The 71,155-nt window shown below is 47.5% G+C and overlaps 1 protein-coding gene and 1 non-coding gene across 2 annotated transcripts; both read right to left on the reverse strand.

Moving 5' to 3' along the window:
- Positions 1-6,173: 6,173 nt before the first annotated feature.
- On the reverse strand, positions 6,174-6,245 carry TRNAQ-UUG (transfer RNA glutamine (anticodon UUG)). The gene has a single exon. It is a non-coding gene; the product is annotated as a tRNA-Gln (tRNA).
- A 15,042-nt stretch (positions 6,246-21,287) lies between these two features.
- Positions 21,288-48,931, reverse strand: B4GALNT2 (beta-1,4-N-acetyl-galactosaminyltransferase 2 (SID blood group)). The gene is made up of 12 exons (XM_077776869.1): positions 48,880-48,931; positions 48,655-48,775; positions 43,324-43,506; positions 42,677-42,814; positions 37,584-37,690; positions 36,327-36,364; positions 34,090-34,270; positions 32,918-33,004; positions 25,743-25,930; positions 24,846-24,986; positions 21,921-22,140; positions 21,288-21,493 (listed from the first exon to the last, which is right to left on the reverse strand). Exons 1-12 carry the CDS (start codon positions 48,929-48,931, stop codon positions 21,288-21,290), a joined length of 1,662 nt encoding a protein of 553 aa, XP_077632995.1.
- Positions 48,932-71,155: the final 22,224 nt, after the last annotated feature.

Consider the following 71,155-nt stretch of genomic DNA (forward strand, 5'->3'; position numbering starts at 1 on the left):
CCTTTCCCTCCTGACTTTTGGGCACCCCAAGAAGGGCAGTTCCCAGAAAGAGGCGAATCACCCGGATTCAGCCACTCAGACCTACCTGCTCAGGACCTGAATTGGGGAATCAGACTAAGAACGGAGAGGAGGTGAAGAATTGGAATGATAATTAGGAGGGAACATTTCCAGGGCTTAGAGGTTGCTTGGAAGATCGGCAGAATGGCAAGTATGACTTCAAGTTTCTTTCTGGGATGTCCAGGGTGAATGAGTGAGTGAATGGTGGTGTCACCAGTGGGAAAGCCCTTCTCACCAATGATTCTAGGTGATTCCCCTTGGCTTCTCCTCCCTCCTCTTGTACCCTGTTGAGAACCACTGTGAGGTGGCAGCTGATTCAATGAAAAAAGGAGGTGAGTCGGTGAGGGATGGCTGCGTGGGGCTGGATGGGAAGAGGCGAATGATGGAGCCTGGAGAACATCAGCGACTGGGGCTGAGGGGGAGGAGGAAGGGCCATGCAATGGGCCAAGAGGGGAAGGTCAAGGTGTGAGGAGGCCAAGCACAGAGGGGACCACTGAAATTCTGATGACCCTGAGCAGTAAAATGACACCAAGTCAGGAAAAGGGAAGAAGAGAGGGATTCAGACTCCCAATTTCCTGCTCAAGGAATGTCAAGCTGAAGAATTCTTAAATTCTCTGTCTTCTTCCTTCCATACTCCACATTCCCCAAAGACTCCCAGGGTGGGAGCCCCGGGCCTTAGAATGTGGGGGGGTGGGGGGTGCTGGGTAGTTCAGTCAGCTAAGCATCTGACTTCGGCTCAGGTCATGGTCTTGCAGTCCATGAGTTTAAGCCCCACGTCGGGTTCTGTGCTGACAGCTCAGAGCCTGGAGCCTGCTTCAGATTCTGTGTCTCCCTCTCTCTCTGCTCCTCCCCTGCTTGTGCTCTGTCTCTGTCTCTCTCCCTCTTTCAAAAATAAAATAGGGGCACCTGGGTGGCTTAGTCGGTTAAGCGTCCGACTTTCGCTTAGGTCATGATCTCATGGCTCGTGGGGTCGAGCCCCGCGTCGGGCTCTGTGCTGACTGCCAGCTCAGAGCCTGGAGCCTGTTTCAGTCTGTGACTCCCTCTCTCTCTGACCCTCCCCTGCTCACGCTGTCTCTCTCTCTCTCTCTCTCCTAGAAATAAATAAAACATTTAAAAAAAAAAACAAAAACAAAAAACAAAAATAAAATAGACATTTAAAAAAAATTAGAAGTGGGGAGGGGAAGAGGGGAACAGCAGATTGGTTAATTCAGGACCCAGTGCCTGGGGCTGGGCTGGCCACAGCTAGAAACCTTTCCAAGGGAATCCAGCAGCTCAGCCCCTCCCCCCCATCCCTGCTTTCTGGATTTCACCCTTGCAACCCGGAGGAGTTGAGGGTCAAGGGGAATGGGCTCTGGTCTGCTTGGCATCTTGGTGCTTTCGACAGAGGCTGATTACCAAACCATGACCTCGGGGTCTCTAGGAAAGTTAGTCAGAGCCCCCTGGCCCTCCTCTACCCCAATTCCCTTTCCCGAGCTTAAAGCCTGGGTACAAGACCAGTTTTGTGGGTATGTTTTGACCTGTGCTGTCACACAGGTCTCCTACTTAGATGGGCCCTGTGCTTGGTTTCACACTCTGCTTGAAATTCGTAGTCACTTTTGAGAAGGAGTCCCACATTCTCATTTTGCCCTGCCTATTCCGGGTCTGGTCTTGTGTAGGGAGACAGAGGCCCCAGCTCGGAAGAGGAGGCAGGGTGTTTACCCAAGAGCAGAGTTGAAGGGAGGGTTCAAAAGAACACCCTAACCATTCCACTCTCTGTCCTCCTCCACCATCTCTGAGGTTAGCAGCTGGGGTCTGGGAGGCGACCCGGAAGTAGTTTCTCAACTTCCCCTTGGCCCTTCTGGCTTTCCCATTTCCTGGTTGGGTTTCACTGACCTTCTTGTCCCCAGCCGATTACTTTTCATTTCACACACTCGCCCTCAATTTATTAGCTCAGATTTCAAGCACCCTGAGGGCAGAAGTCAAGTCTTTGCTTTTTGTATGTCCAGCACCTTGAACATGGGAGGAGAACAATGGGTGTTAAATGACCAGCCTGTGTGTGTCCTGTCATCCATAGACTTTCCATCTGCCAGACATTGTGGGAAGTGTTGTAGACACATCATCCCCTGTGCTAACAGCCAAGGATGATAATGAACCGATAGCCCTGGGAATCTAGCACAAGGGAGAGGCCAGGCTAGGCACACAGCTGGCTTCCCTGGAGGTCCCGGTCACTCTGGTCAAGGACAACCTATTACAGACACTACCTTCTGACAAATGCTGCCTCTGGGGGTCCTTCATGGGGATAAAATCCTTGCAAGGAGCTCTGCAGACCGTTGGAGGAGAGAGAGGTTCTCTCCTGAGCTAGTAGGGATAGAAAGAGAAGGAAACGTGGAAAGGCTCTCAGAAAATCTGGAGCCAGGAAGGGAAGGACAGAGGGGGCTCGGGCAGGGCTGGGGAGCTAGTGTTTTACTAACTGTAGGTTAAGAGCCAATAGTGAGTGTTGAAATCAATTTAGTAGGTTGGGACCAATCTTTAGGAATCTTCCCACACCTTCAGGTGACAATGACAAAGACCTTTGAACAAAGGCCCCCAGGAGACTCTCAGGCATTGAGAAGCGCGGAATTTCTCAAGCCTGTTCTGTGGCTCCCATTGTTAGAAAGTTCTTCCTATTGTCGCTCTAACTTCCACCCACAGGTTCTCATTCTCTGAATCTATTGCTACCCTCCAAGTTCTGTTTTCCTCCCCATACAAACTTGTGTTTGTGTTCTCAAAAATCTGAGCTTCCGGAGCCCTCACTATTCTTTTTTTTTTTTTTTAATGTTTATTCATTTTTGAAAGAAGGACAAAGACAGAGCATTAGCGGGGGAGGGGCAGAGAGAGAAGAAGACACAATCCAAAGCAGGCTCCAGGCTCTGTGCTGTCAGAGCCTGACTTGGGTCTGGAACTCACAAACCGTGAGATCATGACCAGAGCCAAGGTTGGACGCCCAACCTACTGAGCCACCCAGGACCCCCCCACCCCGGGGTCCTCACTATTCTGATTGCCTTTCTAGCAGTTACTATTATAGAGCTTATCTTGGCTCAGAAGTAGAGAAAAGGACTTCTGCTTACTATTTTACTAGTTCTTGCCACACTGTTATGCAAAAGGTACTGCTGTCCCTTTTCCTTTTCAAATGAGGCTCCAAATATTTTTTCCCAGATTCATTGAGATGTAATTGACATGCATGATTGTACACATTTAAGGCGCACAACGTAATGATTTGTTATAATATGGATTGTGAGATGATTACCACAACTAGCTTCATTAACATATTCATCACCTCACAGAGTTACCAGTTCAGAACGTTTGAATTGCTTACCCAAATGCACCCAGCCAGTTAGTGGCAGGGGGAAATTCATCAATATCTTTGTGCAATGCCTAGAATTGAACCTGATCCTCTGAATGCCCTTGGGCTGGCTCAGTGTGGAGGGTCTCTATCGTGACTCCCCAATCTCCCAGTCTGCAGACAAACTCTTTTTTATTTTTATTATTTTAAAACATTTTTAACACTTACTTATTATTGAGAGACAGAGAGAGAGAGAGACAGAGCATGAACAGGGGAGGGCCAGAGAGAAGAGGAGATACAGAATCCAAAGCAGGCTCCAGGCTCTGAGCTGTCAGTCCAGAGGCTGGCTCAGGGCTCCAACACACTCATGACCTGAGCCGAAGTTGGACGCTTAACTAACTGAGCCACTCAGGCGCCCCTGTGGGCAAATTCTTGATCTCAGACTCCTCATCCATGACCGGGGCAGAAACATGTCTCTAGATAGGTACTTTTTTGGCGTTTTTTTTTTTTTTAAGTTTGTTTATTTATTTTGTGTGTGAGAGAAAGTGAGCAGGGGAGGGGCAGAGAGAGATGGGGGAGAGAGAATCCCAATGCTGTCAGCCCGGATCCCCACGCGGGGTTTGAGTTCAGGAACCATGAGACCATAATCGGAGCCGAAATCAAGAGTCAGATGCTTTAACCCACTGAGCCACAGAGGTACCCCCTTTTTTTGACTTTTTAAAAAAAATTTCTTTTAATGTTTTATTTATATCTGAGAGAGAGGGGAGGGCTTTAAAATTTTTCTTTTAAATTTCTTTTAATGTTTTATTAATTTCTGAGAGCAGGAGGGGGTCAGAGAGACAGGGAGACACAGAATCGGAAGACGGGCTCCGGGCTCTGAGCTGTCAGCACAGACCCTGACATGGGGCTCAAACTCACGAACCATGAGATCATGACTTGAGCCGAAGCCGGACGCTTAACCACCCAGGCGCCCCTATTTGTTATTTTCTTTAAAGACTTTAAAGTAATCTCTGCACCCAACTTGGGGCTCCAACTCACAACCCCAAGGTCAAGAGTTGCATGCTTTACCGACCCAGCCAGCCAGGAGACCCGCTGACAGTTATTTGCTCTTTTTTGTGATGTGCCAGTTCAAGTGTTTTGCTATTTTTCTATTAGGTTGTTTGTCTTTATTCTTATTGATTTTTTAATTTTATATCCTTATTGCTTATGACAAGTTCTTTAAATAATCGAGATACAATTTCTTTGCCAGTTATGCATTGCAAAGATCTTTTCGTATTCTGTGGCTTACCTTTTCGATTTCTTATTGGGGTCTTTTGATAAGAAGAACATAGAGTATCCATATTAATATAGTGACATATATTAAGCTTTTAGAAGTGTTTGTGTCTTGTTTAAGAGGACTTTCCCTACCCTGGGGTTCTGAAGATATTCTGTGCTCTCTTCCAAAAGCTTTATTGCTTTTCCTCTCCCATTAATGTCTATGAGTCACATGGAATGTATTGCTGTGTTTAGTGCACGTTGAGAGGGAATTTGATTTCCTATTTTCCCATGTGGACAACCAATTCTCCGGGAATAATTTATTGAAAAGTAGATTCTTTTCCCTACTGCTCTGCTGTCCTACCTTTGTCTCGAATCACTTGTCCAAGTATGTGTGGGGCTGTATCGGGGCCCTTTATTCTGTTCCACTGACATGTATGTCTATCTTGCACCTATCTTAATTCTTACAGTTTATAGTTGATCATAAGTTTTAATATCTGGCAGAGCAAGCCCTCCCACCTCTAGTACCTGGATATTTTTGAGACTGGGATCGCTCATGCACACAAATCCACACAAACGTTTATGGGAGGGGGGGCGGGAGGAGAGGTGCTCCGGGCTCCGGGGAGAGGGCAGGATCCTCTATCTCCACGGCACCCTCCCAAGGGGCGGGCACGTACAGCCACAGTGCCAATCACCCTGTAGGGAGATCACAAATGCGTCAATGGGCTCCGTCGCCTCTGCTCCCATAGGGCCACACAGCTCTCAAAACCCAGATACAATGCCAAGAAGACAACACTCCAGGCGCGTCTCTTCCCCTCCATCCCGGAGACACCACCCTTTCCTGCAAATCACGCGCGCCGTGCCAGCGCCCAAAACACCGATCGGGGGACAGATTCGCCACTAGACGTGCTCAAGTCCGTTGGCTGGGAGTCCCACCCTCTAAGGGAGAAACACCCCCATGCATGTGGTGAGAAACCGCCGGCGGAGATACTCTGACCGGCTGGCACGGCCCGAAGAACAGACATGGACAACTTCACGGCCTGCTGCCTGAGTAATAGACAACCAAGCAGAGCCGCCTCACTATCTGACCGACTCGCAGGCGGACTGGCCCCAGACACACACCCTTCTTTCTCCCCAGCCGGTTCCGGCTTCCTGGGCCCCTTGCCTCCGCCCAGCTTTTCATTCCAGGTTTATAAAGTGATTGAGCGCACTCTGCACATTAGCCAATAGGAAGGAAGATTCCCAGCAGCTTGGCAGGAGGGGGTGGGGGGTGTCTCCTAGACCCACAGGCTGCCGCCCGAAGCTGGCTCCCCGGGGTCCCTCGGGTTCCTTCGCCGCCCCCTCCAGGATAAAGTCACATTTCGGTCACCACCACCACTTTTCCGCCCGCCCAGACTGTCACGCATGCGCACTGCGACCCTCAGGCCGGCCCTGAAACGAGAGAGGGGGGAGGGACCCTAAACCGCGATCCCCTAGGTCACGGGGCTAACGATCCAGCCCAAAGCGGCCGACGCTGCCGCCAGCCCTCAAAACAGAAATTGTGAAACCAAAAGATTTGCTGAGGTCCCACCGAGATTTGAACTCGGATCGCTGGATTCAAAGTCCAGAGTGCTAACCATTACACCATGGGACCTGCTGGCTGCTTTATTCGGCCGGGAGGCTTCTCAAGCCACGTGGCGCGCGGCGCCGCCGGCCGAGGGCGGCGGCGGGGGCCGGGGTCTCCCCTGGGCTCTGGGCCCGAGGCCGCTCGGGCGGGCGGAAGCGGAGCAACAAGGGCTTCCGCGGCCCCCGACGTTGCGAGTCCCGCGGTGTCATCCGTTGCCGCCGCTCTTCCTGCTCTCCTCCGGGGTCCTGACGCGCGCCCCGGGAAGCCTGGGGGACGACGGGCCGGGGTAGGGGGTGGGGGCGGAGCAGGCCGGCTTCGGCCCCTGCCCGGAGCAGGAGGCTTGGCGCACGCCGCCCGGGCTCCGGACTCGCTTATTTATTTATTTCCGCGAGACACAGGGTGCCAGGGCCGCGGTGGCCCAGCGGGGTGGAAGGCGGACTCATATTTGGCGGGACGGCGGTTCAAAGCTCCGGCGCGCGCGCGCGGGGCCGCGATTCCGAGCGCGCGGCGCTTCCGCGTCCTTCTCCGCGGGGGACCCCACCCCCCACTTGGTGCGTCGGTGGCTCTTCGCAATCTGCGCGGTGGGTGTCAGGGAGGGGCAGACCCGCGTCTGGGCTTTTTTCAGGTCAACTTTTTGACAACAGTGGACTCAGCGGTTTCACTTCTGTTAACTTATCCTTGAAGGACTACTTTAAGACCCGTGCGGAGTGTTCGGGGATGTTCTCGGCTGTGCTGTTCATCGTAGTAAAGAACAGAAAGTAAATGTCCATCGGTTGAAAGTCGATCTAGTAATATGGACAATAGCTGTGCGAGTAATGCTGTGCAGGCATTTAGGGGATGAGTTGTTATTGAATTGACATCATTTTGATGTCTTGTATTATTTTGGGGTCTTACGTTGATTTGTCGTATTGACATGAAACGAGCCCAACCAGAATAAACATCTACTTAGTAATTCGTACGTGTAAGAAATTCCCGCTAACATAGAGCCAGAAAAGCTGGATACAGGTGTGTAATAAGCATTTGCCATTGATTTGCCCTGTGTCATCTGCCTGCCTTTCCTGAGGGATCCAACCATGTGTGGGTGTGGGTGGTGGCCCGGCTGTGCTCCCAGACAGATGAACTCGCTCTCCAGAGTGACAGTGAATGTGTCCTTAGCTTGCTCAGCTGGACTTCACAATCCAGAGTGACTGATGGCCAGAAACAGGACGCTGTAGAACTTGGTCTGCAGCTGCTGACACACAGTGCCTCGGGGTCAGTGATAGCAGCCAGGACATGTCCGCTGGCAGCAGAGGTGGTGTCCTAACCAGACAGCCCAGGATCCTGAGGATCCTGACCTTGGCCGGGTCCCTGGTTGCCTAGTTCCCCTTGGTTCTTGACCATTTCCCTAGGTTTGCTTTCCCTCTGATGCTACAAACTCTCTGACTTCTTCCACTCAAGTACCTTTCCTGTTTAAGTCACCCAGAATCCCTTTCTCTTGCATTGGGTCAAGAACGTGTGGAACCCAAATCCAAAAAGGTGTGCTGTTGACAGATAGCCCTGGGGAATCAATTGCTGAGGCTCTTTTCTCCTAGTTTACGATTTTCTGTATTGCTTGAAAAAACATTTTATGACTCTTGTATATTGTCCGAAGAAACATTAAAGATCTTCCACTTTGAGGAATGAACCAAACTCCCATTGAGTTTCTGTGGTGAGATAAGGATGTCTCTTTATCAGGCTGGAGTGACGATATCGAATTGACTTAATATCACATGACTTTGGCATCTCTGGTTTCCCATCTATTTCAACGTGTGTTGAAATTAATTTTTCAAAAGCTACTATAGGAATCCTAAAGAGTTGCGATTATACCCTTTGAAAGTGTACGGGGGGCACCTGGGTGGCTCAGTCGGTTAGGCATCCGACTTCAGCTCAGGTCATGATCTCACAGTTCGTGGGTTTGAGCCCTGCGTAGGGCTCTGTGCTGACAGCCAGCTCAGAGCCTGGAGCCTGTTTCAGATTCTGTGTCTCCCTCTCTTTCTGACCCTCCCCTGCTCACGCTGCCTCTCTCTCTCTCAAAAATAAATTAATTAAAAAAAAAAAAAGAAGAAAGTGTATGGGAGATAGTTCCGTCTGTCCAGTAGGAGGACTTCTCCCTCCTCCTATTCCTTCATTCTTCTTTTCCACTTCCCTCCACCTCCCCAGCTTGAAAATTTTTACCAGCCGGGGCGCCTGGGTGGCTTAGTCGGTTAAGCGTCCGACATTCGCTTAGGTCATGATCTCGCGGTTTGTGGGTTCGAGCCCCGCGATGGGCTCTGTGCTGACTGCCAGCTCAGAGCCTGGAGCCTGTTTCAGAGTCTGTGANAAGGACTACTTTAAGACCCGTGCGGAGTGTTCGGGGATGTTCTCGGCTGTGCTGTTCATCGTAGTAAAGAACAGAAAGTAAATGTCCATCGGTTGAAAGTCGATCTAGTAATATGGACAATAGCTGTGCGAGTAATGCTGTGCAGGCATTTAGGGGATGAGTTGTTATTGAATTGACATCATTTTGATGTCTTGTATTATTTTGGGGTCTTACGTTGATTTGTCGTATTGACATGAAACGAGCCCAACCAGAATAAACATCTACTTAGTAATTCGTACGTGTAAGAAATTCCCGCTAACATAGAGCCAGAAAAGCTGGATACAGGTGTGTAATAAGCATTTGCCATTGATTTGCCCTGTGTCATCTGCCTGCCTTTCCTGAGGGATCCAACCATGTGTGGGTGTGGGTGGTGGCCCGGCTGTGCTCCCAGACAGATGAACTCGCTCTCCAGAGTGACAGTGAATGTGTCCTTAGCTTGCTCAGCTGGACTTCACAATCCAGAGTGACTGATGGCCAGAAACAGGACGCTGTAGAACTTGGTCTGCAGCTGCTGACACACAGTGCCTCGGGGTCAGTGATAGCAGCCAGGACATGTCCGCTGGCAGCAGAGGTGGTGTCCTAACCAGACAGCCCAGGATCCTGAGGATCCTGACCTTGGCCGGGTCCCTGGTTGCCTAGTTCCCCTTGGTTCTTGACCATTTCCCTAGGTTTGCTTTCCCTCTGATGCTACAAACTCTCTGACTTCTTCCACTCAAGTACCTTTCCTGTTTAAGTCACCCAGAATCCCTTTCTCTTGCATTGGGTCAAGAACGTGTGGAACCCAAATCCAAAAAGGTGTGCTGTTGACAGATAGCCCTGGGGAATCAATTGCTGAGGCTCTTTTCTCCTAGTTTACGATTTTCTGTATTGCTTGAAAAAACATTTTATGACTCTTGTATATTGTCCGAAGAAACATTAAAGATCTTCCACTTTGAGGAATGAACCAAACTCCCATTGAGTTTCTGTGGTGAGATAAGGATGTCTCTTTATCAGGCTGGAGTGACGATATCGAATTGACTTAATATCACATGACTTTGGCATCTCTGGTTTCCCATCTATTTCAACGTGTGTTGAAATTAATTTTTCAAAAGCTACTATAGGAATCCTAAAGAGTTGCGATTATACCCTTTGAAAGTGTACGGGGGGCACCTGGGTGGCTCAGTCGGTTAGGCATCCGACTTCAGCTCAGGTCATGATCTCACAGTTCGTGGGTTTGAGCCCTGCGTAGGGCTCTGTGCTGACAGCCAGCTCAGAGCCTGGAGCCTGTTTCAGATTCTGTGTCTCCCTCTCTTTCTGACCCTCCCCTGCTCACGCTGCCTCTCTCTCTCTCAAAAATAAATTAATTAAAAAAAAAAAAAGAAGAAAGTGTATGGGAGATAGTTCCGTCTGTCCAGTAGGAGGACTTCTCCCTCCTCCTATTCCTTCATTCTTCTTTTCCACTTCCCTCCACCTCCCCAGCTTGAAAATTTTTACCAGCCGGGGCGCCTGGGTGGCTTAGTCGGTTAAGCGTCCGACATTCGCTTAGGTCATGATCTCGCGGTTTGTGGGTTCGAGCCCCGCGATGGGCTCTGTGCTGACTGCCAGCTCAGAGCCTGGAGCCTGTTTCAGAGTCTGTGACTCCCTCTCTCTCTGACCCTCCCCTGCTCACGCTGTCTCTCTCTCTCTCCCCTAGAAATAAATAAAACATTAAAAAAAATTAAAAAAAAAAATAAAATTTTTACCAGCCAAATCCCCTGGCTATAATCCCCACTCATGAATTCCTCCAGTGGAATCATCATCTCCCTCACAGCTTTTGTCACTACTTGCTGGAATGATAGGTACTTGTGTGCTGTGGCTCAGTGTCTCCCATCTTCCGTCCCCCCTTCCTCTGAGTAGGACTGTGAATTCTTTTGGGGACAGGGCCCAGGACTTGCTGGTTTTGAAATGGGGCTAGTGCCAAACACATTCATTGAACCCCCTCGGAGGGCACAGGAGAACTCGGGAGGAAGAGGCTACATTTCCTTACCATCACATTTGTTGTTTTGGAGGCAACAGAGAAAACAGACAATATGTAATCTCCCTGCCCCAGCACAACTAGTTTAACATCAATCTGTCATCCGTGACACCCCAAACATGACATTTCATGAAGGCTTGGAGAGCTGACCCTCAGCCTCCGCAAGGTGGTTCCCAGAGCTTGGGGGAGTCTGGGCTCTGTGGGTGGTGGGGGTAGACGGCTTCCACGGAGGCACCCGAAGAGCTGAACTGAGACAGAGGGCACCCCCAGAAAGTTTCATGGGCTCAGAGGTTAAGAAAAGACAGCTGAAGTCCCGGATTAGAGACTTTTAAGATATTCTTCCAAGTTTCTTGGGAGCCTGTAAATGACTAGTGAAGGTACAGTACTGTTTTGAGTCAGTGGAAAGGAGTCGTGCTCACTGTCAAGTCTGCGTCTGGTCAGTTTCCTTTATCCATGTGGTCGCTGCTCCCGGTTAGCTGGGCGACAGTCAGCCTTGCTCTGTGCCCTTGTACCCAAGATAGGTGACATCTGCCACGAATCCCCTACTTTGCCTTGGGAGCCCCAGCTATGTCAGACGAGCCGTAAGTACCACCTTGTGCAAGGTGACCAGTGATGCCCTGGGTCTCCTGCCCAGCCCCCTGCTCCGGGCCTGGCGCTCCTGAGGCTCTGACGGGGCAATCTGGCTGCCTACTTTCTTTGAACAAAGCAACATCCACATTTTATCCTTTTCTCGAGTGTTGTCACTTTCTCTTTTTAAAATAATTTATCATTTCAGATTATACAGGTGAGGCATTTCTATGGGGCGTCTGGGTGGCTCAGTTGATTAACCGTCCACTCTTGCTTTTGGCTCAGGTCACGATCTCATGGCTTCGTAAGTTCGAGCCCCATGTCGGGCTCTGGGCTGACAGTGTAGAGCCTTCTTGGGATTTTCTTTCCCTCTCTCTCTGCCTCTCCCCCACTCGCATGGTCTCGGTCTCAAAATAAATAAGTAAACAACAACAACAAAAAGGTAGGGACGCCTGGGTGGCTCGGTCAGTTAAGCTTCTGATTTGGCTCAGGTCGTGATCTCACGGCTAGTGGGTTCAAGTCCCACCTCGGGCTCTGTGCTGACAGCTCAGAGCCTGGAGCCTGCTTCAGATCTGTGTCTCCCTCTCTCTCTGCCCCTCCCCTGCTCATGTTATGTGTCTCTATTTCTCAAAATTAAACATTAAAAATTTTTTTTAATTGTAAAAAAATTGAAGCATTCTAATGGAAAATGTAGAAAATGCAGTAAAGTAGAAAGATTTTTACATGTTTATGTATTTATTTTGAGAGAGAGAAGCCACACGTGTGCGAGTGAGGTAGGGGCAGAGAGAGAGGGAGAGAGAGAATCCCAAACAAGCTCTGTGCTGTCAGCACAGAGCCTGACGTGGGGCTGGATCTCAAGAACTGTGAAATCCTGACCTGAGCGGGCATCAAGAGTCCGATGCTTAACCACCTGAGCCACCCAGGCGTCCCAAGTAGAAAGATTTTTTTTTTTAATTTTTAATTTTATTGATTTCTTTTTTAAATTTAAACCCAAGTTAGTTAACACATAGAGTAATAATGATTTCAGGAATAGAATTTAGTGATCCTAAATCATGTTACATGATTCATGTAATACCCAGTGCTCATCGCAACAAGTGCCCTCCGTGATGCACATGGCCCATTTAGCCCATCCCCCCCAACACTCCACCAGCAACCTTCAGTTTGTTCTCTGTATTTAAGGGTCTTTTATGGTTTGTTTCCCTCTCTGTTTTCATCTTATTTTTGTTTCTTTTCCCTTACGTTCATTTGTTTTGTATCTTAAATTCCACATATGAGTGAAATCATATGATATTTGTCTTTCTCTGACTGACTTATTTCGCTTAGCATAATAATTGCCTCTAGCTCCATCCACATTGCTGCAAATGGCCAAGATTCTTTTTTATGGCTGTATACACCACATCTTCTTTATCCATTCATCAGTTGATGGGCATTTGGGCTCTTTCCATACTTTGGCTATTGTCAACAGCGCTGCTATAAACATTGGGGCGCATGTGCCCCTTAGACACAGCACACCTGTATCCCTTGGATAAATACCTAGTAGTGCAATTGCTGGGTCATAGAGTAGTTCTGTTTTTAACTTTTTGAGGAACCTCCACACTGCTTTCCAGAGTGGCTGCACCAGTCTGCATTCCCACCAGCGGTGCAAAAGCGTTCCTCTTTCTCCTCATCCTCGCCAACATCTGTTGTTGCCTGAGTTGTTCATGTTAGCCCTTCTGACAGGCGTGAGGTGGCATCTCATTGTGGTTTGGATTTGTATGTCCCTGATGATGAGTGATGCTGAACATCTTTTCATGTGACTGTTAGTCATCTGGATGTCTTCTTTGGAAAAGTGTCTATTCATGTCTTCCGCCCACTTTTCATTGCTTTTTGGGTGTTGAGTTTGATAAGTTCTTTGTAGATTTTGGATACTAACCCTTTATGTGTTATGTCATTTGCAAATATCTTCTCCCATTCCGCCGGCTGCCTGTTAGTTTTGCTGGTTGTTTCCTTTACCGTGCAGAAGCTTTTTATCTTGATGAGTCCCAGTGGTTCGTTTTTGCTTTTGCTTCCCTTGCCTCCGGAGACGTGTTGAGTAAGAAGTTGCTGCGGCCGAGGTCAAAGAGGTTGTTGCTTGTTTTCTCCTCTAGGATTTTGATGGCTTCCTGTCTTATGTTTAGGTCTTTCATCCATTTTCAGTTTATTTTTGTGGATGGTGTAAGAAAGTGGCCCAGGTTCATTCTTCTGTAAGTCGCTGTCCAGTTTTCCCAGCACCATTTGCTGAAGAGATTTTTTTCTGTTAGATATTCTTTCCTGCTTTGTCAAAGATGAGTTGACCATACACTTGTGAGTCCATTTCTGGGTTCTCTCTTCTGTTCCCTTGGTCTATGTGTCTGTTTCTGTGCCACTACCATACTGCCTTAATGATTACAGCTTTGTGATAGAGCTTGAAGTCTGGGATTGTGATGCCTCCAGCTTTGGTTTTCTTTTTCATGATTGCTTTGGCTATTTGGGGTCTTTTCTGGTTCCGTACAAATTTTAGGATTGTTCGTTCTAGCTCTGTGAAGAATGCTGGTGTTATTTTGATAGGGACGGTGAAAGAGTTTTAAATAAACACAATTCCAACAAGCAAATTTATTTATTTATTTATTTATTTTAATTTATTTTTAATGTATTTTCTTTAGTAATCTCTCCATCCAATGTGGGGCTCAAACCCATAACCCTGAGATCAAGAGCCCCACGCTCTTCCAGGTGAGCCAGCCAGGTGCTCTCCCCCAAGCACCTCTGACACTTGATTTGTTTCATTTCCTTTTTTAAAACGCATTTTTACATAGCCCTCACTGTATAATTCTATGTCCTGCTTTTGTGCTTCAGATGACAGGTTACTTAAAAACCTTGTTTCTTCTTTCCTTAAAAAGCTTAAAATGTTTACATCGGTCATACACGAGCACAATATAAAATTAAAAAAGGAAATGCACAGATAAAACGTCTTCGCTCTAATTTTCTGGTCTCAAAGGCAACGTCTGATGCTCTCCTCCTAGAGATATTTTATTCATATACAAATATACACGAATATGCATACTCTTGACTCTGAGATCAAGAGTCACACACTCTACTGACTGAGCCAGCCAGATGCCCCATACTCCTTTTAAGAAGTGAAAACACCTTTCTGTACTTTGTTTTACTCATTTAATAATAGTCCATATGTCTAGTTTTTAAAATGATATTTTATTGAGATGTTATTTACATAAAGTAAAATGCATACACCTTAACTGAAGAAATTGATTATTTTTTACAAATGTATGTATACATACAGTTGTGTGACTGTCACCTAGATCAAGATACAGAGCATTTCCATCATTCCAGAAAGTTCCCTGGTACACTTTTCTAGTCATTCCCTATCCTGTTCCCCTGAAATCACTACTCTGTTTTCTGTCACCGAAGGATTAGTTTTGCCTTTTCTTAAAGTATATATATAGAAAGAACAGAGGCACCTGGGTGGCTCAGTCGGTTAAGCATCTGACTTTGGCTGAGGTCATGATCTCATGGTTCGTGGGTTCAAGCCCCGCGTTGGGCTCTGTGCTGACAGCTAGCTCAGAACCTGGAGCCTGCTTCACATTCTGTCTTTCCCTTTCTCTGACCCTCCCCTACTCACACTGCCTCTCTCTCTCTCAGGAATAAATTTTTTAAAAAACTTAAAAAAAAAAAAGAAAGAAAGAACAGGGGCGCCTGGGTGGCTCAGTCGGTAAAGCATCCAACTCTTGGTTTCAGCTCAGGTCATAATCTCACCGTTCAAGCCCCATGTCATTTTGTTCTGAGCTGTCAGCAAGGAGCCTGCCTTGGATTTTCTCTCTGCCCCTCCCCCCCAATAAATAAATAAAGTTAAAAAAAAAAAAGAGGGACACCTGGGTGGTTCAGTTGGTTAAGCATCAGACTTCAGCCTGGCTCACGATCTCAGTTTGTAAGTTCAAGCCCCACCTCAGACTCTCTGATCCTGTTTCCCTCTCTCTCTGCCCATTTCCCCCTCAAAAATAAATAAAATATTTTAAATAAACATTAAAAATATATATATTTAAAAAAAGACTATAGAGTATCAAGAATGGGAACTGGTAGGAAAAATCAGGATGCAGGCATGCGTTTGTGACTTCATGCAGCAGTTTTTAGGATGGCCCTGTAAGGAAGACAAGTTTCAGGCCAGAGGTGCTCTGTTTTAAAGCAGGTGTAACATCGTTATTTTAAGAGTGGTATGCAATCCAAGCTTTCTGGCAGTCCTATAATTTGGATCCTTGCAGGGCAGGGACAGCTGAATTCTGTACCCCAAGAGAAAGCACCAACAGAGATGGGAGACATAGCAGGAGACCGGTTAGAGCAAATGACCAGCCTAGTACATTGCAATACTTTAAATATTTTCTGCTCGCAAAGAGGAAGAACCTGGGGGCAAAGAACAGATTACAGTCTCTCTGTACCTTAGAAGATTTTGAATAGCCTCCAGGCAGAAGCCAGTTCCCTGTGTCAGAGGATAAACAAAGCATACAGGTCAGTGGCTACCAAAACGAGTTTCCCACATCTCAAAGACTTTGTCTAGACAAGCTGTCTAGAATTGACTAGAAATGACAGAAAAACCTCTTACGTTTTACAGAATAGCTAATGAGATTTCACTGGCAATTTCCATCTACTTAAAAATCTGACTGAGGGGAGCCTGGGTGGCTCAGTCGGTTAAGCGTCTGACTTCGGCTCAGGTCATGGCCTCCCGGTTCATGGGTTCAAGCCCCGTGTCGGGCTCTGTGCTGACAGCTCAGAGCCTGGAGCCTGTTTCAGATTCTGTGTCTCCCTCTCTCTCTGTCCCTCCTCGCCTCAAGCTCTGTCTCTCTCTGTCTCAAAAATAAATAAACATTTTTTAAAACTCTGACTGATAACCGCTAATGAGCGTTACCTCTGATAGCCAGTCCAAGGCAGGTGCACACCACTGACAGGGAGGGGGCAGTTAGAGCTTTGACAAGCCACAGAAGAGTCACCCTGCCCAAGGACCACTCAGATGGGGATATGGAAGATAATGGAAAAGGGGACTCCTACTAGATGGAAGAACGTGGAGCTGCCAGATGGACTGAACGAACAGCCAGGGCTCAGACTCCCTGGTCTTCCCGATCATAAGATACCTGCGGTCTTTCCCATCTTAGGGTTCAAGCTATATATGAGACCATTCAAGACAAGCCTCAACCTGGGTCAAGTTTCTGGTACTTATAGGCAAAAGCACTCTAATAGATAATCTTTATTATTATTATTTTTTTTAACAAGATCCACTCCTAGTATGGGGCCCAACAAGAGGCTTGAATGGGGCCCAACATGGGGCTTGAACTCACAACCCTGAGATCAAGACCTGAGCTGAGATCAAGAGTCAGGGGTGCCTGGGTGGCTCAGTCGGTTAAGCGTCCAACTTCGGCTCAGGTCATGATCTCACAGTTCGTGGGTTCAGATCCTGCATCAGGCTCTGTGCTGACAGCTTGGAGCTTGAAGCCTGCTTCAGATTCTGTGTTTCCCTCTCTCTCTGCCCCTTCTGTCTCTCTATATATCAAAAATAATTTTTAAATAATAAGATTAAGAGTCAGATGCCTAACCAACTGAGCCACCCAGGTGCCCCTACAGATAACCTTTTCATAGTGGCTTATATATATTTTTTGGTCTATTAAAAATCAAAAACAATGATGCTCAGCATCCCTCCTCATCAGGGAAATACAAATCAAAACCACACTGAGATACCACCTCACACCAGTCAGAGTGGCTAAAATGAGCAAATCAGAGAACTCTAGATGCTGGCGAGGATGTGGAGAANGTGGAGGAGAGGGTGTCCAGGACAAAGCAGATCCCAGCCCCAGGTCCAGTTCATCCACGTGAAATGGACACACCCTCACAAGCCAGCAAGAAGCCACAACCATGGGAGCCCGCAGGTCCCTCTTTTTTGAAAGTCATGGTAGCAATGTTCCTTTCCTGAGCAGGGCACAAGAATAAGTGGATAGAGAGGAAGCAGAGAGAGCAGGCTCGAGCTCCCCCTGGAGGCCAACACAATTATTTGCACCAACTCGTCCTGAAATCTGGTGTTTAGCAGAAGTATCCACAAGGATTACTTCACTAGCTTTGGTCTCCTTCACCATCACTTCACCTTAAGGGACACTTCACTGTCTTTCACTGTCCTGGAAGGAAACCCATGTTGTTGCCCTGGGCCGGGCTGCTCGGTTGTGTCTGAAACTCAAGGCTGCAGGCAGGCCTGTGTGGCTGTGATTGTCTGACCTGATTCTTGCGTCCACACCACCCACGGAGAAATCGTTTCGTTTAAGCTTTTCTGTTTTGAAAACAGGCGGACACACAGAATGGTCATATTATTCAGGACACTGTGGTTATAAGCAACAGGAGCCTACACAAATTAGGTTAAGCAAAAAGGAAGAATTATAAGGGTATAGTTTCACAAAATCCCAGGGCAGAACTGCAGCCAGACCTCAGGAAAGAACCAGAAGGCTGTCAGGCGTCTCTCGTTTCAGCTTCTCCTTGTGAACAAGGCTGGTCTTCTCAGCCCCTCAGTCCGCATGGCATAAGGGGCATGTCTGCAGCTCTTGAGTGTGACGTCTGACGTCCAGCCACCCACAGAGCCTTGCTTCGCAGGCCCAATTTGACTTCCAAGAGAGACAGTCTGACTGGCCATTGGTGCAGAAGCCTGAGTCTCTTGGTCTGATACGTTTTCACCAAGGAGTAGAGTCGCACACTCTCTGGGTAGTTGATCAGCCCGGAAAATTGGCTCGCGGTGTAAGGAAACACCCTATAAGAACTCCATTCAAACTACCCTTCCCCTCTGGGGTAGAAGGTTCCAGATCTTGCGACAGGGGGAAAAACGTGCCTGGAACATACTGATGACAAGCACAGCATGTCAGAATCATCCCTGATAAATTCATAATCTATCATATATTTATGACATACAATTTAATTTTCTTGCCTTTGTTTCCACAAAATCACTATGTTTTTATAATCAACATTTTTCACACAATTTGTAGCCAATGACAGTTTCGGGGTTTGGGGTTTTTTTAAATTTTTTTTAATGTTTATTTTCGAGAGAGAGACCGAGACAGAGCACGAGCAGGGGAGGGGCTAAGAGAGAGGGAGACACAGAATCCGAGGAACGTTCCAGGCTCCAAGCTGTCAGCAGAGTCCAATGCGGGGCTCAAACCGGTAAACTGCAAGATCATGACCTGAGCCAAAGTTGGATGCTTAACCGACTGAGCCATCCAGGCGCCTCGGTTTTTTGTTTTGGTTTTGTTTTGGTTTTTTTTGCCAATGACAATGTTAATCTGTCAACAAACTATATCCAATGGACCGAAGACAGCCCATATGGTTTGGTTTGGGCCCCACAAGCTTAGAATTGTTTTTACATTTTAAAGGGTTATTAAAAAAAAAAAAAAAGAATGTGTGATAGAGACCCTAAGTGGCTCACAAAATCTAAAATATTTACCATCTTCATTAAAAAAGGGGGATGGGCGCCTGGGTGGCTCAGTCGATTAAGCATCCGACTTTGGCTCAGGTCGTGATTTCACGGTTCATGGGTTCGAGCCCCGCGTCAGGCTCTGTGCTGACAGCTCAGGGCCTTGAGCCTGCTTCGGATTCTGTGTCTCCCTCTCTCTGTGGCCCTCCCCCTTCATGCTCTGTCTCTGTTAAGACTAAATATAAAACATTTTTAAAATAAAATAAAATATTCACCATCTTGTCCTGTACAAAAATTTTGTCAACCCTTAACTCAAAGTATGCCCTGAGGTCTGGTATGTGAGCTCTTTTGCTACCTCTCTGCCTTGAGTTAAGGAGATTATATCAGAATTAAAACTATCTACATCCTTTTTTTTTTAATGTTTTATTTATTTATGAGAGAGAGAGAGAGAGGCAGCGTGAGCAGGGGAGGGTCAGAGAGAGAGGGAGACACAGAATCCGAAACAGGCTCCAGGCTCTGAGCTAGCTGTCAGCACAGAGGCCAACGCGGGGTTCAAACACACGAACCATGAGATCATGACCTGAGCCGAAGTCGGACGCTTAACTGACTGAGCCACCCAGGCGCCCCAATATCTACATCCTTAAGCAGGTTGTTTCAGTTGAGTTGATGCTTTTCATGGCAAGACTTTCTCAATGAAGGAAGCCGTGTGTCGATTACATTTTGATGCATGCTCCTTACCAATCCATGGACGTGCACGCTGAGTGGCAATAATCCAAGGAATTAAAAAATAAAAGATGATTGGGGCACCTGGGGGGCTCAGTCAGTTAAGCGGCCAACTTCGGCTCAGGTCATGATCTCACAGTTTGTGGGTTCGAGCCCCGCGTCGCGCTCTGTGCTGACAGCTCAGAGCCTGGAGCCTGTTTCAGATTCTGTGTCTCCCATTCTCTCTGCCCCTCCCCGCTTGCACTCTGTCTCTCTCTCTCTCTCTCAAAAAATAAAGAAACGTTAAAAAATTTTTTTTTAAGGAATTAAAGAGTACAAATAGTTTAACTATTTTTAAATGTCCCGGAAGCCACTATGCGCAGTTGTTGTGAATACTATACGGATGTTTCAGCGCTTTTAGAACCACGAACGGAAGGCCAGAAAACAAAGTCCTCGGCACAACTCTCCTGGTCTTTACGGGATCTGAGAGGAAGCATTTAACAAATTAAAACATCTGTCTTTTGCTTTTACCGAAGCATTTGGCAGCTCAAGTCTTACCTGCATCCAAAGAACTGCCACGGACTTTCAGTGCGCCCGGACGCAGCCGTGTGGAGAAGCATTTCCCCAGAGCCTGAACGCTGTTAGTGCCAGGAGTGGATATCCAGAGTCACGGGGTGTGCTGTTCTCGTTCTGAGCACCGGCCCCCGAGTGACAGAGTGACAGAGTCCTCTAACACACAGGATCCTGCCCATGGCTTTTCTTGCTTGGTTCTAAAGCCAGGACTGCGTGGGACAAATCAACATCGTCTTCCTATATAGCTCCGTTATCGCAGCTAAAGTGCATGTAGTAGCACCAAATGATTGCCCATGTTAGTTAAAGCGGCTGAAGCTTTTGCAATAGAATCTTTATGACACATGCAATGGAATGAGCTCTGTGTTCAGTCCTGGGTTTGGGAGAATTAAGAAAATAAAACAAAACAAAACTGATGGCCAGTCTACATCCATACCTGGGCAAGGCTGAATGAATTCGCTAATTCACATGCTAATTCACCCACACTAATGCGAATCGCACCGTTCGAAGAGGGAGATATAACTTGCCGTGTTTTTCAAAATCATTGGACCACCGACACATTTTGCATGATGTTTTTATTCACCCCTCACAGCCACGTCTTCAGAGCCTGAACTACCCTAGACCATCTCCCGCAGGAAAGAGTGGAAACCCTAATGGCAGGGCCAGTACAGGGCTTGGCCCATCTGCTGACTCCAGAGATAAAAGAGAGAGCCTTCCTCAACCTGCGATGGCTCCTCTCTGCAGATGATGAGGGTCGTGAGTGGTCAGCAATCGGTCTCAAGGTCCTGGAGACGCCACCGCACTTATTCTGTTTACCATGGCACCTGGGTACGAGTTCAATCCCTGGCATTCTGGAATGTCTTTACAGCTAGTGAGTCTGATGCCAGGGAAGCATTTGTTCTGGCAGACGACGGACCACAGTGCTCTCCCTCTCTCTGCTTCCTGAATCCCATCGTCTTCCAGGCTCCGGACGAGCATACTCAGCTGCCTGGGCCTTGGTCGCTCTTCCCTCCTCAGACCCTCTGAACCTGGGTGCACAATTCTGCCAAAACCCAGCAGCCGTTCCTTCGACCAAGGATACAACCCACACTATCCTCTTTTGCATGAGATCGAAGGGGATGACGCAAGATGCTGTGTGTGCGAAAGCATCACATAAATGGTAACACATCATACAATGATTGTCATTGACACGCCTCTGTGGCCCTTATCGGGGATTGGTCCATTGCTAATGACACTTAGTCTCTCTGATGGGTAGTTCTGGTAACGGAGCCTAACCCGTCTGCCCCACCCATCGGCTTGTCCTTTCCAACACCCATCTTATCGGTTCGGGAGTCCACAGTTTGATCGTCCCACCACCAGTTGCGCTGTCTGGATACCCACCGCCGATAAGTCTAGAGCATTCCTGACGCCCGGGCATCTTCAGGTGGAACATTGGAGATGGTTCTTGAAGTAGTGGAGAGCAAGCTTGAACTGGATCTGGTCGTTGGTGTTGGTCCGGAATGTGTTGTAGGCCTTCTCCAGCTTGGCCAGCTCTAGGTCCGTCTCTGGAGAATGGGCCTGGTGACCTATAATCACTTCTGGGCATGACCCCACGAGCAGGCTCCCGAGCCCGTCAATAAAGAACTCTGTGAAGAGAGGGAGAATATGAGCTACAACCAGAGACCAAANGGAGCAGGGCACAGTTTATACCCCTGGGGAGGCTGAGCCCATGCAAAGCCACCTGCCAGGCTGGTGAGTGCGAAGGAATTACTACATTTCTCAGCGATGTGGCCGGAGAGGCAGAGAGATACAGATCAGCTTTCCAGGCTGGACGGAACTACGAGCTCCCGAACTGTGGGAGTAAGAAGGGAACGAGAGAGAGGGGGACAGAGGTGCAGGGGAAGGGCGTCTCACATGGGAGCCGCTGATGGGAGATAAGAGGCAAAGTGAGGGGGAGAAGGGAAGCAAGAGACAGCGTGAGCTCCCTAGCGGTGCATGGCCCTTGGGAAGAACAGACTTCTGAGGTCAGTCCAGAGGCCACAACCTTCCTCAGTCTTTCAGCTTTTCCCCCACCTGAGTGAGCCACTCGCCGCAGGCGGGGATCGAAGCCAACTCTCTGGAGCCGCTCCGTGTGGGCCAGGAAGAAGTTGACCACGCCACTGGTCACCACACAGCCGGGGAAGCCATCCAGGGGTCTGAAAGAGCCTGGCCTCCGGTGAAGGCAGTCCCCATTCGGACTCTTCTCCAGCAACAGCTTAAACTGGAACACATTTCCAAGCACACTGCCACCTACCTGACGGGTGGGGGGAGAGACGCACGTCAGAGAACACAGACTTGATATTCATGAGGCCTCCACCAGGAAGCCTTCCTGGACTGAACCTCAGTTACTGACGAGCGAGCAAAAGGCAGGCTGAGGACAAAGCACAAGTTAACACCCCACAATACCCCCCACCCCCACCGCCACAGGATATGTGTGACATTCCTCGGGCACTCCTGCCCAAGAAGAAAAGAAAGACGAAAACAAATGGTTAATAGAGGTCACTGTCAGGTGGACCTGAGTCTCCATCAGTTTGCAACCCTTATGATTTATAAGAAAAACATAATCTCAGAAACCTATAGACTCAGTTTCCCGGGACCCTGACATTACCCTCCGCTCCATAGGATAGAAACTCTTAGGCAATCAGTCACGCCTCACACTGATAATGCAGCTCTTTCTGCCTAAGGATCCTGTCCTTATGCTGTAATAAAAACACATTTTTGCACCCAAGATGGCTCAAGAATTCTTTCTTGGCCGTCAGCTCCGAACCCCAACACTTCAAACCACATCGGGTACAGGAATCACACCTGGGGCACCTGGGAGGCTCAGTCGGTTAAGCGTCCAACTTTGGCTCAGGTCATCATCTCACTGTTCCCGGGTTCGAGCCCCCGTGTCGGGGTCTGTGCTGACAGCTCAGAGCCTGGAGCCTGCTTCGTATTCTGTGTTTCCTTCTCTCTCTGCCCCTCCCCCACTTGGACTCTTTCTGTCTCTCTCTCCCTCTCTCTCAAAAATAAATAAACATTAAAAAATGTAAAGAAAATAAAAATAAAAACAAGAAGCACACCTGTACTGTATCTACCCTTCATACTATCCCTTGGGTACATTCTTTTTGCTGTTGCAACACCGCCTTCCACACACTGGCTGGGTCCTTTGATCTTTTCATTCCTTTCTTTTTCTAAAAAATAATTTTTTAATGTTTTATTTATTTCTGAGAGAGAGAGACAGCATGAGCAGGGGAGGGTCAGAGAGAGAGGGAGACACAAATGAGAAACAGGCTCCAGGCTCTGAGCTGTCAGCACAGCACCTGATGCGGGGCTCGAACCCATGAACCGTGAGATCATGACCTGAGCCGAGGTCAGATGCTGAACCTACTGAGCCACCCAGGAGTCAAGGTCCAGCTTGGACATTCACACGACAGGAACTAGGCTTTCTATCTCACTGGGGCTACTGCGATTTGCTGCAATTTGCTCTCTGGAAGAGTAGCCAGGAGATATCTTAGTCCACCCCCATGCCTCGGGGTCTGTCCACCTTGATAAGAATAACTGTGGTCACGATGTCACTGACCTTCTTATCCATCCATTTCCGGTTGTTGTTGTTTTTTAAGCTTTTATTGAGCTATCTTTGACACATTAAAATTGCACGTATAGGGGCGCCTGGGTGGCTCAGTCGGTTAAGCATCCGACTTCAGCTCAGGGCATGATCTCATGGTTCATGGGTTCAAGCCCCGCATCGGGTTCTGTGCTGGCAGCTCAGAGCCTGGGGCCTGTTTCAGATTCTGTGTCTCCCTCTCTCTCTGCCCCTCCCCCGTTCATGTTCTGTCTCTCTCTGTCTCAAAAATAAACTATTTTAAAAAATGTTTTAATAAAAAAATTGCACATGTATATTTTTAAGTTATACATATTTAAGGTGTACAACTTGATGCTTTGATATACGATACATTGTGAAAATCTCACCAGAATCAAGCTAATTAGCATATCATCACTTCTTCGTGTGTGTGGCCAGAAGATTGAAGATCTAGTCCACACGTTTCAAGAATACAACACAGTGTTATTAACTATAGTTGCCTTTTTCTTTACTATATATGAAATGATTTTTGATGTTTTCATTCTTTTCTTCTTCCTTTTTTCTTTTTTGAGAGAGAGAAAGGGAGAGAGCAGGAGAAATTCCCAATCAGGCTCTATGCTCAGAGCAGAGCCTGATGCAGGGCTCGATCTCACAACCCGAGGATCATGACCTGAGCCAAAATCAAGAGTCGGATGCTTAACTGACTGAGCCACCCAGGTGCCCCCTTCTTTGTTCTTCTTCTTTTAACCTCAATAAGGCTATGTGTGCTTTTAAAACTTTATACTGTTCACATTTTCTTAAATGGTGTGTGACAGAGGGGCGCCTGGGTAGCTCAGTTGGTTAAGCATCAGACTTTAGCTTAGGTCATGATCTTGTGGTTTGTGGGTTCGAGCCCCACGTTGGGCTCTGTGCTGACAGCTCAGAGCCTGGAGCCTGCTTTGGATTCTGTGTCTCCCTCTCTCTCTGCCCCTCCCCCACTTGGACTCTGTCTCTCTCTCTCAAATATAAATAAATACTGAAAAAAGTTTAAAAAATAATAAAATTTAAAAAATAAATGGTGTGTGACAGAACCACCTCACACCAATCCAGGGCGGAAGTTAGAAGTGATACAGAAACACACCATTTTAAAGATAGATCAAGGGTTAAGGTGGGGGAGGGGGCGTGTAATTCACTCAAAGAAAAGTCAATACGGAGGCAGAAACAGGCCGCACACCTCCTGATTCCCAGTGTGATGGGAATCTCAACCCGAGCTGTGCTGGCTTATTCAAGTCCTGCATCAGCCCCTCGCCCTCCCCGGAGCCCTTCCTCTCCTCCCCCTTCCTCCCTTCCCTCCCCTTCCCTCTCTTGGCTGTCTCCACAGATGGCAGCGGGGGTAAAAACCAGCAACTCTGCCTTACCAGGTCCAGTTCCGTTTTCTCTAGGACATCCACCAGCACCTCGATCTTGGTCTTGTTGTTGAAGAGGAAATCATCGTCCACCCAGAGGACGTATTTGGTGGTGACCTGAGAGATGGCCAGGTTCCTACCGGCAAACCAGCCCTGCAGGTGGAATGAGGTTCGAGCCGTGGTCGCCTGCCCCAGCCGCGTGTTAGAATCACCTGGGAGCTTCCTAAATTCCCAACAGCCGGGCTGCACCCCAAACAGCAGCTGAGAGCCCCTGGACTAAACCGAGCCCGTGTCTCAGAGACGCTGGAGGAAGGACAGTGATGCCCTAAATCGAAGGCTAATGTGAAGAAAAGGCCAGAAAGTCCTTCTCTTGGCCCCAGGGTCAACAGGGTAGGCTGGAGTTCTTCTTCACTGGACTGAGTCTCTGTGGCTCTCCTTCCATTTCCCCTCCTGGTGCCTAGAAGGTGCTGGAGGCTGGGACACTATGGCATATATAATACCCATTTCTTTCTGTGTGTCCTTGAAGGAAGGGGTGAGAGAAAAAGAAAGAGGGAGAGCACCTCTAGCTTGGGTGGAATCATAGAGATCATGAGGTTCTCTGTTACTGGATCTGCAGGGCAGGAATCTTTCAGATGTCAGACACCTCAAGTCACTTAGAAAGACCTTAGTGACTGTCCACATCAAGAAGGGGGAAAGGTAGACTGACCACCTTATTAGTGCAGAAAAGTAAGAGGGACCCAGTGAATGTGAATGTGAATGTGGCGTCAGCAATGGGACTCAGAGAAGAGTCCCACCTCCTCTGGCCCAGAATCATGCTTTCTTGGGAAGGCCACTCAGGCAGCCGCATCCAAGGAAGACCTGACTCTGGGTCCCAAGACCCAGATGCCTCCCCATCTGCGAGGGACATACCTTCCCAAAGGGCATGATGTAATACTCCACATGGTTGTCCTTAATCTGCAAGGGCTCTTTGCTGTCATCAGCCACGATCACAGTCAAGTCTGGGTAGAACTTCCGAACGCTCTGGAGCATGGCCATGAGCTTATGGGGACGGAGGAAAGTTTTGGTGGCGATGGTCACCAGGTCTCTGAGCTTCCTCTCTGGGCAAGAAAGGGTGGATGCCATGAATAGACACTTCTCCAAAGAAGATATCCAGATGGCCAACCGACACATGAAAAAATGCTCAACATCACTCATCATCGGGGAAATACAGATCAAAACCACAATGAGATGCCATCTCACACCTGTCAGAATGGCTAACATGAACAACTCTGGTAACAACAGATGTTGGCGAGGATGCAGAGAAAGAGGATCTCTTTGGCACTGCTGGTGGGAATGCAAACTGGTGCAGCCACTTTGGAAAACAGTGAAAATTCCTCAAAGAATTAAAAACAGAACTACCATATGACCCAGCAATTGCACTACTAGGTATTTATCCAAGGGATACAGGTGTGCTGTTTTGAAGGGACAGATGCACCCCAATGTTTATAGCAGCACTATCGACAGTAGCCAAAGTATGGAAAGAGCCNCTAGGACTTTAAGATACAAAACAGATGAACATCAGGGAAGAGAAGCAAAAATATAAAAACAAGGAGGGCGAGGGGCGCCTGGGTGGCTTAGTCGGTTAAGCGTCCGACTTTCGCTTAGGTCATGATCTCGCGGTTCGTGGGTTCGAGCCCTGCGTCGGGCTCTGTGCTGACTGCCAGCTCAGAGCCTGGAGCCTGTTTCAGAGTCTGTGACTCCCTCTCTCTCTGACCCTCCCCTGCTCACACTGTCTCTCTCTCTCTCTCTCCTAGAAATAAAAAAACCAAAAAATTAAAAAACAAAAAAACAAAAAAAACCAAGGAGGGCGACAAAACAGAAGAGACTCTTAAATATGGAGAGCAAACAGAGGGTTGCTGGAGGGGTTGTGGGAGGGGGGTGGGTTATATGGGGAAGGGGCATTAAGGAATCTACTCCTGAAATCATTGTTACACTATCTGCTAACTAACTTGGGTGGAAATTTAAAAATCAATACATTTTTTTACAAATTGAAAAAGAGAAAAAAAGAAAGGGTGGATGCCAGCGTTCTGCCTCCTGGGAAGCCTCACTGACTCGACTTGCTCTTTCTGGTGATTTCTTGATGCCACGACCCGTCAGCGTGAGACTCGTGTCTCTTGTACACAGCTAGTGCTTAGTACAAGTTCATTAGTTGGAATAGAAAATAAATATATTAAAAACATATCCAACTTGTTGAACTTCTATCTGCGTTCTAGAATTTCTTTCCCCGTCCTGTTGGCTCCACTGGGCCATTTCCTACTGTCTGTGTGAATGCTTTGCTTTATATTTGCCTGCCAGCACTTGGCTTCCATCCTGCTTTCCTGTTAATACTCAGAGTTGAGATGCACAGAAAGCTTTACCCACCAAGCAGTTCAAGATGGAGGGACATGGGGCCCAGGAAGAGGAGGAAAGATCTAAAGGACCTGAGATGTGCCCTGTCACCAGCTGTGCTCCTAGAGAGAAACTCCCTTGGTCTTTCTCCCGGGTAAGACATGAGTGGAAGTTGGTCTACCTGGAGAGCAGAAGCCTTGGACCAGATCATCCAGCTTAAGGCATACGTGTGACACGTAAAAAAACTTGGAAAGGAACAGCTTTTCTATGGAAAACGCCTCATGATGAACCAACTGGAGCTGCTGGCTGTGTTTTGGGGATGTAGTCACCAAACACAGAGCCACTCCAGCTGACTGAGCCTGTGGATGTCTGGGTGGGGTAGGGTCCATGGGAGGTAATACGTGCCGAAAGCCATCACCCTGCCCGTGGCCTGTAGGCTAGTGCTCCATAACTGGACTGCAGTGCTCCTTCTCAGAAGGACAGCAGTCATTATTCCAGAGATCTCTTCTTTGAATACCTGTTGGCCATTACATCAGCTCCCCCTGGGTCCGAGCGAGGGAGAGAAAAGTGATGCTCAGTGGAAAGAGTCAAGTAAATCATGTTCAAGGGCCTGTCAAGTGAATCATTTCCTCCTTTTGCTTGGGCCACAAGACAACCTTGGTTCTTTTGTTATACAGTTAAGAGACAGCCAAGGGCATGAATTACTATAGGATGTGGTCAAGGTAGGGGACTCCTTCCTGGCTAAGTTGGCAGTGTAGCTTTCTGTTGGAGATTCCTTTTTTCCCCAAATATATAGCAATAATAAAGATACAAAGCTATACCCATGCTCAAAAGCGCACATTAGTTCCAAGGAACAGAAATGAGAAGGAGTGAGCAGGGCTGGATTGGAATCCAAAGCCGCGGAGGAAGCTGATTCTGAGGGGTGATGGAATTACGGTGTCTCCAGAGATGTGTGGGTCCAGAGCCAGGCTTTTTTTTTTTTTTTAATATGTATTTATTTATTTTGTGCAGGGAGGAGGGACACAGAGAGATGGGGAGGGAAAGAATCCCAACTAGACTCTATGACGTCGGCACAGAGCCCAATGGGGGGCTTGATCTCACCAACTCTGAGATCATGACCTGAGCCGCCATCAAGAATCAGACGCTTAAATGACTGAGCCACACAGGCGCCCCCAGAGCCGGGCTTTTTGCTAGAAGCCACGGAATGGAACTAGGTTGCACACCCTCCAGCCCTCACCACATACTACCTGTCAGGCCAGGAACCCCAGAACAAGCTCTCACCCCTGCACACACCTCTGGGCATAGACAGAAATGATGCCACCTCCCAGCCATGACCTGTGGCACGCCGCCGTCAGGCTCAGCACCTGGCTCTTCAATAACTCCGATATCACCATGAGACAGAGTCAGGAGAGAAAAGGGAGAGAGAAAACAAAACAAGCAAGCAAAACCTCCTATTCAAGATGAGCTCACCAACAAAAATTACAAAACACCTAAAGAAAATTAGGTATGAACCAGAACAGCCGACGAATCCACCACGAAATCTACCATGTACAGATGAACCCGTTCCAGATAGACAGATGATAATAGAGAACTCCGAAAATGATTTCACACGAGAATGTTTAAAATCTTTAAAGCAATATGGTGGGCCTGGGGGGCTCAGTCAGTTGAACGTCCAACTTCAGCTCAGGTCATGATCTCGCATTCGTGGGCTCGAGCCCCACATCGGGCTCTGTGCTGACAGCTCAGAGCCTGGAGCCTGCTTCATATTCTGTGTCTGACCCTCTCTCTCTGCCCCTCCCCCACTCATGTGCTGTCTCTCTGTCTCTCAGTCTCTCCGTCTCTCTCTCTCTCAAAGGTAAATAAACATTAAAAAAAATTTCTTTAAAGAAGAAAAAGATTCAATTCACAGTAACAATACAAAATGTAGGGTACCAAACACTAAATCCAACAAAATGTGTGCAATTCCTTTACGAATCAAATTACAAAGTAAATTATTGAAGAGCCTATGAAGAGACTATAACAGAAACCATGATACAGAAAGGTATACCAGATCCATGGCTGAGAATATTCAACTTCATCAAGTTGTCCATTCGTCTCTAATTAATCTATAAATTCTATGATATTCTAATCAAAATCTCGATGGATCTTAGAGGACCTTGAGGAGGCGATCCTGAAATTCTAAGGGAAAAGTAAAACATCAAGAAGACATGAGAAAGGCGGTGCCTGGGTGGCTCAGTCGGTTAATTGTCCGACTTCGGCTCAGGTCACGATCTCACGGTTCGTGGGTTCGAGCCCCGCATCGGGCTCTGTGTTGACAGTTCAGAGCCTGGAGCCTGTTTCAGATTCTGTGTCTCCCTCTTTCTCTGACTCTCCCCTGCTCACGCTGTCTCTCTGTCTCTCTCTCAGAAATAAATAAAACATTTTTTAAAAGTTAAAAAAAGAAGACATGAGAAAACACTGCCAATGGAGTGCAGTCATCCTGAAGTATAGAATTTATCCCTAGATGTAAAATTTATTATACAGCTTCCTGAAATGTTACGGAATTGGCCCAAGGATATACAGTCCAATACAACCCAACAAAGCCAAGATCCAGACCCCTGCATATATGCATCTTGGTATGTGACAGTCTGACACACAAGCCATGGAGGAGGATGGACTCATTCATTCATATACGGTGTGGGGGACAATAGGCTATTCATATATGAAAAATCAGATCTGCATCCTTTACCACACATAAAAATAACTTGTGTGGGGATTAAATATCTAAATGTGAAAAGTCAAATCTATACCTTAGGGGAAAAAATACAGGAAAAGATCTTTATGGCTTCAAGGTAGGGAAGGATTTCTTGAACAAAGCACAAAAAGCAAAAGCTAGATGGGGCGCCTGGGTGGCTCAGTCAGTTAAGCATGCAACTTCGGCTCAGGTCATGATCTCACAGTTCGTGGGTTCAAGCCCCGCATGGGGCTCTGTGCTGACAGCTAGCTCAGACCCTTGAGCCCGTTTCAGATTCTGTGTTTCCCTCTCTCTCTGACCCTTCCCTGTTCATGCTCGCTCTCTCTCTCTCTCTCAGAAATAAATACAAAATTAAAAAAGAAAAAGTAAAAAAGCAAAAGTTAGAAAAACAATCAATTCTACTACAATAAAGGATACATCTTTCAAACAACCAAAGACGCCAGAAACAAAATCAAATGACAAGCCACAGATTGACCAAAGGTCACTATCTAGAACTTTAAGGTACTACTGTACCTTTTATGTACTTTTATGAACAGCTCAAAAATGCATAGAACCACACTCAATGCTCTATGCGTGTGTGTGTGCACACATGCGCATGTGAATAGAAATTTACACATGGAATGTACAAAAACAAGGAAAAGAAAGATATATGTGATCACAGTTGTTAGCAGAAAGATAAGGGGATAAGATTGTGGAAGTTTCTATCTAAAGATAACACCTTATCTTTAAAGCAAACCTGAAGCCAAGAAAGAAAAAAATTATGTAAATTTCTCATACTTGTTTCTCTAATTTTTGAGATAGTTATTGTGTTAGGCAAATATTTTAAATCCTTCTCCCTGGATATTTCATGCTGTTACTCTTAAATAACAATTCAATTTGTGGGGTGCCTGGATGGCTCAGTCGATTAAGCATCCAACTTCGGCTCAGGCCATGATCTCACGGTTTGAGGGTTTGGGCCCCGCATCAGGCTCCGTGTTGACAGCTCAGAGCCTGGAGCCTGCTTCTGATTCTGTGTCTCCCTCTCTCTCTGCCCCTCCCCTGCTCACTCTCTGTCCCTTTCTCTTTCAAAAATAAATAAACATTAAAAAAAATAATAATTCAGTTTGTATTTTGAATAGACTCTCTTTGGATAGAACAGATTTTGAAGATATACATAATACATTCAAAAAGTGCCAACGTTCCAAATTCTAAATATATCGAAAGTTATACCATGAAAATATTCCTTCCCATCTCTTTCCCCCCATTAGGAAATCAGAAGACAACCAATGTTACCAATTTCTTTTTTGTTTTTCCTTAATCAAGCAATGAATGTACGTGCGTTTTTTTCTCTCTTCCTTTTTACATACAGACATGGTAGCTTACTCTTCCCTCTCTTCTGTACCTGCTTGTAACTTGAAAAGCGTTTTGAACCCGCATTAAGAAAAATACCCTCGTCCTGTGTTCCCCCTCCTTCAGAATGCCACTGCATGGGTTTCATGATATGGATGGACCACCCTTGATCTAAACAGTGCATCCCACTGCTCAGGCTTTTGCTGCAATAAAGAACCTCAAACAAACGTCATTTCCCATCGATGTAAGTGGAGTATGATCATTTCTAGAAGTGCAATTGCCAGCCCAAAGGGAATCTGCATCCCAAATGTTGACAGGTATTGCCAAATTGCTTTCAGAAAGGCTGTGCTAATGTACATGTCCCACCAAGGGTTTATAAGAAAATGCTTGCTCCCCGGGGCGCCTGGGTGGCTCAGTCAGTTAAGCATCCAACTTCAGCTCAGGTCATGATCTCCTGGTTTGTGAGTTCAAGCCCCGCGTCGGGCTCTGTGCTGACAGCTCAGAGCCGGGAGCCTGCTTTGGATTCTGTGTCTCCCTCTTTCTCTGCACCATCCCTCTTTCTCTCAAAAATAAATAAAGATTTCAAAAAATTTAAAAAGAGAATGCCTTCTCCCCACTCCTCATCCAATCCTTTCTGATATGAATGTATTTCACATTTGTGTGCCTTTTTTAGCGTGAGACTGAGCATATATTTTAATGGCTGAAAGTATTGCTGAATTTAATCTGTATCGAGCTGTACATTTTTCCATTAGCTTATTACATATTTTTAAAACATTTATTTATTTAAGTAATCTCTACACCCAGCATGAGGCTCAAACTCCTGACCCCCAGAGCAAGAGGTGTGTGTTCCACTAACTGAGCTACCCAGTGCCCTGGCTTATTAGATGTTCTTATTGATTCACAGGTGCTTTCAGGGAAAAGGAAACCTTTAACTTTAATGTGTGCTGAAGATATTTTTTTCCCAATTTGTTCTTTGTCATTTGCCTTTGCTTTTGGTGGGTTTCTGCCATAAAAAACATTGAAAAATTTTATGTATTTTATGTGTGTCGTCTTTCCTTTCTGGCCTTTGTGTTTTGTGACATATTTAGAAAGGTCTTAGACTCTAGGCTTATTTTCTTTTTTTTAGCTCCATGGATTTTTTTCTAGAACTTAAAAATATGAGATATTTGATCAATTTGGATTTTATCTTCATATGAGCAGTAAGATAAACTCAACTTTCTATCTTCCATGTAGCTCCGCAGCTGTCCCATGTGATTTTTTGGGTAATCCATCTTTCTACCCTTTAATCTGAAAAGCTACCTTTATTACACGGTAAAATTCCAACGTGTCTGCTTCTGGATTTCCAACTTGACTCCATTGCTATATCTGGCCACGCTCTAGTACCACTGTTTTTATGACTATTACTTATTAAGATGTTGTCATTAATTATTTTTTCAAAATAAGCACAACCATATAATAAATTAAATATGATTAAGTGACAATAGGAGAAGGTGTCCTAGGATTTTTCCCTCCAAGCAAAGCTTATTTTTTAGGATTCAGATTGGAGCTGTTATTTTCATCCATTCTCCTCCTCCACCTCACAGGGGATCCCTTCCGAATTTCACCAATAGCTCTACAGGATCCCACCCTCAAGCCCCAGGTGCAAGGACCTCACCTGGTCCAGGGTCATATAACTTGGGGATGACAGGATGGCGGATGATCACTGGAAATCTTGCCACTGAGGACTTGGACTCCAGACTCACTGGAGGGAGAAATAAGGTCAAGGTGGGCAGTGCCGCATTTGGCTCACTCTCCACGCTGCCCCAGGAAAGCTGACTTGAAGTAAAGGTCAAAAGGGGCACCTGGGTGGCTCAGTTGGTTGAGCATCCACCTTCAGCTCAGGTCATGATCTCTCAGTTTGTGAGTTTGAGACCCACATCAGGCTCCGTGCTCACAGCTTGGAACCTGGAGCCTGCTTCGGATTCTAGGTCTTCCTCTTTCTCTGTACCTCTCCGGCTCTCACTCTGTGTCTCTCCCTCTCTCTCGAAAATAAATAAATGTTAAATTTTTTTTTATGAAGCAAAGGTCAAGATCTGGTAGAGAATGTCCTGCCTGGGATAAGACTGAGGACCCCATAAAGCTGCCAATATTCTGGCTCCTGAGTTGTTGCCAGTATTCTGGCTCTGGAGCAATCTGCTGACCATCCCCCCCATTTTTAAATTAAGTAAGTTCTATGCCTAACATGGGGCTCGAACTCACGACCCACAACCCATAACCCCGAGAACAAAAGTCGCATGCTCTACCGACTGAGCCACCCAGGTGCCCCAAAAGAGAAAAGAGCGACTTGAATTCATCCAGAAAGAAACTGGGGCTGTCACCAGCAAGAATTGTTCTCTCGGGGCATTTCTGGGGTGGGGGCAGGAGACTAAGATGGGAGTGGAAGCCAAAGCCACTGTCCCTGGGGCTGGGAGTTCCCCCACATCCCTCTTTCCTGTTAGTGCCCAGAACAAGATACTGATGCACAGACTGCTTCCCTCCCCTCCCGCAGCTGAGAGCTACAGACAGTGGGGAACAGGGCCTGATGGTTTCTGGGTGTACAGTATGAATGATCTTCCCTCACAGAGAGGTATGTGTTCTTGCCTTCCAGTCATCCCATAGGGTCAATGGCAACATGGGGATAATGTGGAGTATAGTAATTGGGATGTTTAGACACCCAGGGTTGGAAACAGGAGCAAGGAAAGAATCCTAAATGTAGGCAGGCTTCCTGGAGGAGGAAGACTTGGAGAGGGTCCGGTGTTTTCTTCCCCCCACTCCCTAGCATTTCGCCATCCAAGGACAGGCTCTCACCCACATCCACCCTGTGCAGCTGGTACACCGTGCTGCTGTATGTCACGTGCTGGAGGGCGAAATTCAAAAGCTTCCGGTTACTGGTCGAGATGGTCAGTTGCTTCTGGCCTCTGCCCTGCACCACGCTGTCCGGGATGTCAGCAAGGGTGTTCAGTGTCCCCAGAGAAGCTGTCAGGGTGACCTAGGGTAGATGAGGGAGAAAGATGCTAAATCCAAGGAAAAGCACATACCTGGAATGGCCAGCAGGGGGCAGAGCACATGAGGGAAAGAGGAGGCGCTCCCGGGTGCTCCTGAAAGCTGGGGTCTGGCTCCCCAGCCAGTTGCAGCTCTAACTTCAGCAAAGTAGAATCAAGCACTGGGGCTTGGTGTGTGCAAGGGCCATTGCTCTCTTATCCTTCGGCTTAGAGGATACCATTCTCCCAGATTCCTTCTTACTGCCGCTGGCCACTTCTTTGGACATTAATTGCCTCTTCTTCAACCTGACCTCCAAATGGAGTTTTTCAGGGTTTGGGTCTGTGCCTTTTTCTCTTCCTACTCAACCCATTATAGAAGAGGTGGCTTTACCTCCTCCTATATTTACACTTATTTATTTATTTATTTATTTAGAGAGACAGAGAGAGAGTGAGAGAGCAGGTGCATGAATGGGGGAGGGGCAGAGAAAGAGGGAGAGAAAGAATCCCAAGCAGGCTCCACACTGGTTCAGCTACGGAGCCCGACATGGGGCTCGATCCCACAAACCTCGAGCTTATGACCTGAACCAAAACCAAGAGTCTTACACTTAACCAGCTGAGCCACCCAGGTGTTCCTAGAGAAGACATCTTTAACTACCATTCATATGCTGATGGATTAAAAATGTATGTCTCCAGGGGCGCCTGGGTGGCTCAGTCGGTTAAGTGTCTGACTTCGGCTCAGGTCATGAGCTCACAGTTTGTGGGTTCAAGCCCTGCACCAGGCTCTGTGCTGACAGCTCAGAGCCTGAAGCCTGCTTTGCATTCTGTCTGTCTGTCTCTCTCTCTTTCCGCCCCTCCCCCACTCGTGCTGTCTCTGTCTTTCAAAAATAAAAAATTTTTTAATGTAGGTCTCCAGCTCACATCTCTCTGAGACCTAACTGCCTGGCTGGTCGCTCTGCCAGGAAATCCAACAGGCAACTAACTCAAAGTTAAATCTTTGCAGCTGAACTATTGATTTTTCTCTATAAACCTGTTTTCCACTCTCTCCCTACTTCTCCGTGCCTCGTGACTGGCACCTTCATCCATTCAACTGAAGTCCCCGATGGAAGTCATTCCTATTCTGAGGGTCTGTCAGGTCTACCTTCCACATGTGGCTAGGACCGGTCCCCTTCTCTCCATCCCGTTGCTACTCCCTAAAGCTCCTCTCCTCTCCAGCCTCCTCGTCCTCTGTGCCACCAGGCATCTTTTATGAAAGGTACACTGGATTACGTCAAGCCTGCTGTAAACACTTTTGTCAGCCGGCAGGAGTTTTCCGAGATCCAAACTCTACGCACTGAGAAAAGAGCCGTGAATAAAACCAACTCTCCACCTTCCAGAAGCTTATATTCTAGTGGGGGAGATCAGCAAAAAGTCTATCATGATGCATATACAATAATTTAGGTACAGAAGGTACGGGAAAGAGGCAGAGGTGGGGCGGGGAGTGCTTTGCTGGGAGGGGGGAAGTCCATCGGAGCATTGAGTAGTTCTGCAGATTTGCTCACTCATCACCCATCCCAACCTCTGGCATGCAGAGTGGGAAAACTAAAACTACATTTCCCAGACTCCTTTTCGGATTAGGGCTCTGGATGTCATTTGCACCCCACCCATCAGCTATACGTGCATGCTTGCGTGTGAGCTGGATTTGGAGCTGTGTTGAGTGGGGAACGAAAGGCAAGGCACAGAGCGTCTTGCTGGAGCTCACCCTGACAGAGGCAACATGCACAGAAGCCATGGCCGTGGCCGTGGCCGTGGTCACAGCTTCCTCTTGCAGGCAGAAGCAGCAGCATCTGTGATGGCCCAGGTCTTTAGAAATCCTCCTTGGAACTCCAGCTACTGGAGTTCATGAAAATCATGCTTTCTGGAGGCACCCCTTCTCCTCTCCCCACCTTGGACTCATGTCAGATATTTAATCTGGATAAGGGCTCTGTCAAAATCTGAGACCAGCGGCCATTGGGGAAGGGGGCGTAGGTGGTGAGCGGGGCGTGGACAGGATGCCAAGTGCAAAAAGGGGCTGGGAAGGGGACTTGCCTTATAGGAGGGGGCGTCTTGTCCTTCAAACTGGAGACCTGGAGGACACAGATAAAAGGATCAAAAAACACCATTTGAGAGGGTACCAATGGCTCCCTGGTGCTCGCTACCCTCCCGGTGAATCCTACACATCTTTCCAGAATCCCTTCAGGTGTCCCCTCCTATCCAGGGCGTTTGCTGAACACTCCCCTCTCCCTGGGGTTCTGTTAGGGGGTGTCCCATGTCCTCAAATTCCAGTGGTTCTAAAGCCTCCGATGGCCACCGTCAGCACTGGGCGGGGACTGTGAATTAATCCAGCCCTTTCCAGGCGGCTCTGTTACTGAAGGGAAGGTGGCAATGGATAAGGAATGGATCATCCTTCTACGAGGTTCCGAGAATAGTCACATTCAGAGAGACAAGGCATTCTACTGAACGGTGGTTGCCAGGGGCAGTGGGGGGAAGGGAGTTAATGTTAAATGGGTACAGAGTTTCAGATGGGGAAGATCAAGTCCTGGAATGATGGGGCAATTGCAGAACAATGAGAATGTACTTAACGGCACAAACGTGTGTGCTTAAAAACGATTCATATGGTAAATGTTAGGATATGCATATTTTACAATAAAAAAAAAGAATCATCCAAAATGGCAAATCATCCAAAATGGCAAATCATCCAAAACCATCAAGTCATTTTCAAAATGACTGTTCAAAAACACTAGCAGTTCATCGAAATGCATTTCTTTTAGAATCCATCCCTTTTACCATAATTTGACTAAGTCAAGTTCTAATTCAAATATGGCCTCCCTGTGTGGCCTCAGATGACTCACCCACGTCATCTGTGAAGTTGGCAAAATGACATTTACCTCACAGCGATGTGGTCCTGAACCAGGGAAGTGTCTAGAAAGCCCCGGTGGAGAGGCGTTGTAACTGACATAAATATTCTTTTCGGTATGCTGTCCCAGGAGATGGGCTCATCTTGGCCTCCTCCCATGATTCAAGGGACACCAAAAAGCCAATGACATCCTGAGAGCCCTGGAGGCACACCGATTTCTGTCCTCTTCTCTGTTACCTCGAGTCCCCCGGGAGGTCACAGTTACTAAGGGTGATACCCAATGGTGGAAACGGTGAAACCAACATTCAGTGAAATCATGCCAAGCTTCCTGCATTGGGCCGCGTAGACAAGAGGTACTCCATACCCGACCGTCCCCTTCCGCTCCCCACTTTTGCTTCAGAGGGGTTAAGAAAGCTGCCCGGCCTGGCTCCAGATGAAGACGAACCTACCTGGGATGGGAACTGTGTGCAGGGGCATCACCTCTACCCCATGGACCGGGTACCCAAAGGGGAGGTTGGGCTGAGCCAGCAGCGGCGGTGAGTGGGGCAGCCCTTCTCTGCAGAGAACAGAACCGGAACAGTTAGCAGCCGCTCTGATGTGCCTCCCTGGTCAGTACTTCATGTGGTGCCCGAGGCCAGAGCTTTGTGCTGCCAGCGGGAAGAGAGTGAAAGTAGATTGTCCTGTTCACCCCTCCATTCCCTCCCTCCTTTACCCCTGCTCTTCCCTCCGGCCCTGAATTCCACAAAGGAATTGAGGCAGTTTACAACAAAGCACATACGAAATCAAAATCACAACCAGCAAAAAAGGAGGAACAAAATCATCAGACCCTAGGAGCCAACAAGCCAGCCGCGGTAGCCGAATGCCAGGGTCACATGTGAACTTCCTGGTAGCCAGGGTATAAATGGACGGGCAATCGGTACTCTGGTCTTATTAACAAAAGGACAAAACAAACAACTCCTAAGGCAAATGAGCTTTTTCCTGACACTGAACTCAAAAAAGAAAATATATCATAGGAAACGTGATTTGCTGCCTTGATATTTTCAGAGCAAACACTGTGACAATCTTCATATGGTTTTGCTGTTATAACAACCTCAGTCAAGGGCGAGCACATAACAATCCAGGGAGATTGATTCTTTGAGGGACCAAGGTAACATGGTTGAAATGCAGCCTTTAGGGACCCAGTGTAGCCAAGAGTATCATTTAGATCACCTGGAAGAAAGATTAGACTACTGTAGCAAATATTTATGAGAACACAAAAAAGAGATAACATTTTAAAATGGAAAATGATGTATCTGGGCAATTAGCGAAGAGAAAATACAAATGGCGAATACATATATGAAATGTGCTCAGCTTCAAAATTAATCAGGGAAATGCAACTTCTAAAACAATGAAATAGGGGCACCTGGCTGGCTGGCTGACAGCACAGAGCCTACTTGGGATTCTCTCTCCCTCTCTCTCTGTCCCTCCCCTGCTCTCATGCACTCTCTCTCTCTCAAAAAAAAAAAAAAAAAAAAAAAAAAAAAAAAAAAAAAAAAAAAAAAAAGACAGTTTCAAGGATACAGACAACGATGTGGCACAGACAGAGCAAGCAGAGAATCCAGGTGGGGGGCGGGGGCGCGGGACCCCCGTCATGCCTCCCCACATCAGACATGTGCTCTCTGGCCGAGGATAATGTGATCTCCAAATGGGGATTTGCTGGATTCTCTCACATGGCGGAAAGCATGTAAGGTATGAACCATCTCCATTTTATTACCCACCAGAGAGTGGTATAGACATTCACCAGGGGCCGAAGATTCTGGGTTATTTATTCTGCATGATCACATTGGCTCTGTGCCACAAAGGAGACAAGGAGACCAAGAAAGTCCCCTTCCTGGAGGATGGGACGCCCATAACTAGAATCCTAGGTCATCTGTCCAGTCACAGAAATGAGGTGAGCTCTGAATACCACCTTCTTTTTTTTTAATTTTTTCACATTTATTTATTTTTGAGAGACAGAGTGAGATGGAGCTCATGAGTGGGGGAGGCACAGAAAGAGAGGGGAGACACAGAATCCGAAGCAGGCTCCAGTCTCTGAGCTGTCAGCACAGAGCCCGACGCAGGGCTCGAACTGAGGACCGTGAGATCATGACCTGAGCCGAAGTCAGATGTTTAACCAACGGAGCCACCCAGACGCCCCTGAATGCCACCTTCTTGAACAATCCCTTCTGGAATTCCCAGAATGGGAAGCTGTTCTCCTTGCTAAGACCTCCCCCAGCCCTCCCCCTGACTGGTCCTGTAACACTGAGCTTGAGACTGAACTCCTGAGTTCCACGCAGAGGTTGCTGGACACATTCCGTGGGCCACAGCCCGCTCACAGTCACTGCGCATGGAGTTGGGGCCCTGTGTCATCACGGCAGCGGCCGGGACGGTGAGGTGGAGGGTGGAAGGGATGCTGACTGTATCTCTGTTCCACTGGGCACAGAATCTAGATCAGTTCTGTCTTGTACCTAACTCAGCCCCTTGCCCAGAGGGGGCGACTCCATGAGGCACCTCAAGTCCACGAGGCAGAGGCAAAGAGAGGCCAGGAGACCCAGCATGAATTTCTTTCTCTAATTGAGAAAGTTCCGAGGTGCTGCTGGGGGGCTGACCTTCTTCCTCCCTGGCTGCTTCCACGATGACATGAGACCCAGCTCACGTCCGCCATGATCACTGGGCTCTGCTTGTTTTTGTACCTGTGTTGCCAGGGACCATCCCAAGAGAGCTGGGCATTTCCGCATGCGAAGGAGGGGCAGGTGAGGACGCGGCCCTCCCGGTTTGGAGTCAGCTCCCTCTAATAACCCTCCACCCGGCCCCCTCCAGACCAGCACCCCCTCCTAAGAGCCACCTGCTTCCTGCGCTCTCGATCCCTCTCGGATCTCCCGTCTCACACTTTCCAGCGGCTACAAAGCCCCCTCCCTGCTCTCCCGGGCCCCTCACCATGCACCTTCTGCAATTTGCACCCCGCTGGAAACAGACACGCCTTCTCTCAGCCAGCAGTCCCTGCACTGCCCTGGGCAGAGACAGAAACCATCCTCCTCCACGAACGCGTTTCCCCTCCCACCGCCCACTCATGCTATAGATGCCCGTTGAGCCCTACTCTGTGTCAGGCACCTCACGTCCCCGACTACGGGGACCTCACAGGCAGTGGCAAAGAGAGCCCGGGAGAGCCCGTGGGAGCCACGCCAGCAGGAGGCGAGCAGAGGCTGGTACTGAGCACAGAGCCAGGCGCGGTTTCCGCGTGGCGTGAGAGCTTATCACGTCACGTTATGGGTGTTCATACAGTCTTCTGTCTCTACTTCATGTCTTCTACTGTCCATGGTACCGTTTTAAGCCCTTCTGTGTATCAGTTCCGTGTATCAGTTCATTACAGGCCACAACAACTCTAGATACTATTATTGTCCCCATTTTACAGAAGAGGGTAAGCAGCTTGTCCGAGGTCGTCTGGCTGGGTCGCCGAGGACACACTGTTAACCACAGAGCCCTACGGCTCCTCGCACAGGTAGGTGTGGCCAGGCTTCGAATCCACGCCACGGCCACCTGTTGTATTATCCACAGACTCTTTGACTTCCAACGCTGCCCCTTGTCGGTGCCCCCATCTCTTTTCTGGGGAGTCTTCTATTTGTACGTAGTTTGGGGAGGTAGTTGATTCCCAAAAGCAAACCTGGAGGGGCCCTACTCACCCTTTCTCTTCCTTGACTCATGACTCAGGCTCAGTCAACTAAGCCCCTGGGGACCATTCATCCGGCGGTACAAGGAGCAGTTGCCTTCCACCTGCCCACGCAGCAGGCCTCCTCGCCTTCCTTACCCCTTCCCTACTATGTGCTCTGCCCTGAAAAGCCAGAATCTGACTTTACAAAAGTATCTCAGATAAGAACCTGCTGCTTTTAAAAACTGCTCAGTTCTGGGGCGCCTGGGTGGCTCGGCCGGTTAAGCGTCTGACTCTTGATTTAGGTTCAGGTCATGATCTCATGGTTTGTGAGACTGAGCCCTGCGTAGGATTCTGTGCTGACAGCTCGGAGGCTGCTTGGGATCCTCCCTCTCTCTCCCCTCCCCTCCTCTCTCTCTGCCTCTCCCCCAGTTCTCGTGCTCTTTCTCTCTCTCGAAATAAATACATGAACGTTTACAAAACGGTTCAATTCCTTGCACTACTCAGAAAGCAAAATGCGCACCCTTCTTCCTGGCTTACAATGACTGGTCTCTCTCTGGGTTCATCGGTCACCTGCCCTCCCCTGACCGACAAGGCTCCAATAGCCTTCACCTGCTTTCTTACCTTTGGGCCATTATAAAATCCGCCCCGCCCACCGCCACCTGTCCCGGCTTTGGGCCTGCATTAACTCTTCCTTCTGAGATGTTCCTTAACAGGAGATGGTGGGGACTCTTGCCTGATATACAACTCAAGAGTTCAAGGTCACTTTCCTTCATCTTCCCATTGAATTTTATGCCTTCAGTAGCACTCTACCACACTAATTTAACTTACACCTCCATAGAGCACTTATAACGATCTAATATTTAGGTGATTGGTGTGTTTTTTAATGAGTTATATATCTCCTCCAAGAGCTGTAAGAATAGGAAACTACAACAATAATAGTAGGTGATATTTTTAGACCCTTTATGAGATAGTAGCTCTTCCTATGTTAACACAATGCTCATTACAAGCCTTCGTAAGCCTGTGAGAGAAGTATCTCTATTGCTCTGTTTCATGTAAAGATACTTAAGTACTGGGAGGTCAAGTAACTTGGCATCCAGCTTGTTCCAGAGTTCAAGTCTCTAATCATGGTTCCATTATTTTTGGGTTTTGTTATAGCATGCTTTCCGCCATAATTCATAAGTGATTGCTGGAAAAAAGGAAAGAAGGAAAAGGAAGGAAGGAAGAAGGAAAGAGGGAGGGAGGGAGGAAAGAGGGAGGGAGGGAAGAAGAAAGGAAGAGGGAGGGAAGGGGGAGGGAGGAAGAGGAGGGAGAGGGGAAGGAAGGAAGGAAAGAAAGAGGAGGAAGGGAAGAAGAGCAGGACTGTCCAGCCTTCCCGTGCTCCTCCCCATTCTTGGTGCCTCGGTCTGGTCTTCCTACCACCTCTGGTTTTGATGAGGTCCCAACATCCCTCCCCCAAATTTCCACCAGGATCGATCGCTGCTCTCTTCAACCAGCAATCCTGGTCAATACGCCCCAAGTGTGTAATTGCGGGCCTTGCACGCAGCAGAGGGAAAGTACGTTCTCAACATACAGATGAATTCATGGTGTGACTTGGTGACACCACAAGGCCACCTGCTGTGAGGACCTGGGTGCATGGAGGCCGTGGCACCCACCACACGGACGCCTCAGACCATCTTCACTTTTTTGCTCGTCTCTTACTAAATGTTCGAGGTGTGCAAAGTTTGTACATCTTCACGTATGGACCAGTTTCCTCAGTTCACACTCTTTGCTTTATTCCTAACAGTCCCCCCCACCCCCCACCCCTGGGGCTCCTGCAATGGGACCCGCACCCTCAGGACATAGGAGAGATCCAGGAGCCCCCACGGTCTGTATTACCTCCTCTGAAAGTGTCTGAATTCAGCGCGCCTCCTCGCTTTCACTGCAGGGAGTTCACTCTGGCCATAGGCATCCTGAAAGTTATAGCTTCCCTGCATTTGGGGGGCTTCACATTTGCACTGGTTTTTCGGGAACAGCCTAAAACCAGAAAAGGGTTGTGAACACGGGTGGGGGTCAGGAGGGGGGCTTGTGGGCGGGAGAGAACTGGCCATCTAAATCCCAGGATGAATCTCCTTCCCATACCCACCCATGCCCTGCTCTAGAATCCCAGCAGGAGCATCTCCCAGAGATGCAGGGGGCAGGGGAGGGGAGGGGATGGAGAAGGGGGAGAAGGTCCCCTCTCTGGAATTATCCCCTGCACCAAATTTCTTTAAACTTGAGTCACATGAATACCAGCGGGATAGAAAGGCTGCATCTTTCTTACAATTTTGGCCAAACGGGCCCTTCGTAGTTTAAAAGGACTTTGGTCGGTGCAGTGCACCCTGCAGACCAAACCCTTTCCTGGGCCCCCCAGCTTGGTTCACTTTAGCAACAGGCACAGGCTCGGGAAGGCAGGGAAGTGACTATAAGTGGGCACAAGAAGGCACAGTAAACCATAGGGTGAGCAATGTAGACATCAGAACAATGTGGACTAACTTGAACCTCACCAGAGATCATCGTAAGTAAAGAGTTTCCTGAGACGTTCCTCAGGCAGAAGCTTCAGTGGCTGGTCAGCCAGAGCAAAATGAGGGGGTCCCTGTTTGGAGGTGACCCACCCACATATCCACAAAAACACAATGACAAGTACTAAGAGTAAAACTGAAGTCTTGAGGACCCGTAGAAATTCACACCTGTTGGAACATGAAAGAAAAATTCTGTGAAAATCTATTTTCTTGAGGGGCACCTGGGTGGCTCAGTCGGTTGAGCATCCAATTTTGGCTCTGGACATGATCTTGCGGATAGTGAGTTTGAGCCCCACGCCGGGGTCTGTGCTGATGGCTCAGAGCCCAGAACTTGCTTTGGATTCTGTGTCTCCCTCTCTCTCTGCCCCCTCCCCTGCTCATGCTCTGTCTCTCTCTCTCTCTCTCAAAAACAAATAAACATTAAAAAAAATAATAATAAAATGACATTCAGACAAAGATAGACGCGTTTAAATTAATCAAGTTATAGAATATACACCTTTACTTCTTCGTACTCCTCGTACTCAAGCTCAACCACGTGATCAGACCTGTCTCAGCTTTGGAGCTCTGATTTCACTAAACCTGGTTCCAGCTAAGGACTGGTTTGTGAGTCAGTCATGACAAGGAAGTGTTTCGTGGGACATTACCAATAAAATAGTAAGCAGCCAAATTTGTATCCAATAACTACAAGTGGGCTGCAGTGTTAAAACTACACTCTTTATGCTCTTATGTGGGGACTGGTGAAAATTATACTCATATGAGTCTGCTATTCTGTATTTGAGGAACATTCAAGAAATGGCCAAAATGCAATTTATAAGGTCAGTGAGAAATAAGGAAACGAGTCATTCATCCGTGTCAGCTGGTGGCAACCTGTCCCTTCAAGTCACGTAGAGCTATGTACCCCTGCCAAACAGTCCTCATATGCCAGGTGCGGAACTTGGGGGCCAGGTGGAAGCTGGAGGAACCAGCCTGAGCCCTGAGCCGGAAGATGATGTCGCTCCTGGCCCTGAGGGGCTCTGGTACCCTCGTGGGGATGGTCCAGCTGTCCCCATGTCTCCACAGACAATGGAAACTGGTTAGTCAGGATTTTCCTTCTGCGTAAGAAAGTAATCGTATAATTTCTGTTTGCTTTGTCACACAAATCCCGTTGTGAACCACAACACTTTTATGGCAGAGAAACACCAACAAGGGGAAAGAGCAGAGTGCTTCAGGATACATCCAATCTTTTAAATATCTACACAGTGGAAAACACTGAAATCAAAATGGTAGTATGGGACTATTGAAATGGTTCCTAACAAATATGAAAGTAAAGGCTTCATCTTAATTCACTTCTGTGAAAAACATCGAGATGCCAATCAATAAACAGGCACGGAATATGAAAAAACAACTGACCCAAGAACGGATATATTTACTAGGCAAACACACAGAAAATATTTGTTTCGGGGGCGTCTGGGTGGCTCAGTTGGTTGAGTGTCCGCCTTTGGCTCAAGTCATGATCTCGTGGTTCATGAGTTTGAGCCTCGCACCAGGCTCTGCTGTCAGCACGGAGTCTGCTTCTGATTTTCTGTCTGCCCCCCCCCCCGTCGCCGCCCCTNNGCCGCCCCTACCTTGTTTGTTCTCTCTCTTTTTCAAAATAAATAAACAAAAACTTTTTTAAAATATTTGCTTCACTTGAAAGGTAAGAAAAAATGAAATTAAAAAGAACTTTGGGGGCACCTGGGTCAGTTGAGTGTCTCACTTTTGATTTTGGCTCAGGTCATGATCCTGGGGTCATGGATTTGTGCCCTGAGTGGGGCTCCATGTTGAGCATTGAGCCTGCTTTAAATCCTCTCTCTCTCTACCGCTCTCCCGCTCCTCTCCCCAACTCATGCTCACTCTCACTTGCTCTCTCTCTCTCTCAAAAAAAAAAAAGGAATACATTATATAACACATATAAAGTATGTGTTAATCAAAGTCTTAATGCTATCAGTAAGACTTCCAGTCAACAGTAGACCATTAAGTTTTTGAGGGAGTCAAAAGTGATACATGGATTTTCAACCATACAGGAGGTAAAAGAAGGGTCAGTGCCCATAACCGCCATTTTTCTCTGAGGATCAACTGCAATTATATAATAATAACTACGAATTGCTTCACCACATTGAGTACAAACTCTATCACCTTTATTTTCTTGAGCTCAGTAAAAATTATCGATACCCTGCTCTTACTGTAAGAGCCCATGCCTTCTCTACTAGCTCATTGATGACAACGAGAAAAACTAAACAAAAAGAAACAAATCTGCTTGAAGAACTCAGGTGGCCACCAAGATAATGAGTTACCGGGGCAGGATTCAATGTGTAATGGAGGCTAAGGAATAGGTTTCTTCTCCTCTGGCCATGCTTTTCTCAGCTTTATAGGGTTAGCAGAATAGATATTAGAGTTCAAGATCCACCTGGGGAAAAGTTGGGGTGGGGAGAGGTGGAGGGGAAGTTCCTGGTGAATCTCTTTGTTTTGCCTTGGAACTTCAAAGCCCTACACCAGGAAAAAGGATGAAACTGAATCAGGCTTGGCCGCTAGGCTTCCTAACCATCTCTTGGAAACTGAGGCGAGGCAATCACACATTGCCTATGCTTTAGGTGCCTAGCGGGACCAATCATAAATTCTCACCTCTGGAGGAAGCCTAGATCTCAGATTATTTCTGCAAGCTATTCTGTAAATACAATATTTAGCACATATGGAGATAATGTTTTTTGAATGACACAAGTAAGACAAAAACAAAACAAAACAAAACAAAACAGAAAAGCCCCCAACAACCCACAAGACTTCAGTATTGGGGTTATCAGACACATTGCAAAAAAAGTAAACTTACAGGGACGCCTGGGTGGCTCAGTCGGTTAAGCGTCTGACTTCAGCTCAGGTCATGATCTCGCAGTCTGTGAGCTGGAGCCCCGCACTGGGCTCTGTGCTGACAGCTCAGAGCCTGGAGCCCGTTCCCAATTCTGTCTCCTTCTCTCTGCCCCTTCCCTGCTCACATTCTTTCTGTCTCTCTCTCTCTCAAAAATAAACATTAGAAAAATAAAATTAAGCAAACATACCCAGACCATTACAAATGCTGGCTCAGAAAACAAGTGTCCAAAGTTTCAAAGAACTTAAATAATATAGAGCACAATTTCTGGCCCCCATGCAGTGAAGCTAGCAGCGAGCAACAAAAATATAACTAGAAAATCCCTGATTCTGGACATTCAGAAATACGCTTCTAAGTAATCGCGGGTCAAAGAAGAAATCACAATGGAAATTAGACAATGGCGTGACCTAAAGGAAGATGAAAATAACACATATCAAAACCTCTGAGAGGCAGCTGGAGAGCAATACTTAGAAGTATATTATTACACACTTTCCATAAAGTCCCAGATGACCTCTATCTTGTCAACCATTTCCTTAAAAACATGTTGAGCTTTCATAAAACTGACATTTTAGTGTGCCGTTATACTCTTCCTAAGCCTCTCTGTTGAAGTCTGGCCCCACTGGCTGCCATTGTGGGTCAGAACCGCCCACCAAGGTGGAGTTGAATGTTAGGAAGAGCCTATGCACGTGTGTAACAGCCTCCAGTGAGTGTGGAACCACACTGAGCTCCAGAGGGTGGCCTATACGAAACAGTGGAACGTACTGGTTGAGGTGGGGCAGTACGCTTTTCACGAGAGATCATCTCTGAGGGCAGAACATGAGCTGTGGAACAACATGTTGGTTTTTTTTTTATTTATTTTTGAGAGTCAGAGAGAGAGAGCACGAGCAGGGGAGGATCAGAGAGAGAGGGAGACACAGAATCCGAAACAGGCTCCAGGCTCTGAGCTAGCTGTCAGCACAGAGCCCGACGCGGGGCTCGAACCCACGAACCGCGAGATCATGACCTGAGCCGAAGTCAGACTGGCTCAACTGACTGAGCCACCCAGGCACCCCATGGAACAACATGTTTAATAACAGCTTCATTCTCCAATCTCTTTCCTTGCAGGGTGAACTTGCACTCATTCAATAGCAAGTGCCGACCATCCCGGACATGGCTCCAGGCAGTGAGGAAATGGAAAGAAACCAACTGTGTCTCTTTGCTCGAGGAATATACCATTTAATGGGGGATGAGTCCTATAAACAAAAGTGTTCTAGGTGAGAAAGCGGGGGAACAGAAGGGAGAAGGAGAGACAAGAGAGAAATCCTTTCTAAAATGTAAAAATGTCCAGATTCAAAGGTCATCCTTCCTGATCACTGGTCAGAACTTTTCATGTCTGGACGGAAGACCCCAGGATCATGGGCAAACGTTGCCTGTGGCATTTCACACCAGTGACCCACTCCGTTTGGCAAAACAGAACAAGTCATGGACTTGGGTTCTGGTCATGGATTCTGGTCAGAGTTTGCTGGGAGCCGCACTGGCCTCGCTGGATGACAGTCACAGCGAGGAAATGGCAGTGTTTGCACAGCTCCTGCCATGAGAAACGAAAACTGTATCTCCTTCTGCAACTACTAGCTCATGTTGGAAATGAGCCTGCGGGTATTGACCAGGTCTCACAATATTCCAGATCAGACCGATATTCCCTACACAGATTCCTCATAAGGAAGAGCATATTCCTGCCTTTTCAAAAGAGATTTTAGATGAAAGAACTGTGGATGATTGTCAAAAGGCTCTTCCTATGGACCTTGCAGATCCAAGACTTAGATAATAAAGGGGGTTAAGAACACAAGAGTTACAATGAGGCTGGCTCTGAGACAAAGAGCCTAATTTAGAGTTAAGGACAGATATCCACCCCCACCCAATTGTTTCTGCTTGGAGCACCAGCCCCCACAAGGCATTTGTGATCAGTATTCTATTCCGAGTGACTTATTCTGGCCTTGAATATGTTGATTGCACCCTGTGAAGGAACCTATTGAGGAACTTCTTCTTTTGTGATTATGGGAGCAAAGGTGTTTCCTGAAAGACTCGTTTTCCTTAACACTTCTCCTTAAACAAACAAGATATTAGCCCCTGGTCACCAAGAAGTAACTTCACCCTTTTTATGCTAAAAGCATTGTTTTGCATGCTAAGGACACCTTCCTTCCCCATCTGATAAGCATCTAAATCACCCACCTCAATCACTATTGATAAGGGTTATGCAGGAGTCTTCTACAAATCTATGTTCCGGGAAATTCTTACGCATCAAAGTAATTTGTCATCAGAAATCATTGTCTCAGGCAAATGCCACTTCTGCACCGTCCCCCAAACACTTATTTTAATTATAAAATAAAGTTGAGCCCCAGAGCAGAGGCGCCTGGCTGGTGACCAGAAAGATTCTCGCGGCTCTCTCATCGCTCCCTCGCCAACACTGTCCATCCTTCAGGGACACCTGGACCCCGCCCAGAGCCAGCCTCCGGCAAGAGTTCTTCCGGCTTCCAGCTGAGTGCGCTGTGTACCTCTTCTGTCCAAGACGGAGTCGGCTCACTACAGGGCGGGGGGTGGGGGTGAGAGCATTGGGTGCGTTCTCCTCCAGGACTCGTGAGAAGTACTGTAGGGATGACTGCGTTCCTCACCACAGGACATCTCACGTGCACCTGTTCCTATTTCCACAGTCTTCATCGGCTTCTCAAGGGGGTCCATGGCTGCCAAAGAGGCTAAAAACTGCTGGTGTAGACAGAGGGGTTCGGATGGTGCAGAGGATGCCTGATTCACTTGTTTCCCGATACCTGTGTCACAGCGCCCTGCTCATTACAAGGGGCTCCTAAGCTTGTTATATTAAAAAATAGCAGGGGCATGGGGGTGGCTCAGTTGGTTCAGTGTCTAACTCTTGGTTTTGGCTCATGGCATGATCTCACAGTTGTGGGATCGAGCCCCGCACCGGGCTCTGCGTTGATAGTATGGAGCCTGCTTGGGATTCTCTCTCTCTGCCCCTCCTCAGCTCACACACATGCTCTCTCTCTCTCTCTCTCTCTCTCTCTCTCCCTTCCTCCAAATAGAGAAGTAAACTTAAAAAAAAAAAGATATATCAACATGGATATGTATAATGATGGGAAATATTACCATTCAGTACAAGTCTGGCTTCATCTTGGAATGAAGTACTGAATTCTTTTTGTTTTTCTAATTTTTTTAAATGTTTTATTTATTTCTGAGAGAGAGAAAAAATTTTCAGACAGAAACTGAAACAGGCTCCAGGCTCTTAGCTGTCAGCACAGAGCCCGACTCGGGGCTGGAACCCATGAACCGTGACATCATGACCTGAGCCGAAGTCAGACGCTCAACCGACTGAGCCACCCAGGTGCCCACTGACTAGCTATTTCTTACAAAAATGCAAATCTGCTCACACAGAATGTTCCTGGACGCAGTCACCCGAGACCACAGAGTTTAACACTAGCCTCATACGCAAGGACAATGGAAACCGGTCACAGTGGCTGCCAAACCACACCAACAGCCAGAGACGACCTACAACCATTTGCCCACCTGCCTCATCACCACATCACTGAAAATCCAGGGTTCAGCCTGAATGCCGTCTGTAGATGACAAGTTAAAGGAATTGTCGAGTATCCTGACAATAAAATACTAGTAATGCATCTAACAGAATGAGGTAGAATATAAACGAACAATTTGGGGCCAACACACTCCAGTATGCAAGGGACTTAAGAAAATTTTTCAAGAAGAACACCACTTACAAAAGCTGACACAGGCAGAAAGAGAAAATTCTGAATAATCTGATAATGCCAATTTTTAGTGTACCAAAATGGCACTATACCCAAGATAATTTTTTTTAAGTTAAAAGCTTATTGTTAAAGAAAAAAAATTAGGGGTGCCTGCGTGGCTCAGTCCGATCAACGTCCGACTTCGGCTCAGATCATGATGTCACAGTTCGTGGGTTCGAGCCCCGTGTCAGGCTCTGTGCTGACAGCTCAGAGCCTGTAGCCTGCTTCCGATTCTGTGTCTCCCCTGCTCTCTGCCCCTCCCCTGCTCGCACTCTGTCTCCCTCTCCTCTCTCTCTCAAAAATAAATAAACATTAAAAATTTTTAAAAACAGTAAAAAATTTACTCTGAAATATGTATTGACTCATAAGAAGTTGCAAAAATAGTACAAAAAGTATAATAAATACCACATGACCCCTTTATTCAGCTTCCTCTAATGGGACATTTACAATACATCTTGGGGTGCCTGGGTGACTCAGTCAGTTCAGCATCCGACTCTTGGTTTCCACTCAGGTCATGATCTCACCGTTCGTGAGGTCAAGCCTGGCATCAGGCTCTGTGCTGACAACTAGGACCCTGCTTGGGATTCTCTCTTCCTTCTCTCTCTGCCCCTCCCCTGCTCTCTCTCTCTCAAAACAAATAAACTTTAAAAAATAATAAAAATAAAATATGTGTTAAGAACAGAATAGGTTGCAAAATAGCATATGTGGTAGGATTCTATTCATATAAAAATAAAAGTAAATATATCAGATTGTTAGCAGTGGACATCTCTGGGGAATGGGAAGGAAAAAAAAGAGAGAGAGATTTAAGGGGCTTGAATACTTACATTGGGAAAGATGAAAATTTGAGTCAGGAAGCCAAACATCTCCCTCAGAAGTTAGGAAAGGATTGGCAGATTGGGCTCAAAGAAAGTAGAAAGAAGGAAGTTTTAAACGTGAGGGCATAAACTAATGAGATAAGAATATACGCTATAAAGGATCCTCAAGGCCAAAAGTTGTTTTATTTTTAAAAGCTAATAAAATTAATCAATTCATTGGCAAGATCAAGGAAAAACCAGAGTAGGCACAAATTGTCAACACCAGGAACATTGAGGGCATGACTCGAATCTTACAGCCATTAAAGGAGCAAGAAGAAAACGTAAATTAACAACCTGTACCAATAAATTTGAAACCGCGGAGGAAAGAAAAGGAATACAACTTACACAAGCAGACAAGGGCAAAAGGAGAAAATTCAGAATAATCCTATATGCCGAATTTTCATTTTTATTTCATTTCCGATTCTTCCAAAGAAGAGGAAGAGAGCGACTCTCTTTCCCAACTTACTTTGTGAAACAACATAAACATTCTACCAAAACCCAAGACGTGATCAGAAAGAAAAAGCACAGTCCCTTCTGAGATTAGATAATAAATGACACTGTGGTCTTCACCTTGGTGACACATTTCCTTGCGGGTAATTAGCTCTGGGGAAGCCAGCTGCCGTGTCGTGAGTTGCCCATGAAGTGCCACATAGAGACAAAGCCTCGGGCCAATCAACACATGAGTCACCTAAGAAGTGGGTCAATCAGTCCCGGTCAAGCCTTCAAATGACTAATTTTTTCATTAAAATGCATTATGTTAACATAATGGTAGGTTGATGATTGGGTTTTTTTTTTTTAAATTTTTATTTATTTATTTAAAAAAAATTTTAACAAATTATTTATTTTTGAGACAGAGAGAGACAGAGCATGAGCTGGAGAGGGGCAGAGAGAGAGGGAGACACGGAATCTGAAACAGGTTCCAGGCTCTGAGCTGTCAGCACAGAGCCCGACATAGGGCTCAAACCCATGGACAGCAAGATCATGACCTGAGCCGAGGTCGGCCACTTAACCACCCAGATGCTCTGACTGTTTTTTTTTTTTAATGTTTATTTTCTTTTTGAGAGAAGAGAGAGAGAGACAGAGCATGATTGAATGAAGGGCAGAGAGAGAGGGAGACACAGAATCCAAAGCAGGCTCCAGGCTCTGAGCTGCTGGCAGAGATCCTGATGTGGGGCTCGAACCCACGAACGGCGAAATCATGACCTGACGCTTAACCGACTGAGCCACCCAGGTGCCCCATGTTTTTAACAACTTAACAAATACATTTTTAAAACTTTCTCCGCTTTAATGTGCCATGTGGTAATGGGAATAGATACAATTCACAGAAATAAAAGCCCCCGGGGGTGCCTCCATAATTTCTAAGAATGTAAAGGGTCCCGAGACCAAAAAGATCAAGAACTGCTAGTATAAGTTCCAAGCAACTGTCGCGCTTACCTTGATGTTCTAATAATCTGTTCATTCTTCAAATGAGCACCATGTATCCTTTAGAAAAATTATATTCTTTATTGAATTTGATCTAAACTCAGTTACACAGCTGGCTCCTAATCCACCATGTGGCTCAGCTACATAGGTTGGTTTCTTTTCTTTCTTTTTTAGTGTTTATTTATTTTTGAGACGGTGAGTAGGCAGGGGATGGGCAGAGAGAGAGAGGGACAGAGGATCCGAAGAGGGCTCTGTGCTGACAGCAGTGAGCCTGATGCAGGGCTTGAACTCACGAACAGCGAGATCACGACCTGAGCCAAAGTCGGACACAACTAACTGAGTCCTTCAGGGGTCCTTAGGTTCCTTCCAAAGGTAAGCTTGGCACCAGAATAAATGGCTAGCACTGGGAGTTGCTCAGGCTGGGGTAGGGAGTAGCCTGGCTCTAACCCCGGTGGTATTACCCACTCCCCCATGTAAGCCATGGATGTGAAATAAACGCAGATAGCACTTTCTTATTTTTATTTTTTTAGTCCCCAAGGGGGCGTACCATTCCCAGAGGTAATACCAGGTCGATGCAAGGAGTGAACCGAGCAAGCTCCTGTCTCCCCAGGAGACGAATAAACCAAACTTCAGTCACTTCAACTGTCACTATGTGTGACTGCTGACTTTTTCATGAGCGCTTAGAAATATTTTTTCTTTTCTTTTTCTTTTCTTTAAGTAGGCTTCACGCTCAGCACAGAGCCCAACTCGGGGCTTGAACTCAAAAGACTGCAAGATCAAGAGGAGGGCGCTTAGCCAACTGAGCCCCCCAGGAGCCCTATCGGTGTTTAAAATTTAAAACAGCAACACAGCACAAACTGCCAAGTGTAATATTTTGTCAGGTGAGTGTGAATTTTAATTCATATGTAAAATAACTTACCCAATTTTTATATCTTTAAAAATATAGTTTGGGGCTCCTGGGGGGCTCAGTCAGTTAGGCATCTGACTTTGGCTCGGGTCCTGATCTCACAGTTTGTGAGTTCAAGCCCTGTATTGGGCTCTGTGCTGACAGCTCAGAGCCTGGAGCCTGCTTTGGATTCTGTGTGTGTGTGTCTCTCTCTCTGCCTCTCCCCTGCTCACACTGTCTCTCTCTCTTTCTCTCTCTCAAGAATGATTTAAAAAAAAAGAAAGTATAGTTTTCTTAATGATCTTAAAATGGAAAGCAAGAGAATAATTATTTTTGATTATGACATGCTTATTCCTGAAAACAATTCTGTCCTGTAGAGGAAAGGGGTGTTAAAAATAAGTAGCTGAGGGGCATCTGGGTGGCTCAGCCGGTTAATCGTCCGACTTCGGCTCAGGTCATGATCTCACGGTTTGTGGGTTTGAGCCCCGCGTCAGGCTCACTGCTGACAGCTCAGAGCCTAGAGCCTGTTTCAGATTCTGTATCTCCCTCTCTCTCTGACCCTCCCCTGCTCACACTGTCTCTCTTTCTCTCTCTCAGAAATAAATAAAAACATTTTAATTTTTTTAATAAATAAATTAATTTAATTAAATAAAAATGAGTAGCTGAGAATGACAAATATGCTAGAGTCACCACTTTTCCAAGAGGTGAGGACAGTTGGGTGCCCAGTACCTACCACGATGCCTGACACATAATAGGTTATCAAACATTTGTTGAGTAAAATATGAATAAAATACCCCATGCAATCAAAAAGTGCTGATTTCCACCTGTCTCTTCCAGTGTATTCCTTGGGCAACTCCTCTCCTCAATCTCCACAACTGTAGAATGGACACAATAAGAGTGAGCACTGCGAGCAGTACTGGCTCAATCTAGAACAGGGTCTACACATAATAAATAAGTGCTCCCTAGTGTATGAAATGACATGAATTCACCAGTTCAGTAAACTCACTGAATGACTCTATGATGATCATTTCCCATGTTGGGGCGAACTACCATGTCTTGGACAAAATCAGAAATACTTATTTCAAAATCAGACATTTTTTAATAAAAAAAGAAAACTAGGGGCAGCCGGCTGGCTCAGTCAGTGGAGGATGTGACTCTTGATCTCTGGGTGGTGAGTTCCAGCCCCAGGTTGGGTTTAGAGATTACTTAATAAAAAGAAAAGAAAATCTTCAAAAGAAAGAAAGAAGGGAAGGAAGGAAAGAAGAGAAAGAAAGGAAGAAAGAAAGAAAGAAAGAAAGAAAGAAAGAGAGAAAGAAAGAAAGAAAGAGAGAAAGAAAGAAAGAAAGAGAGAAAGAAAGAAAGAAAGAGAGAAAGAAAGAAAGAAAGAGAGAAAGAAAGAAAGAAAGAGAGAAAGAAAGAAAGAAAGAGAGAAAGAAAGAAAGAAAGAGAGAAAGAAAGAAAGAAAGAGAGAAAGAAAGAAAGAAAGAGAGAAAGAAAGAAAGAAAGAGAGAAAGAAAGAAAGAAAGAGAGAAAGAAAGAAAGAAAGAGAGAAAGAAAGAAAGAAAGAGAGAAAGAAAGAAAGAAAGAGAGAAAGAAAGAAAGAAAGAGAGAAAGAAAGAAAGAAAGAGAGAAAGAAAGAAAGAAAGAAGGAAGGAAGGAAGGAAAGAAAGAAAAAGAAGGAAGCAAGAAAGAAAGGAGGGAGGAAAGGAAGGAAGGAAGGAAGGAAAGAAAGAAAGAAAGAATGAAAGAAAGAAAGAAAAAAGAAAGAAAGAAGGAAGGAAGGAAGGAAGGAAAGCAAGAAAGCAAGCAAGCAAGAAAGAAAGAAAGAAAGAAAAGAAAGGAGGGAGGGAGGGAGGAGGGAAGGAAGGAAGGAGAAATTTCAAAAGGCAAAGAAAAGATTAAAAGAATTAGTTTCTTGAACCCCTGGATGCCTCAGTGGCTTAAGCATCCTAACTTCAGCTCGGGTCATAATCTCAAGGTCTGTGAGCCCCCGCATTGGGTGAGCTCATGCCCCAACACTGGGTAAAAACAAACAAAAAACACACAAACAAAAAACATGAGCCTGGTTTAAGGTGAGCCCCGCTTCTCTCTCTCTCTCTCTCTTAAAAAAAAAAAAAGTTTTCTTCTGAGAAACCTTAGCCCCACCGCAGCCACAAGGCCAGCAGCCTTACTCAAGCTCCCAGAGTTCCGAGGACGCCAACAACATCCCTTAAAATCAAGACCTTTTGTGCATCCCAGCTGTCCATGTGTGAAGGGAAAGTCACAGGCGCCAAAGCCTTGCCAGCTTTAAATTCGCGGGCACCGAGCCTGACGCCAGCACTCCTGCGTCACACACCNNNNGGGGGGGGGGGGGGGGGGCGCGGACATCGCGCAAGGAGGCCGAACACTCAAACGAAAGCCGTGGCCAGAACATTCCCCTCGCTCGCTCGGTCACCTCCTCTGAATACCTTGTGCTTCACGTTAAGGCTTAGTAAATGTCAATCATCTCACGAACGCGCTTTGGCAAGATTTTGGCAAGATGACTTCCTTGGCCGTGTTAAAATGACTCTAGCATTGAAAAATACGGAGAAAATACACGTTGAGGGTAAAAAGGCACAGAATGTATTTTGATCCTTTNTCCGCAGTCGTTACTGCACCCGTCCTCAGGCTCCGCTGCGCCCTGGCGACAGAACAGACGCGCCCTCTGCCTTGGCGGCTGCGCCCGGCCACCCGAAAGTCCCCGACAGCAGGGGCTGGCTTCCGAGCCGCGGAGGGGACGCGCAGAGCCCGGGGCCCCCGGGGCAGAGCCGCCGTGTCTCCAGCTGCGCCCAGCGGGCCGAATCCCACGCTCGGGATGCATCCCCGCGACACCTTCCCCGCGACCAGACGCAACCTCCACGTCCCATTTTCCAACTGGGAAACCAGGCTTCCCCGGCCAGCAGGGGCTGGCCACAGCGTCGCGTCCCCGAGCGCCCTCCCCTTCCCGCTNCTGGAGAACTCGAGAAGGTGGTGATAAAGTCCACAGCCGCTGCTCGCTATACTTCCTAGGGACCGTCCGGACGCTAAACGCTTTCTTTGCGCTGTGCCATCTATCTGTCACGACAGCCCTAAGAGGTGTGCACAATTATTTGCTCCGCATTTTTAGGGCAGGGAAACTGAGGCACAATGGGGTGACCCGCTAAGTAGGTGGAGGAGCTGGGAGGGACCTGGAGTTTGAGGGACCGGGAAGCCCCTCCAGCGAGGGGAGCGTTTTCTGTCGCGAGCGCGCCAGTCTCCACCGCGTCGGTGGTCCCAGGTGCAAAGGGGCCCTCCGTGCCCGGGGGCGCCTGGCTTCCGCGCGTGACGCGGACCTCCGAACGGCCAGGGGCTGCGAGAGGCTGGACGCGAGCGCGGGCGGTCACGGCGTCACCCGCGCTCGTCTCCTCCCCAGGCTGCCGGAGCCGGTCCTCGCTGCGCGCTCGGAACCCGGAGAGCACCCAGCCCCGGATGCGGTCAGGACCCCGGCGCTTCTCTCCCAACCCCTGTCTGACACTTCTTCTCCTTGACCTCGGACGGTAATGGGACTTCCGTGACCCCCTTAAAGAAAAACAAAATGCGTGCGGTCACCTCGAGCCTCCTTACCACCGTGGCCCCTCCTTTTTCCTCCCCGCGAAAACCTGTGTGCACGCGACCTTGAGCCAGACCGCCAGACTATAGCTCTCATTTCCGTAGGCAGGGTCTGTCTTTGCCCCGCCTCCACCCTCCACTTCACCCCCCCACCCCGTTCTGGCCAAAGACGCGGGGAGGGAAGCTGGAGTGGATTTGAATCCCTGTCACAGATCTGTGGGGCCGCCGGTGCCTCTGTTTCCCGGAAAAGTCAAGAGCATTTCAGATGAAAATAGTGCAGGACGCCTTTCATAAGCCCCGTGCAGCGCTCAGCAGCTTTCTGTGGTTCAGCTCCAGAGTGACTGTACCGTATTTTACCAGGACCCAGCTTACATCACAAACCTAACATTTTTTTTTTTAAGTAAACAAAGCAATAGCATGCAAAATGCTTGCGGAATGACCAAGGTTTCTATTTTGCTGTAGTACCTATGTAATTATAGCTTGCTGTGCCCCCTAAAGGTTTAAGACAAAGATGCATACACTATGAGACAGTGGAACGAAGAGAAAAATGCTGATCCAAACAATCAAACCAGGTAAGTCCAAAAAGAGTAGAAAGAAATGCCAGAGGGATTTACAGTCTCGGTGCAGGTGAGTCCCAAAGTCAGTTCCTAGCTTCTTGGTAGCCATCGGCGGCGGAAAAGAGAAAACCTTGCTGGAGGGGAGTTCTGAGGTCACAATTACCAACGACTGCTTTCTAACAACGACTAGAAAAGGGATTTGGGCTTTCCTGGACAGGACTCATCAGGAAAGCGCGGTGCTTACCATGTGTGTATAGTAAGAAGACCTCATTGCTTACAAAGGGCGGTCACATACACTATCCTCCTTCATTTAACCTCTGGGATAATGTGGTGAGCCGCCTTTCAGATGTGAGACCCCAGCCCAAGATTTCATGACGTGTTCAACCTTTTCTGGCCAGTGATAGAGCTGGGACCAGCTCCCAGGAGTTGGGTCTGTAAAGGTGGGTCTGGGCTGGCCCCTCCGAACCCCCCTGTCTCACCAGCTCTGCCTAAACAGGAGGGCTTCCCTAGTGACTCCGAAGTGGTGCCGGGGTAGATAAATTTTTTAAAAAAATTTAAGGGGGTAGGGAGCATCTGGGTGGTTCAGTCAGTTAAGCATCTGACTTCAGCTCGGTCATGATCTTGCGGTCCATGAGTTCAAGCCCCTGTGTCCGGCTGTGTGCTGACAGCTCAGATCCTGGACCCTGCTTCCATTTCTGTGTCTCTGTCTCTCTCCGTCCATTCCCTGCTCATTCTCTGTCTCTCTGTCTCCCAAAAATAAACCTTAAAAAAACTTTTTTTAAATAAAAGCAAGAAAAAAAGAAGTGGTGACTGGATTCATTCAACCATAGCTTCTGCCTCGAAGAAGCATTGTGACTCATGATTTCCCTTCCAGGGTAAATTCTCTGTAATTGGGAGCGGCTACCTGCTCTGAGGGTGATGGGCAGGAAGGGAAGAGTTCGCTAAGCAAGGACGTGTTTGCTTTTTTTCAGCCTGATCACCTGGAAGCTCTAACACCAGCTCTGCCTGGTAGAGTCTGACTGTGGTCCCTGGGTGTCTAGACCCAGAGCCAAGCAGGATGTTGGCTCTTGTCCTGAGGGGTAGACAAGAAATGATCCCTGAAAGATGACCTGGAGAGCTGATGGGTGGCCAGGCCAGTGCACATCTCACTCCAGATGCTGTCTGGGGTCCATGTGAAGGTAGCCTCTTCTCTCCCCGTGGGTGACCTTGGGTGTTTTCATAACGCCTGGTAACTATTTTACCACCAGGACCTGACCCCACCTCTCCCTGGCTGTGGGCTCCCTAGCTGGCTGCCACTTGAACACACTGGTAAGTTCTTAGGTAATTTACACTGGCAAGTTCTTAGGTAATTTAATCACCTCTGTGCTTGGTGATTCCAACCCAGGTTCAAAAACAATCTGAACACCCACCTCTGGTACTGGTGTCCCATTGGGCAACGGCCAAACTCTTTATCTTTCATAATCAAGCTCTTTTCTACTCGCCCCTCGTGGGAGGAGCCCTGGGTGGCCCACAGGGAACTAAGTGCTTCCAGTGATCTAGTTGTCATAGGTGGGGCTTCTGAAAGATGTTCCCTGGAAGATTGATTAAGCCAGCTTTTCATCCTGGTCCAATTAAAACTGTGCTCCGGGCCAAGGCAGGGTGCTCGGCGGCGAAGAAGGCAGTCAGATAGTTTCCGACGCCCACCTTCGTAGCTCCAGAGGAACGTGACTGTCTGTTCATTTTTGCTACTGCTACTTGCCCACGGCTGCTCAGAGTAGGAACTATTCATTGACCGGCTGAGTGAAGGGTCGCCGTTGACTGGCGGGAAGATTTTCTCACCCGTAGGCACTAACCCCGCCCCCTCCTCCCCAAATCCAGCCCTCGCTCTTGCTCCATCAATGGATGCTGGAAGAAAAAGAAGTTCAGGTGTGCAGGGGGCTGAGGGAGTAGATACAAAACACTCTGGCCCGCAAGCATGGTAGACAAGGGGGAGACGGAAGAAAAGGGAGACCGTTCCCGATGGGTAGGTGTCCGGTCTAAGAAGCAAGGGAATTTGCAGAAGAGGTAGAACTCCACTTCTACCCACTGGGATCTTAAAGCTGATACCACAGGGGTCCTCACTGGCTTCAATCACACACGCACACTGTCCCAGATGGGCTGTGGAAGAGCTCTCACCGTGGGAGCAGGGGACAGAGCATACATTCCAAGGACAGGGGAGGGGATGTGGAACCTCTAATTGCCCAGTTCAGCTTGAAGGTCAACCCGAGGTCACAACCTCTTGGTCGCCCATCTTCTCCAATACTTGACCTGCCTTAGTCCCACAGGAAAAGGAAGTGGTGTTATTTGCTTTGAGAAGAAGAATCATGCTATGGGTGCACGAAGGTAGGCCCTTGCAAGGGGGGAGGGGCGGGGGGGGCTCCTAAACAGATGGAGCTAGGGTCTCAATGACCTATGAAGGTTGTTCAAGGTCTCACCTGCTATTTTCTTCCCCCAAATCCTCCACACCTCCGTTTCTTTTGTCTGGATTTTACCTTCAGCCTGCGGTTAAATGTCACTTCCTCAAAGAGGCCGGTTCCAGAGCAGGTCAATTTCCTCTTCTGCTGTTTCTATAGCACCTAGGACTTTCTCATACTGGTATATTCAAATGTGATGCGTGTATGTGTGCTCCTTAGCTGTTTCCCACGTTCCCTGTACCTTTTCTGTTCTCCATGCTACCCCCAGCACAGGGGCTGGCTCCCTAGTGATATTCAAAATCTGTGTGATAGAGAAAGGAATGAATGAATTTTATTATGCCCTTCGATGCTCAGAACAATGGCGGGCCTTCAGTGTTGGTCCGTCTCATTTTTACATGAGGAAGGTGAACTTCAAGGCCATGTGAGAGACCCAAAGAGACTGGAGCCACATTTGCTGGCTGCGTAGCCCTCCATCTGCCCTGCTGCCTAGTGTCAGGGAGAGCCCAGGTTAGCGAGGATAAAAAAGACACAGAAGAGGCAGAAAGAAAGCCAGGAAGGACCAGAAAGTGGAAGGAGGACAGAAGTAAAGGATATGGCCCTACTGGCTCAGCTTGACCCTGGGTCACTGATATGGACCAGGGCAAAAGGAACACAGACTTGAGAGGCTGCAGATTTCTTCTCAGTCGTTCCCGGAATCGTAGGGATGCTTTCAAGAGGCAGTAACAGTGTACTGGTTAAAAGGTGAACTCTAGAGCCTGGCTCTGCCTCCTACCTCCTACCTGCATGACCTTACACACGCTACTTAACATCTCTGTGCCTCAGTACCTTCAGTTGTAAAAATGTAGATGATAGGGGTGTCTGGGTGGCTCAGTCCTTGGTTGAGAGTCTAACTCTTGATTTCAGCCCAGGTCACGATCCCAGGGTTGTGGGATCGAGTTCTGCGTCATGCTATAGGCTGAGCATGGAGCCTGCTTAACATTCTCTCTCTGCTTTCTCCATCGGCTCCTCTTCCCCTCCCCTCCTCAGTCTCCAAAAATTGCAGATGCTAATAGCACCCATCTTGTGAGGCTGGTTGAAGAATTAAGTGATCCGGTACAAGTCAAGTCCATCACACAGTGCCCAGGAAGGTCATACTTCCATAGTTAAGTGTTAGGAATTATTATCTGAAGGGAAGCTTTTGCACTTTGAGAACTCTCCCTGTGATTACTAGGTTTTAAATTAATATTAAGTTCAGTGAAGCCCCAAGTGCAAGCGCTATATTCAATGAACCGATCTTTTTATTTGCTGTGGAATGAATGACAGGTTCAATACTTCATTTCCCTGGAATAGAGTTCTCCCTTACATGCTCAGGGTGGACCCTGCCCTACCCCCTTAGGTTCAGCCACAACATTTGCAATTGCCAAGTGGATGTTAGCAAAGGCTGAAATGTGTTTCTGTGGATCAGCTTTACCTCCTGAGCTACAGTGATTGGCCGTTAGAAGAACGTGAATTATTGTCTCTTCGGCCACGGCTCCGGCTCCGGAAGCCAACCCTGGAAGCAGGCCGAAACAGGACCCGTAGCCAGGAGCCAAGGCCAGCTGCAGAGTTCCCCACCCAAGTCCAGCCTAGATTGCTGAACCATAGTCCGTCTCTGAGCCTAAGAGCCTGAGACTACATGCTTGTGTAAACTTTGTTGGGGTGGTTTGTTAAACGACACGATTGTAGCAAAAGTCAACTAAGATACAGTTCTATCAATAAATCCAGTAAGTTGTAACCCTGAGTTTCAAGGGAAATGTGGATTTATATTTAAACTTTCTTAAATGTGGGGCGCCTGGGTGGTTCAGTCGATTAAGCATCCGACTTTGGCTCAGGTCACAATCTCACGGTTCGTGGGATTGAGCCCTACGTCGGGCTGTGTGCTGGTAGTGTGGAGCGGGCTTGGGATTCTCTCTCTCTCTCTCTCTCTCTCTTTGCTCCACCCCCACTCATGCTCACATGTGCTCTCTCTCAGAGTAAATCAAGAAACAAAAAAAAGTGCTCAGAACACTTCCATCAGCCTACAGTTGGGGAAAATCATCCAACATGAAGCCTATTTTATAACGAAGTGTGTAATATCTCTTGTAATTTACTGAATGCTGCGCTGAAAGCGAAGAACAAAATGACTGGGGACAGAATGGTTATAGGTAACTGGATGTTTACCCTGGAGATCAGATGGTTGAGCGGAAGTGGCTGCTGCTCAGCATGGCAAGAGAGCATTATGCCGCATTCTTAAGGGCACCGTATTTATATTCATTTTTTCTCCTCTCTCTTTTCATTACTTCATGTGCCTGATCAGACAAGCGAGACCTCTCCAAGTAATTTAACTACTTAGGAAAACCTAATCAATTAAATTGATAAAATATAGTTAATCTCAAGTTCTCTTGAAACATCCCAACACTGGAATACTGCACGGCAATGAGAAAGAATGAAATCTGGCCGTTTGTAGCAACGTGGATGGAACTCGAGGGTGTTATGTTGAGTGAAATAAGTCAGGCAGAGAAGGACAGTTACCATATGTTTTCACCCACATGTAGAATAGGAGAAACTTAACAGAGGACCATGGGGGAAATAGAAAAGGGAAAAAATAGTTAAGGAGAGGGAGGGAGGCAAACCATAAGAGACTCTTGAATACTGAGAACAAACTGAGGACTGATGGGGGTGGGGGGTGGGGGAAGGGGAGTGATGGGCATGGAGGAGGGCACTTGTTGGGATGAGCACTGGGTGTTATATGGAAACCAACTTGACGATAAATTATACTGGTTAAAAATTTTTTAAAAAACCATCCCAACAACTTTATAAACTCAGTTCAGTCTCATACATTTCTCTTAAACATCACAAGTCTAGAATCAATCATCCAACTGTTTACTAACACACACATTTTTCCTGAATATGACCCCCAAACTATAGTACGGATACCATGGGTTTGATTTATTTTATTCTCCCTGGACTTAACTCTGAACTACCCAGGCGTTAAAATAAACTTCATTACTAAGAAAACTAGTTCAGTCTACTCAGGAATAACTGGGTTACTGTGGCTCAGTGGGCTAAGTTCTTATCAACTGGACATTTTTTACCGGAATACAAGATTTGACCGCTCCCTGATTTAAATAAACACACAGGGGCACCTGGGTGGCTCAGTCGGTTGAGCGTCCAACTTCAGCTCAGGTCATGATCTCACAGTTNGATTTAAAAAAACCATACACAGCCAGCTGGGATTTGTAAATCCGTATCCTATAATTAGGGAATTCTCATCAGACCTATCCCTTTCGGCCCACGCTACACCATTATCTATTCCTTGCATTAAATCTGACTATACTGAAAAAAAAAAAGTAAAAAAGAAACAAGAAAAGAAAAGAAGCTGAGTGTGCTGAAGTCTTCCCGCTCACCAAGAGCGCATCTCTTTTTTTTTTTATTTGTACTGAGGTGTAGCTGACACACAATGTTGCATTAGTTTCAGGTGGATAATATAGCCATTCCACAAGTCTGTACCTTGTGCTGTGCTCGCCACAAGGGTAGCTTCCCTACGGTCACCGTGCAACACGGTTACAAGATCACTGACTTTGTGCCCTGCGCTGTCTGTCGCTTTCATCCCCAACGATTTCATCATATTTCCTCACGGCCTGAATGGAATTTACATTTGCTTCATTGTATTAAGGAGCAGCAAATGAAGGTAGTCCTGGGGATAAAAGCATAGACTCTGGAACCAGTCAAATTCCTGTTCTGCCTTGGAGCTGTGTGACCTTGGGCAACTTCTAGAACTTCTCTGAGTTTCAGTTGCTTCACCTCTGAAATGAGAACGGCGATAGGACTTCATTTGCAAAGCTGTTGAGAATATTAAAAGTTAACACAGGTGAGGCACCTTTTTTTTAATGTTTTAATTTATTTTTGAGAGAGAGACATTGCGTGAGTGGGGGGAGGGGCAGAGAGCGAGGGAGGCACAGAATCTGAAGCAGGTTCCGGGCTCTGAGCTGTCAGCCCAGAGACCAACCTGGGGCTCAAACTCATGAACTATAAAATCATGACCTGAGCTGAAGTCAGACACTCAACCGACTGAGACACCCAGGCGCCCCAGGTGAGGCACGTCTAACAGTGCGTTGAGACATGAGTAAATACTACCCACTTACACGGATTTATTCGCTAACATCTATAAGACTCTTCCGTCTCGTTAATGCTATTTCACACACGCCTTCACAGCCATATGTAATTCCATCCTAACAGCTTCGTGCTGTTTTCTGAGCACATTCTCCCTCCCTCTCTAGGCGTAAATGTGCCTGAATGTACCTCCAGGGCTCACAGGACATCACAGCATACACAGAAAAAAGCATGACCTTGCGCTGAGATGAGACTCGTGGCTTAAGTAAGAGGCCACAAGAGCTCAGTGGCCATGATCTCAAGCACATCATTCTGGACTTCCCACTAATACTCACGTCGAGAGTAAACAAGGAATGAGAGATCTTCCTCAGAAACAAAGAAAGACCCAGGTGGGGGAACGGATGCCACAATTCCCTCAAAATCATTTTTTCCCTCAAAAGCAAGTGCCCAGTTCTCACCTGGGCTCGGAGTGCCCTGAATTGTTTGGAATCTGCACCAGCTTCCTTTTCTGTATCAAAGCGACTAGGCCACCGAGTATTCAAAGGCATTTGTGTCTGGGGGGTATTTCCGTAGGAGATCAACAGTTGAACCTGTAGACTGAGGAAAGCAGGTGTGGGCTGGCCTCATCCGGTGTGTTGAAAGCCTGAATAGGACAAAAAAGGATCAGTGGGAATTCTCTCTCTCTGATGGTCATGTCGTCAAGCGGGGACATCAATCCTCTTCTGCCTTCAGACGCGGACTCGGACCAGAACTTCCACCATCTTCTTGCCCTGGTTCTCAGGCGTTCAGGCTTGGACTGGAACTATCCCATCAGCTCTCCTGGGTCCCCAGCTTGCCAGCCGAGATCCTGAGACTTGTGTTCACACGAAAGGGGCAGCTGGGTGGCCCAGTCAATTAGGCATCCGACTTGGCTTGCTTTGTGATCTCTCAGTCTGTGGGTTCGCGCCCCACGTCGGGCTCCGTGCTGACAGCTCAGAGCCTGGAGCCTACTTCCGATTCTGTGTCTCCCTCTCTCCGCCCCTCCCCTGCTTGTGCTCTCTCTCTCAAAAATAAATAAACATTTAAAAAAAACAATCACTTGAGACAACTCCTTATAATAAGTCTGTCTACAGATGGGAGCGCCTGGGTGGCGTAATCCGCTAAGCATCCAACTTCAGCTCAGGTCACGATCTCACTGTTCATGGGTTCGAGCCCTGCGTCAGGCTCTCTGCTATCCGCACAGGATTTATGATTAAATGAATCATTTCATAAATATTCTCCTTCTGCAGCTGTAGCCGCGCACTGAAGGAAGGGTTCTTAGACACTGAGACGGAGCAGACGTGCAGGGCTGTGTCTGCCAGACAAACAGCCGCAGGAGTGACCCACACATGGTCTCTGCTCCCTTACCGGCCCCTGGATGCTCACGGGGCTGTGGCTCTCCTTGTGCTAGCGCGCTGGACAACTTTGAGACCAGAACATAGTGGACATTTCAGCAATCACCCCGTTCATTTTCCCAGGGCTTACCGTTCGCTCTCTAGAAACAATTCCACCCCTCCCCCACCCCTTTGTATTTTATTAGCAGGACCAGGACTTGTCATAGAAGCTGTGAGCATCGGTATTGGTGAAGAACACCTCGGGTGACATGTTAGAGGAACAAAGAGGCATCATCATGTGGACAGCTGCAACAAAAAACAAGATTATTAGCAATATTACAATAGTGCTAAGCCAGGAGTGTAGACCGAACCCGGAGAACCCGTTTTTGGTTTGATCCAGTTAGAAATCTCATTAAGACAATAAAGTATAGGAAATAAAAGTTAAAAAAAAGAAATATTATTAAGAGTGTTCATTGTGGCCTGTTGGCCTTCTTGTTGAAGCTCTCGTAACTGTTTTTACGATCGGATTTTTAAGTTGTTAATGGAGACATTGAGGGGCGAGTCAAGTGCCTGATGAAGATGTCTGTGCATTCGGCCCGAGGACTCATTGTATAAAGTGGGAGTCACACAGTAGGTTGGGAAGCCTGAGTCACAGACAAATTGTGATCAGGTCCATAATACCTGCTGATTTTATCGGTAGAGGACCAGTTAAATTTTCCATGCATAAGTGTGGCGGGACCGTGTGTAAATTTTTTTTTAATAAATGATAGACCAAGCCTCCAACAGAAGTTTTAGTAGAGGAATACACATTAGTGAGGTATTTGAGTCTAAGTATTGGGCCCGCAAATCCAGGATTCTATATGGGGTTAGAAGTATCATAATGGAAACAAAGTGACCAATTTTAGATCCGTCCCTTCAAAGTTTTAGTACTTTTTATCACCATCAGTCCTCAAGGTCCCCAATTTTTAAGGATTGTATTGTGGGTTTTTTTTTTTAATGTTTTGTTTATTTTTGAGAGAGAGACACAGACTGCAAGCAGGGGTAGGGCAGAGAGAGAGGGAGACACAGAATCCAAAGCAGGCTCCAGGCTCTGAGCTGTCAGCCCAGAGCCCGACGCGGGGCTTGAACCCACGAACCACAAGATCATGACCTGAGCCGAAGTTGGACGCTCAACCGTCTGAGTCACCCAGGCGCCCCTATTTTATTTTTGAAAGAGGGAGAGAGACAGAGACAGAGCACAAGTGGGGGAGGGGCAGAGAGAGAGGGAGACACAGAATCTGTGTGGTGTTGTTAACCAGGCAGGTATCCACACAGGGCCTTGAGGAGAAAGTACAGCAGCAAAACCCCTCCCCCAGGTTAACAACTGTACTGGACCCTTCCAGGTTGGCCCCTCACTGGGCAATCTATACCATACCTTGGGTTTCAGGAATTCCTGTCCTATTTGAAAATGTTTGGGGATTGCAGAGTGAAAATTTCTATCTAATTGTAAGTGATTTAACGTGAATTGGGCTCTCCTTAATCTTGCCTTGGGAGCAGCGGTTCCCCCCTTTTATTTTAAAAAATGCAGTAGTTTTTATTTTTTTTTTTAATGTTTTATTTATTTTTGAGAGAGAGAGAGACAGCGTGAGCAGGGGAGGGTCAGAGAGAGAGGGAGACACAGAATCCGAAGACAGGCTCCACGTTCTGAGCTAGCTGCTAGCACAGAGCCCGACGCGGGGCTCGAACCCCCGAACCGTGAGGTCATGACCTGAGCCAAAGTCGGATGCTTCACCGACTGAGCCACTCAGGCTAGGGGAAGATTTTTTATCCCTGGCAACGCTGGATAAGGAGGACATGAGGTGGCTTCTCCTGAGAAGTGGGACAGGGGGCAAGTCTGCAACTACTTGCCTTTTTTGGCCGCTTCAAGGGGCCTGAAGTTGGCGCCTAACTTACGGCTTTTACATAAAAGCAAGGAAGACCTGCATATACAAGGAACCTCGGACCCTTCACCTTCTCTTTTACAACATGGATCTAACTGTGAGATGGTACCGTTATGCAGCCTAGCTCAGGCAGGTCTGGAACACGTTTAACTCATCTTCTTTTGCCCCCAAACTCCACTGCCACTGTCGCTGTCGCTTTCTCAGCCTCCTACTTGCGGCTGCACCCTACTCCCGGAAGGTCCCCTATCTCTCCCTGCCTAATGTTAACCCTTTCCCTATTTATTTCTCTAACTGCCTTCAAGGAACAGGGCCGATGACTGTTCTGGCTTCAAGCTGCTAAGGGACGGTGGTGTGGGGGTAGGGCAGTCAGAGTCCGTCCACCCAAGGGCAGGCTGAGAAGTTTAAGGTCTTGGTTTATGAGAAGGCTGGCAGGCATGAGGTGGCATGAACATTGGGAGACCTAAAGAGAAAAGCACAAACTTAAGATTATATTGACCAACCAGTTGGCATCTCTAAGATAATGTCCCCAGGTTCCAAAGCAGTTAAGCAGCCCAGGAGAGACCCTGACTTTGGCCAAGTGTGCCCAAATGTCATCTGTTAGTTGTGAGACTGTGAGAATTATTAGTTATAGTGAAAAAACATATGTAAGGGAATTTCTCATAACGCAGGTGACAGAGGGGCATAGAAGACGTGAGGTACCTTCAGGAAGGCTGGGGATGGATAAAAGCCCAGAGGACAGGGGCGCCCAGTCGGTCAAGCGTCCGACTTTGGCTCAGGTCACGATCTCACAGTTCTTGGTTTCAAGCCCTGCATCGGGCTCTGTACTGATGGCTCAGAGCCTAGAACCTGCTTTGGATTCTGTGTCTCCCTCTCTCTCTGGCCCTCCCCTGCTCACGCTCTGTCTCTCAAAAATAAACAAATGTAAAAAAAATTTTTTTAAAGAAAAAAGTCCAGAGGACAGAGAAAGAGGTCTCCCAGTCCTAAAGCCTATGAGCTTGGAGAGATGAGTAGAGGCAGAATTTTTTTTTCTTTTTTTCTTCTTTTTTTTTTTTTTCCAAGTCCTGCCAACGATTTCAATTAGGTTTTTCTTGTTAAGCACGAATGACGTGGCATGAGTTCTGGGTGTGTAAATGAGAGACTTTTATTGGGCCAAGAGCCCTATGTGCTCCCAATGGGCCATTTCAAGGGACCACGAACCGGAAAACAAAAGTGAAAGAGACAAGAAGGCAGGGGTTCCGCACGCCTGATTTGAACAGGAAAGAATAGGGATATTTTTCTCGTCTCATCGTGGGCATCAAGTGTCAGTAGTTCCTACCTGAATGAGCAGACATCCTTTTCCCTTTTCTGGGCTTGAGAGACGAGGTCCGCGTCCGGGAGCCAGTCGGTTCTGCAGGTCGCTCCCCATTCGAGCACCGCTTGCAGGCGCACACACTGAAGACAAAGTTCTCAGCCGCTTAGACGGAGCAGACGTGCAGGGCTGTCTCTCCCAGCGAACCCGCCCCAGCAGCGAACGGCACACGGTCTTTCTTCCATGTTCACCAGGTGTAAACATCTAAGACCGTCAAAGCCTGGGAGGAAAACACAAAGAGCCTCCAGACACAGCCCAGGCACACATCTGGTGTTTATGGGACGCAGGGAAGATGTGCAATCTCAAGGACTGTGGGGCAATTACGGGGGTCTGCCCCCCAACTGGCTCCTGCAGGTTCAAGGGGGCTCTGGCTCTCCTCATGCCAGTGCGTTGGACAACCTCCAGACCAGAACATGGCAGACGTTTCAGCAACTACCCCGTTCACTTTCCCGGAGCTTCCCATACACTCTAGAAATAACTCCGCACAGAGCAAATACACGGAACGTTATTAAGTGAACCAGCCGCAATGATCATCAAAGCGGCACAAGAGGCTTTTGTTTGTGCTTAGAACCGTGCATCCACTACCCAGAGGACCCCCCCCCACCCCGCACTGGCTCCCAACTTCTCTACAGCTGCTGTGCCAAGGCCCACAGTGACCTCCCACTGCAGAGGATCTCCTAATGGCATTGTCAGCCGGTGATCTGACTCCACTGAGAATACCACCCAGTAGCGTCAGTCCGGTAACTCATTCGGAGGCTCCGTGAAGACGCAGGTAGACAGGTAATCCGTGCTAGTGTGGGATTCATCGTGAGCATACTTTCGACCTTTACATTTTTTAAGGTGTTTCATCCAACCGGGTGACACTGCATGAACCTCAGGATACCTGATAGAGGAGGCAAGTTTGGTTGGGTATTTGGTGGCTCTGTTCTAAGTCCCAGGACCAAAAGCAGCAGGACTTCAGATTTAAGCATAGGCAAAGCTCTGGAAGCTTCTGACCACACTCCTTTAGCTAGTATAGATTAGGCAAACAAGGGCTGAGCTGCCACATTATTGGGTGTTGTATACCTACTTAGCTTATATGCATGATCTCAGGAGCCTAAGTTCCTTCCAACATTCACACACTGACAAGAAAGCTGCTGGAACCCCAGCCAATCTGTCCACATACCAGATAACAGGAAGGACACACACTGAGTATCTGGGAGGAATTGAAATCTTCTCCAAGAGGGGCGCCTGGGTGGCTCAGTCAGTTAAGCATCCGACCTTGGCTCAGGTCATGATCCCGCATTGGGCTCTGTGCTGACAGCTCAGATCTTGGAGCCCGTTTTGGATTCTGTGTCTCCCTCTCTCTGCCCTTCCCCCACGCACACTCTGTCTCTCAAAAATAAATAAATGTTAGGGGCACCTGGGTGGCTCAGTCAGTTAAGCGTCTGACTTTGGCTCGGGTCATGATCTCACGGTTTGTGAGTCCGAGCCCTGCCTCGGGCTCTGTGCTGACAGCTCAGAGCTTGGTGCCTGCTTAGGATTCTGTGTGTCCCTCTCTCTGCCCCTACTCGATTTGTGCCTTGTCTCTCTCTCTCTCTCAAAAATAAATAAACCTTAAAAAAAGAGAGAGAGAAAGAGAAAAGAAAAAGAAGCCAGATCAGCCTTGGTGATGGGAGCTGCATCCCCACCACCATATCTATTCTGCCATGGGCCCACTGGAAAGTGCTGCACTGAGGAGGGAAAGGAGGGAAGGGCAGAGGCCGCCTGACATCCACTGAATGACAGTGTATCCACCTGGTTGCTGAGTGCCCTCAGAGTAGATGCCCTCTGATGGTTGTTGATGGAAAACAGAAATATACTCACACTGACCCTGCCCCCACAGATCCGTGCACACGTGACTTCTCCAGCCTTTCAATCCTGCTCCTTCAGAGCCCAACACCATTCAGCTGAAAGAACTATTCTTCACCATTCAAAAGCTCACGTGTATCTTAACCTCCGACCACTTTTCCATTCGTACAAATTTAATGACTATGTGAGGACTCAGAAAAAAACTATGATGCTTCCATGAAGATATAGCCTATATCAGTTAGCTGTTGCTGCATAACAAATCGTCCCAAAACGTAATGGCTTCAGACAAGCATTTATATTTCTCATGATTCTGTGGGTTAACTGGGCAGCTCTTCTGGTCTGGACTGGTTCGGCTGGCTCTGGGACTGGATGATCTGAGAGAGCTAAGAGAGTGTCATTCACCAGCATGCCTGATCACAGACTGAATGGTCTAAGTAAACCTCAGCTGCAACTGCTGCTCTCTGCTTCACCTGGTCCATCAGTTACTAGCAGCTTTCTTCCCATATGGCAAAGGGTTCCTAAGATCAGCGAGAAAGGGCGAACGCTGATCAAGTCTCTCCTTTCATCACTTTTGCTAATGTACCTGCTGCAGAGAGAAAGGCATCTGGCCAAAAGCAGATGAAAAGGGCAGAAAAAGAGACTCTATCTCTTGAAGGGAGGATCTGGCGGTCACAATGCAAAGGGGCAAAGGGGCGGTGCCTACAGCCCTCTTGGAATTTGTGGTCATTACTGCAATCTACCACAAGGCTTTAGCACAAAGACTAAATCAAGGCTATGGCTGTCACACCGTGTTTTGGGCTTCTGAAAGGATTAAGGTGGTGCCTGTAGATCCATTCATCGAGACAAAAGCGTTCCT

This window comes from Crocuta crocuta, unplaced genomic scaffold (genome assembly GCF_008692635.1).
Source record: "Crocuta crocuta isolate KB4526 unplaced genomic scaffold, BGI_CrCroc_1.0 scaffold352, whole genome shotgun sequence".
Classification (NCBI taxonomy): domain Eukaryota; kingdom Metazoa; phylum Chordata; class Mammalia; order Carnivora; family Hyaenidae; genus Crocuta; species Crocuta crocuta.

Bases quoted from the DNA above. Each gene is read 5' to 3' on its own strand.
- B4GALNT2 (XM_077776869.1), bottom strand. From the start codon at position 48,931: ATGGACCCCCTTGAGAAGCCGATGAAGACTGTGGAAATAGGAACAGGT. The intron at 36,365-37,583 runs GTAGGTTCGTCT...TGTGTCCTCCAG, and splicing joins GCACACAGTTCCCATCCCAG to GTCTCCAGTTTGAAGGACAA. The intron at 22,141-24,845 runs GTAAGGCAGAGT...CCCACCCGTCAG, and splicing joins AGAAAACGGAACTGGACCTG to GTAGGTGGCAGTGTGCTTGG.